Consider the following 61,335-nt stretch of genomic DNA (forward strand, 5'->3'; position numbering starts at 1 on the left):
TTAATTTTGAAAGACTGATGGATGTTCCCCTAAGATTGGGAACAAAGCTGGGATTTCACTCTCACCACTACCACTCAGCATAATCCTGGAAGTTCTAGCCAGAACAACAAAGCAAGAAAAGCAAGAAAAGGCATACAAATGACAAAGGAAAAAGCAAAAGTGTTCCTATTTACAGATCACGTGCTTGTCTACATAGAAAATTCCAAAGAATCTATAAAAAAATCTCCTAGGACTTATAAGTAAGTGAATTCAGTAAGGTCACAGGATGCAAGATCAATATATGAAAATTAATTGTATTTCTGTATACCAGCAACGAACACGCGCAAGTTCCCTCGCTGCACTGACCCCAAAGAATCCCTTGTACCTCTAATTGCTCCCCGGAGGGCGCCAACTGCACAGCGGCTACCTGGGGCAGGGTGGTGTTGTCTGGGAAGGGGCAAAGGGAGCTATGGAAGTTTAACCTAAAAACACCCACGCACCCACACACACACACACACACACAAAATGCAGTCGTGCTTAAAAGAGAAGGAGGGGGGCTTCCCTGGTGGCGCAGTGGTTGAGAATCTGCCTGCCAACGCAGGGGACACGGGTTCGAGCCCTGGTCTGGGAAGATCCCACATGCCGCGGAGCAACTAGGCCCGTGAGCCACAAGTACTGAGCCTGCGCGTCTGGAACCTGTGCCCCCAAACAAGAGAGGTCGCGATAGTGAGAGGCCCGCACACCGCGATGAAGAGTGGCCCCCACTTGCCGCAACTAGAGAAAGCCCTCTCACGAAACGAAGACCCAACACAGCCATAAATAAATAAATAAATAATCCTTCCCTCTATTAAAAAAAAAAAAGAGAGAGAAAAAGAGAAGGAGGGGAACATAGGTAGTCTGGCTTGCAATCGGTGTTTCTGTGTATTAGGTTTGTGTGTTTGGGGTTTTTGGATCATTGCTGCCATTTGTAGTTTCTGTTTGTGTACCAAGTTGAATAGTGTCACCCCACCCCAAAATTCATATCCACCCAGAATGTCAGAATATGACCCTATTTGGAAGTTGGGTCTCTGCAGATGTAATCAGTTAAGATGAAGCCATACTGGATTAGGGTGGGCCATAAATCCAGGGCCTCCTGTCTTTATAAGAAGAGAGGACGCACACAGGGGAGATGGCCGTGTGACAGAGGCCAAGGCTGGAGGGAAGCAACTACCATCTAAGCAAAGCCAAGTACTGCTGAGGACCCAAAGCTAGGAGAGAGGCGCAGGTCGGCCCTACTGACACCTTGATTTCAGACTTCTGGCCTCCAAGACTGGAAGAGAATACATTTCTGTTGTTTTTAAGCCACCCAGTTGGTGGTCACTTGTCACTGATGTGCTAGGAAACAAATACAGTCCGATTCTGCCTTTCCCACGATCTAGAATAAGTGGCATCTTGCTAAGGATGCCTGGGGGGGTGGGGGGATGTGGGGGCTCCTCGGGCAATCAGTGTGGCTTCCTCACAAGGAGAATGAATCCCAGATCCTATTTGGGACCTGAAGAAGTGTCTCCTACACAAGAAAAAGAGGGACACACCCTCAAGCACGCAGCATTTTTCTGTGTGTAAAAGAAGAGCAGGAAAACCAGCAAACAAAAATCACATTCTTGTACAGCCACATGAATGCACTGCCCGGGGCGTGTTCGCCTGGCGCCTGCTTGCTCAGCAGAAGGCCGCGGGTCAGCTGGCTGGGAGCTTAGTCACGGCCTTTCAAACCCTCCTCCGCAGCTTCCAAGTTCAAAGGAGAGAAGAAACAAGGCTTTCTGGACCATCTCAGGGAGACACCCTGCCGGTACATGTGAGTCAGGGTGAGACAGTATCCTAATTTCTTCAAAGGTTTTCAAGTTCTCTTGGCTTCTCCTGAGTGGAGTGGTTTTCAAGTCCCTCCTAAGTCTCGCCCTCATTCTTTACCTTTCTGCCTCTATGAATGCCCCTGGGCTCAGGATCAGAGCAGGCAACCAGGCTGTGTGGCTTTTCCTGGCGCCTCCACCCACAACAGCAACATCAGCCTCTCCACCATCACCAGCATCATCACCATCTCCATCGTGGAATAAGTACAATATTACAGGCACGACTTCTGAGCACCTGCTGTGTGCCAGCCTTCATACGAAGTCCCCTCCCAGCTCCCTCCAGGTAGGCATTGTTCAGCCCCCGGAGAGGCAAGGAAGCTGAGTCTCAGTAACACAAATTAAAATTGTGTAAATAAATAGTGTGCCTGACACCACCCAAGGAGAAAGTGGAGGCCCCGCCAGTCATCCTGCCTCCACTGCCCCTGTTCTTTCAAGACACCGTCCAGCCTCTGAAACACAGAGAAAGGAAAACATTCCAGCCACTCCTGGAATACCACACGTCCAGGGAATACCCAGCCTGCTGCCTGGACACGATTGATGTCCTCACCTGTCCCCCCCCTTTCTTTTCCCATCTTCTGTCACATCTTTGTTAAGCCCCTACCACGTGGCGTGGACACCAATCAGGGGGCCTGGCTTCACATGTACGACTGAATTTCCAAGTGACTGGTCAGAGGGTTTGGGTTGGGGTGTAAGTGCTCAGTGGGTCCGGGGATTCCTTTTAGGGTGAGGCAAATGCTTTGGAACTAGTTGGAGGTGGTGGTGGCACAACATTGTGCATGTACTATGTGCCACTGAATTGTGCACTTTAAAATGGTTGATTTTTAGGGACTTACCTGGCAGTCCAGGGGTTAAGACTCCAAGCTCCTAATGCAAGGGACACGGGTTCAATCCCTGATCAGGGAACTAAGATCCCGCATGCTGTGTGGTGCAGCCAAATAAAATAAAATAATTATTTTTAAAAATTTTTAATAAATAAAATGGTACAGACTTCCCTGGTGGCGCAGTGGTTAAGAATCCACCTGCCAATGCAGGGGACTCAGGTTCGAGCCCTGGTCCAGGAAGATCCCACATGCCGCGGAGCAACTAAGCCCGTGTGCCACAACTACTGAGCCTGCCCTCTAGAGCCCACAAGCCACAACTACTGAGCCCATGTGCTGCAACTACTGAAGCCTGCACGCCTAGAGCCCATGCTCTGCAACAAGAGAAACCACCTCAATGAGAAGTCCACGCACCAAAACGAAGAGTAGCCCCCGCTCGCCACAACTAGAGAAAGCCCACGAAGACCCAACACAGCCAAAAATAATTAATTAATTATAAATAAAGTAAGTAATTAATTAAATGGTTGATTTTTAGATAATCAACAAGGACATACTGTATAGCACAGGGAATTCTACTCAACACTCTGTAATAACCTATATGGGAGAAGAATCTGAAAAAGAGTAGATATACGTATATGTATAACTGAATCACTTTGCTGTACACCTGAAACTAACACACATTGTAAATCAACTATACTCCAATATAAAATAAAAATTAAACTCTCTCTCTCTCTCTCTATATATATATATATATATCATTTTTTTTTTTTAAAGAGGGAATTCCCTGGTGGTCCAGTGGTTAGGACTCTGCTCTTTCACTACCAAGGGTCCAGGTTCCATCCCTGGTTGAGGGACTAAGATCCCGCAAGCTGTGCAGTGCAACCAAAAAAAAGAGGAAAAAAAAGGAAGACAGAAAGAAAAGAAATAAATAAAATGGTTGATTTTATGTGGTGTGAATTTTGCCTCAATAAGTTAAAAGGGTTTGGGAATTGCATGACAAAGGCACCCCATGGCTGAGGATGTTTAATGCTGTCACCGCCTAAAAGCCCATCTCACCTCTTTCTTTGCCGGAACCACTTCAGGCAGCAGCCAGCTCCCCAGGACAGCCTTGGTGTTGGCGGGTCATTCGGTGAGCCGCGCTGGGGCACAATTTTGGTGGCACTGTCCTGCCCTCCCATTTCAGTGTCCCCATGTCTTACACATCCTGTTCACACTAAAGCTGAAGTGAGACAGGATAGCCAGGGACTTGAAAGTAGGGTTTGCTGAGAGGTGATTCAGGAAGATGGACTCTCCAAGTACCTGCCCCTCCGAGGCTATGATTTCCCCTTCGGTGGTGCTTCTAGAAAACTGATGACAGACAGAGCGACCCACGCATGTCACTGAGCACCGTCCCCAGGGAGCGTGAGAAGGCAGCTGCCTAATTGCTGGGTGGCCTCTGACGGCTGTGACCCTCCGACACATGTTGCCTGGCAGGTCTTCCAAGAGATGCTGCAGGAGGCCCCAGCAGGACCAACCTGGCCACAGGTGAGGAAGGGCAGCTTCCAGCCTTCTTGACGAGGAGAGAGAGAAACTGAAACAAAAAACAGCCAAAGAATCCCATCAAAGGTGCCCAAGCAAATCCTGGTCCACACACATTCACAATAGCCAAAGGTGAAATAGATAGCTAATGAGAACCTACTGTAGAGCACAGGGAACTCTACCCGGTGCTCTGTGGCGACCTAAATGGGAAGGAAATCCAAAAAAGATGGGATATATGTATACGTATGACCGACTGACTTTGCTTTACAGCAGAAAATAACACAACATTGTAAAATAACTATACTCCAATAAAAATTAATTTTAAAATAAATAAATAAAGTTTATAAAATAAATTATCAAAATGGTAATTAAAAAAACAAAAAAACAATAGCCAAAGGTGGAAACATCCCAAGTGTCCATCAACCGTCAATGAATGATGGATAAACAAGGGGTGGAAATCCATACGATGAAATATTGCTCAGCCATAGAGGGGAATGACACACACTATGATGTGGATGGACCCTGAAAACATGAAGCTCTGTGAAGGAAGCCAGACACAAAAAGTCCACAGTCTGCATGATTCCATTTATACGATCTGTCTCAAATAAGTAAATTCACAGAGACAGAAAGTGAATTGGTGGTTGCAGGGATGGGGGAGGGAGGGGCGTGGCGGATGAGGAGTGGCGCTTCATGGTATGAGTTTCCCTTTGCAGGTGATGAAAATGTTTGGGGAACTTGTTAGAGGTGGTGGTCACACAACATTGCAAATGTACTAAATGCCACTGACCTAACACTTTAAAACGGTTAATTAAAAAAATTATATACATGTCTGTAGGAAAATCTACATAACATAAAGTTTACCATTTTAGCCATCTTGAAATGTCTGGTTCCGGGGCGTGAAGTACATTCACATTGTTGTGCAACCATCACCACCACCATCCACCTCCAGAACTTTGTCATCTTCCCAAACTGAATCTCTTTCCCCTTTAAACACTAATTCCCTATCCTCCTCCTTCAGCCCTTGTCAGACACCCTTCTACTTTCTGTCTCAACTCCAGGGACCTCTTATAAGAGGAATCATATAATATTTGCCCTTTTGTGATTAAAATAGTTAATTTTATGTCATGTGAATTTCACGTTGATTGGAAAGAAAGCGAGAAAGAAGGAAAGGAAGGAAGGAAGGGGAAGGGGAAGGAGAAGGAAAGGGATGGGAAGGAAAGGGAGAAAGAAAGAAAGAAAGGAAGGAAGGAAGGAAGGAAGGAAGGAAGGAAGGAAGGAAGGAAGGAAGAAAGGGAGAAAGAAAGAAAGGGAGAGAGAGAGAGGGAGGGAAGGGGGGAATAAAGGAAAAGAAACCAATCAATCCATCTTGGCCCCCTCCTCACTGAGACTGTTGTAGCCACAGACTGGATCTGGGTCAAGGTGACCACAGCCCCTTCTGAATCTACCCTTCACCCTCTACTGTCATCCCCAGGGATGAGACTGAATTGGCAGCAGGTCAAAATAAAATGTTTGTGGGGCAGTAGCAGCCTTAGGGGGCCTGTGAGATGCTGGTGGGAGAAAATGCCATCCTGGGCCTCAGATAACAGCTTCATGAACAACTCTCAGGTTTAAGTGCATGAGAAAAATGTCTCGGCTGTGGTTTCCTCTCTAAGTGTTCCAGAGCGGACAGCTCATTCCTGCTAATGGAAAGGCCTGCATCCGCTTCCTGTATGTCGTGAATGGGGTAAAAACCCAGGAGAGAAAGTACCCACGCCATCGCCAATCGCACCCCGTCCATTTGTGTGCTGAGCCTAACTTCAGGTTAATTATTTATGATGGGGCTCCAAAGGAAGTGTTAGTAAGAGACTGGCTGCCTCTTCTAATTGCCAGGTTTCTGAGAAGAAGCTTCAGCCTGGAGGGATTTTTGTGATTAGAATGAAAGGAAATATAAAAAAGCAAAGTGTGCTTTGGCCTGGTCCAAAAGAACAGACTACTGAGAAGTAAAAAGAAAAATTAATTATTAATAACCAGAATATGGAAAGAAAAGGGGACGACAGAGGAAAGACGGTTTCTACCCAGCCCTCACCTGAATCTCCCGCAACCAGAAACCAAGGGGAGCTGCCCACAGAGTCATACACCAGACGTGGAGCAGATCGGTTGTCGATTCTGAAGATGAAACAGCATAAGGCTGCCTTCTGTTGGGAAATCTCAGAGCCAGGGGTCTAAGGTAGAGGGGGCTTCACCATGAAATCAAACTGAAATTTGGTTTTCCAAAAACAGCACGTATGACACCTATTTAATTTCTAGCCATTTTTGTCTTATAAGCGCATCATCTAACTTTACAAAAAAAATTTTTTTATTGAAGTATAGTTGATTTACAAAGTTGTGTTAATTTCTGCTGTACAGCAAAGTGATTCAGTTATACATATGTATATATATATATATATATATATATTTTTTTTTTTTTTTTTTTATAGCTACTTTATTTATTTATTTTTATTTTTTTTATTTTTGGCTGCGTTGGGTCTTCAGTTCATGCGAGGGCTTTCTCTAGTTGAGGCAAGTGGGGGCCACTCTTCATCGCGGTGCGGGGACCGCTCTTCATCGCGGTGCGCGGGCCTTTCACTATCGCGGCCCCTCCCGTCGCGGGGCACAGGCTCCAGACGCGCAGGCTCAGTAGTTGTGGCTCACGGGCCCAGCTGCTCCGTGGCATGTGGGATCTTCCCAGACCAGGGCTCGAACCCGTGTCCCCTGCATTAGCAGGCAGATTCTCAACCACTGCGCCACCAGGGAAGCCCTGTATATATATTTTTAAATATTCTTTTCCATTATGGTTTATCATAGGAAATTGAATATAGTTTCCTGTGCAATACAGTAGGACCTTGTTGTTTGTCTATCCTGTATATAAAAGCTTACATCTGCTAACCCCAACCTCCCACTCCATCCCTCCCCCAACCCCCTCCCCCTTGGCAACCACCAGTCTGTTCTCTATGTCTGTGAGTCTGTTTCTGTTTCATAGAAAGGTTCATTTGTGTCATATTTTAGATTCCACATATAAGTGATATCATATGGTATTTGTCTTTCTCTTTCTGACTTAGTTCGCTTAGTATGATCATCTCTAGTTGCATCCATGTTGCTGCACATGGCATTATTTCATTCTTTTTTATGGCTGAGTAGTATTCCATTGTATATATGTACCATATCTTCTCTATCCATTCATCTGCTGATGGACATTTAGGTTGTTTCCGTGTCTTGGCTATTGTGAATAGTGCTGCTGTGAACATAGGGGTGCATGTATCTTTTTGAATTAGAGTTTTGTCTGGATATATACACAGAAGTGGGATTGCTGGATCATATAGTAGCTCTATTTTTAGTTTTCTGAGGAACCTCCGTACAGTTTTCCACAGTGGCTGCACCAACTTACATTCCCACCAACAATGTAGGAGGGTCCCCTTTTCTCCACATCCTCTCCAGCATTTGTTATTTGTAGAGTTTTTAATGATGGCCATTCTGACTGGTGTGAGGTGATACCTCATTATAGTTTTGATTTGCATTTCTCTAACAATTATCGATGATCAGAGTCTTTTCATGTGCCTATTGGCCATTTGTATTTCTTCTTCGGAGAAATGTCTATTTAGGTCTTTTCATCTAACGTTTTTGTAGCTGCTTCTTACTTGGGCAATGAGTACCCAGCCCTTGGATCATTCACATCCCGCAAGATCAGAAAGGAAGAAAAAAATAGAAAGAAAAAAGGCTTCCAAATAGTCCCATTTTGCTACTCAGAGAAAATTTGGTAGGGAAAGAAGTTATAATGATAGCAGATAAAATGCAATTCGAAAGTTACCTGTTTATTTATGTATCACCTCTGTCCCCGGCCATCACTGACAACTAAGAGTTGACTTACTTATCAGTTTAAATCCCAGGTACTCTTCCTTGGGAGCAAGAAATGGCGTATCAGGAAACGGTGAGAAGTTCCGTGGCAAAGACACAATTTGTAGCTCAACTGCTGGAGGATTTTTTCATTTGCATCCCACCAGGCAAACTCAAGTCTGAGTTTCTATGACTTTTGAGGCACATTTTACTTCCTTGCCTGGCACTCCACTCACCTCAGCAAGAACTAAGGTGTGGAATTTAATAACAGGCATGCTTAATTATAGACGTTGCATTTGCCTGTCCTGGAGGATTGAAAACAAAGTGTCTCCTAAAAAACTCAAGACCGGGGTCATGAAGGGGATCAGACTCACAGGTCAAGAAATGCCACCAGACGTTTAAGAAATGGATGGATGGGAACTTCCCTGGTGGAACAGTGGCTAAGACTCTGCGTTCCCAACGCATGGCGCCTGGGTTCGATCCCTGGTCAGGGAACTAGATCCCACATGCCGTAACGCAGATCCCGCAGGCAGCAACGAAGACCCGACAGAGCCAAATAAATAAATAAATAAATAAAATATTTAAAAAACAAAAAAAAAAAGGAAATGGACCGATGATGAAGCAGGGAGGGGCTGTGTATGGTGACTGAAACTCTTCCAGGGTTATCCACTAGAGGACCCGCCCCAGTGAGGCCCCTGATGATATAGGCAGTGCAGCGCACAGGTCCAAGTCGGAAAATATTGCTATGACTTTTCCTCTGCCAGGAAGGTACCTCCCTGTTTCTTTCCTCAGTCAACTCAATGCCCTCAAGACCCTTGTCCGACGATGTAATTGTCCCCCCCCCATGGTGGAGTGAGCTCCCCATCACAGGAAACATTCAAGTAGAAATAAGAGAAAATACGTCTGTACTACATTTGTTCCAAAGTCCCTTCCAGCTCTTCAGACTGTGTGAATCTTCAGGTTAACAGAATTGAAGGTCATTCCCAAATCACAACAGCTGCTCTCCGGCCAACATTCCATCAGGTGAATCATGGAGGGAAACAGCGGTGGAGGTTATCAAAACTAATGATGGACAAATACTGTGACCGTGAATCAGAGAGGGGCCCCCCCAGCTTCAAGGTAGGGTCCCCATCTGAGGATGTGGGAAACTGGCACCCTCGTGCCTTGCTGCTGGGAATGTAAAATGGTGCAGCCGCTGTGGAATACAGTTTGACAGTGCATCAAAAAGTTAAAGGTAGAATCACCACGTGACCCAGCAATTTCACTCCTAGGTGTATCGTATACCCAAAAGGATTGAAAACAGGTATTAAAACAAATACAGCTGACCGTTGAACAATGAGGGGGTCAGGGACACCGACCCTCCGCCCGGTTGAAAATCTGCATTTAACTTAATAGTCGGCCCTTCACATATGGAGTTCCCCCATATCCGAGGTTCCCTGTCCCCGGATTCAACCAACCACGGAACTTGTAGTACCTTAGTATTGACTATTGAAAAACATCTGCCATACAGTTCAAACTGATGTTGTTCAAGGGTCAACTTATATACATAGTTCATAGAAGCATTATTCAAATAGCAAATAGCAAAATGATGGAAACAGCCAAAATGGCCATCAATGGATAAATGAATAAACAAATTGTGTTTTTATATATACATAAAGTATTTTAATATACATTATTATATACACAATTATGTATATATTATATAATATTATCTATTGTATATAGTAATATATAATAATATATATAATGGAATATTTCTTAACCATAAAAAGGAATGAAGTATTGATATATGCTATGTGATGAGCCTTGAAAACATTACACTAAGTGAAAGAAGCCAGACACAGAAGGTCCCAAGCTGTCTGATTCCATTTACATGAAATATGTAGACTAGGTAGAGCTACAGAGACAGAGGCAGACTGATGGTGGCTAGATGCTGGAGGGCGGGAGGAATGGGGAGTGACCACTGAATGGGCACCGGGTTTCCTCTGGGGGTGATGAAAATATTTTGGAACTCGATAGCAGTGGTGGTGACACAACACTGTGAATGCACTAAATGCCACTGAATTGTTCACTTTAAAATAGTTAACTTTATGGGACTTCCCTGGTGGTCCAGTGGTTAGGAATCCGCCTTCCAATGCAGGGACGCAGATTCAATCCCTGGTCTGCGAACTAAGATCCCACATGCCACGGGGCAACTAAGCCTGCACGCCACAGCTAGAGAGAAGCCCGCCAGCCGCAACTAAGGCCCAAACGCAGCCAAAAATAAAATAAATTAATTTAAAAAAAAAAAAGAAATGTATCACAGAGCTAAAAAATACAATCAACTAGTGAATATAACAAAAAAGAAGCAGACCTCACAGATATAAAGAACAAACTAGTGGTTACCAGTGGGGAGAGGGGAGGGGGGAAGGGAAATTTTTAAAAAAATAGTTAACTTTATGTTGTGTGAATTTCACCTCAGTTAAAAATCTGTGAATGGTTCCCAGCCCAGAATGAAGAGAGGTCCCTGGAGCTCACTGCTGTGTGCCTCAGGGCAAGGTGATTGACCTCTCTGTGCCTCAGCTTCTTGGTTTATCAACGAGAGACAGTAATACCTGCCTTTCAGAGTTGTCCCTAAGATTACAGATCATTTACATTATGTGCCTGGCATGTATTAACTATTATGAAAAAAAATAGGAGACACCCTGATGTGAACATTTCTAGAATGGAATGGAATGGCTCTAGAATGCAGAGCCAGGGTCCTCGCCAACATTCTTCAATCAATAAAACAGGTGGTCTAGTTGTCAGAATATACTACCTCCCTCTTGAGAATCGGTTTATAAGAGAGAGGAACAAACGTTACTATTGTATCACCTTCTGCTTACACAACTATCAAGATTGGAATCACCAGGTCGGAACTCAGCATTTACTGTGTGCCAAACGCTTTCCGTGTTGGAGCTCGCCCAACCCTGGAGGCCTTAAGCGTGTGTTATTATTCATGAGGGTTTGAGAGCTAGGCGAGCCCTCGGAGTGGGCGGGGAGGCCCAGAGAGGTGATTCGTTGCCCACCATCACACAGCTTAGGACCCACGTCCTAGCCCCTGTGGGACGCCCCTTTCCACCTCTCCAAGGGGCACTGGAGGGCAGCTCAGAAATTTGCTAGAAAGCAGAAAAAAAAATCCTACATGAGATTTGAAATCTGACATGAAGGACAGGTGATGTGCACCCCTGAAACTCAGCAGTACACCCCAAAAGTCAGTGTCCCTGCAGAATTTTTCAGAAGAGTGGCTACATCTCAACAAGCTTAGCTTTCACTGCAGTTTCGACCCTAGATTATTAAGCTGAATACAAACAGGCCATTTGCAAGAGATGATAAATGATTTAAAATATAAATAAATACCTTGAACCTTACCAGCAATTCAATTAGCAAAAAAGAAAAAAAAGAGAGAGAGAGAGATTTACCTGTGCTGAGGAAGGCACATGTGAATGGGCAAAACCCTGTAGGAAGAGTAAATTGACAATAACTTTTAAAAGCCTTTCAGGGGCTTCCCTAGTGGCGCGGTGGTTAAGAATCCTCCTGCCAGGGCAGGGGACACGGGTTCAAGCCCTGGTCCAGGAAGATCCCACATGCCGCAGAGCAACTAAGCCCATGCGCCACAACTACTGAGCCTGCGCTCTAGAGCCCACGAGCCACAACTACTGAGCCCACTGCCACAACTACTGAAGCCCATGCGCCTAGAGCCCGTGCTCCGCAACAAGAGAAGACACTGCAATGAGAAGCCCACGCACTGCAACGAAGAGCAGCCCCCACTCGCTGCAACCAGAGAAAGCCCACGCGCAGCAGCAAAGACCCAACGCAGCCAAAAATAAATAAATAAATAAGTAAATTGATATTAAAAAATGCCTTTCAAACGCTCACACCCTTTCACCCCATAATTTCCCCTTCTAGGACTTGATCCTAAAAAACACAGAAGTACAGATAATGTTTTATGTCCCCGATGCTAATCAAAGTATTATTTATAATGGAAAAGCAGAAAGAGCCTAGAAGACCAACAGTAGGGCTACAGTTCAGTAAATCATTACCCAAATCCATACAATGGAATAGTAAGCAGTCATAAAATGATCCTAATAATATGGGAAAATACTTACGATATAATATCGTTCAAAAAAGCAGGATAACATAGAGACAGATTCATAGAGACAAAAAGTAGAATGGTAGTTGCCAGGGGCTGAAAGGAAGGGAGAATGGTGAGTTATTATTTAATGGGTACCAAGTTGCAGTTTGGGAAAATGAAAAAGTTCTCAGGATGGATGATAGTGATGGTTGTGCAAAAATGTAAATGGACTTAATGCTACTGAACTGTACGTTTAAAAATGGTTAAACGATGTTCATTGCAGCACTGTTTACAATAGCCAGGACGTGGAAGCAACCTAAGTGTCCATCGACAGATGAATGGATAAAGAAGATGTGGCACATATATACAATGGAATATTACTCAGCCATAAAAAGAAATGAAATTGAGTTATTTGTAGTGAGGTGGATGGACCTAGAGTCTGTCATACAGAATGAAGTAAGTCAGAAAGAGAAAAACAAATACTATATGCTAACACATATATATGGAGTCTAAAAAAAAAAAAATGGTTCTGATGAACCTCAGGGCAGGACAGGAATAAAGACACAGACGTAGAGAATGGACTTGAGGACACGGGGAGGGGGAAGGGTAAGCTGGGACAAAGTGAGAGAGTAGCATGGACATATATACACTACCAAATGTCAAATAGATAGCTAGTGGGAAGCAGGTGCATAGCATGGGGAGATCAGCTCGGTGCTCTGCGACCACCTAGAGGGGTGGGATAAGGAGGGTGGGAGGGAGACACAAGAGGGAGGGGATATGGAGATATATGTATGCATATAGCTGATTCACTTTGTTATACAGCAGAAACCAACACAACACTATAAAGCAATTATACGCCAATAAAGATGTTTAAAAAAATGGTAGATTTTGTTATGTGCATTTTTACCACAATAAAAAAGCAGGATAAAAAACATACATATATGATACGATCCTAACCACATAAGAAAGAAAGTTATATATGAAATATTACCAACAAAATAGATCAAAATAGTAATATTGGTTGCCTCTTGATAAGAGATAGATGACTTTAGGGTCTTCCCTGGTGGCACAGTGGCTAAGACTCCATGCTCCCAATGCAGGGGGCCCGGGACTGATCCCTGGTCAGGGAACTAGATCCCACATGCTGCAACTAAGAGTTTGCATGCCACAACTAAGACCTGGTGCAACCAAATAAATAAATAAATATTAAAAAAAAATAATGTCTAAAAAAAAAAGGAGAGAGACAGATGACTTTAATTTTCATGTCTCTATTTTTCTGTATTTTCTATATATTCTATTATGTGGATGTATATTGTAATATTCAGGAAAAAATAAACTTGAACTTTTAAATGCAGCCTAATTGAACAAAGGAAGAATTAGAGTTTCTAGCGTAGCTTTTTCCCACAATTTGCTCACAAATATAGCAACCTACCCTCTGCATTCTTTTCAGAGATGAGAAATTGTTCTATAAAACAATTTTAAAACCCAGCATTTCAGAAGAAAAAATTATGGAAGATAAAGTCTGTGTGTGTTTACAGTGTCTTGATTTGCCATCATGTTTTGTCTTAACCCGTTCTTATTCTCTTTAATTCCCCATGAACTTAGAAGACACAGTCACAATGCAGCTAAAATTTTGCCTTTGCTATGACTTAGTTTACGAATGTTATAAATATAACTGATTTGTAAGGGAGAAAGCACATTCTTGGCAAAAACCAAATGTCTCTTAAGATGGGCTTAATTAAAACAAAATACTCTCTAAATAGAATACCTCATCAGAATGCATGAAAATTTTAGAAGTTGGACATGACAAAGTAGGTTTAAAGACATAAGATTATTTAAAGCAAAACATTCTTCTTTGTAAGAGACCCAAAATACGTCTAAGGGTGCACGAAAAGTCAAGACTGCAGAACAAAGGCTCTGTGTTTGAAATTTTAATGTGCACGTTAAAAAAAGCCAAGAAATACGACCGTAATCTGGGTGAGATTAGACAAAACCAGGAAGGTGATAAAATAGCAGAAGGAAGTGCCTTTCAACAGAAGAATTTTAGGCTTTATACGAGAGACCTTAGCTCTAAAAGTGACAGTGGCAAGTAGTCATAGTCAAGGCAAAACTTCATGGTGAAAAGACAAAGGGCATTTTTTAAAGTTATTTCCATTTTCTCCCTCTGAAAAGGGTTTTTTCATTTGCTCAGTTAACTATGAAATTTTACTACATTTCCCAAATGATCTTGACCACATACCATGTAAGTAACCAGGAATGAAGTCCTCCCAATTTGAATTTCTGAAACAGCTACGAGTTGAAGGTACACCTAGTGCAGCCTCATATTCCAAAGGGTCAGTTAAAAACAACCTCTGGGGCTTCCCTGGTGGCGCGGTGGTTGAGAATCTCCCTGCCAATGCAGGGGACACGGGTTCGAGCCCTGATCTGGGAAGATCCCACATGCCGCAGAGCAACTGGGCCCGTGAGCCGCAATTACTGAGCCTGCACGTCTGGAGCCTGTGACCCGCAACGGGAGAGGCCGCGATGGTGAGAGGCCCGCACACCGCGATGAGGAGTGGCCCCTGCTCGCCACAACTGGAGAAAGCCCTCGTACAGAAACGAAGACCCAACACAGCCAAAAATAAATAAATAAATAAATTAAAAAAAAAAAAAAACTTCTGAAGAGCAACAGCCTTTAAAATGTATTTGCCAAAAAGCAAGCATCCCATTTTAAGTTCAAAGTTTTATCTGTTCTGTTTGCCGACACTTAAAAGGTGAATTTTGGGGAGATGTTGGATTATCGAGTCCCATGGGGCAGATGTTTTTTTTTATCAGTAAGGACCCTGAATGCCTGGGTCTGCTCACCTGGGCCTCCTGCACCCAGCATCCCCGGCCAGATCCTTGTTTTCATTGTTGACCCACCTAACAGACGTTGTGTGGTTGAAAAGCACATAGGACTAAATTATATTTAATTTTTCCATATGCAATTAAATAACTAACTCGAGTATATCATTTTTTACCTGTCTGTCTGGAATTCTCAGGGCCTGAAGGGTTTTAAGATAATTTTTCAAGGATGGGTAAACTCAGAGTACTTACATGTTTCCCAAGTAAAGAACTTACTTTCTGTTTCCAAAAATATCAAATGCTCTGAGCACCATCACATTCTTTATCTTTTTTTTTCCAGGCAGGATCAGAGTGGGCTGGGATAAAGGTAAAGTACCTCCTTATAGTGAGGTACACTATACTATGAATCTTTCAATGTTGTGATTAATCACGCCAGACTTTAATGAGAGATGCCTGGGAGTGATTACTTGGGTAAGGATTGCGGAACGTATCTGGGACATGTTTGCGTTTTAGAAAGATGTGTTTGGGAGAGGGAGGTTTAGAGGGTCAAGACAGGAGGCAGAAAGACAAGTTTGGAATTCGATGCAGGTCAAAGACAAGGGTCCAAGCTATGATGGTAGAAGTGGAGATGGACAGGGAGAAGTGGTCAGATTCAGATATAAAAAGAGATAGAATTGGCAAGACAGCATCTTTACCCTTGTCCTAGTTACTACTGCTGTGTAACAAGCCAGCCCCAAACCTAGAGGCATAAAACAACCCTTCTGGGACTTCCCTGGTAGCGCAGTGGTTGGGAATCTGCCTGCCAATGCAGGGGACACGGGTTCGAGCCCTGGTCTGGGAGGATCCCGCGTGCCGCGGAGCAACTAGGCCCGTGAGCCACAGCTACTGAGCCTGCGCATCTGGAGCCTGTGCTCCGCAACAAGAGAGGCCGCGATAGTGAGAGGCCCGCGCACCGCGATGAAGAGTGGCCCCCGCTCGCCGCAACTGGAGAAAGCCCTCGCACAGAAACGAAGACCCAACACAGCCAAAAATAAATAAATAAATAAATAAATTTATTAAAACAAACAAACAAAAAACAACCCTTCTGTTATGTTGGTGGATCTTGCGGGTGTGGAATTAGCACTGGGCACAGCAAGGATGGCTTGTCCCTGCTCCTTGATGTCCGAGGCTTCAGCTGGGACGATTCAAAGGCTGGGAGGCGTGGGGGGCAACTGGATGGCTGGGGGCTGGAACCATCTGGAGGCATCTTCGCTCACTGTTTGGCAACTGACGCCCGTTTTCAGCCAGGACCTCAGCTGGGGCTGACAGCCAGAACACCTACGTGTGGTCTGGGCTTCCTCACAGTATGGTGGCCTCATGTAAGGTCTTTGACATGATGTCAACTCAGCGCTCCAAACACAAGTGTTCCAGTGAACGAGGCAACAGCTGCATAGCCTTTTATGACCCAGCCTTGGAAGTCATTTAGTGTCATATGTCACATTAGTTACAAGTGAGTCATAAATTTGCCCAGACTCAAGGAGTGGGGGTGATTTGCACTCCATCTCTTGATGGGGTGACAAGGTTCCAGAAGGGCATGTGGGCCAGGAGCTCTTGTTGTGGCCATCTTCGTGAAATACAATCTGCCACAATCATCAACCATTCTCTCTGCAATGACTGAGTGCCAGCGCATGTAATCCCCACAGTGACCACGAGACAGGTGTTATCAACTCATTTCACAGGCTTAGTGAGGTTGAGTGACTCGTCCAAGGGTATTAGGCCAATGAATGAAAGACCCAGAACCAGGGGGTCTGACTCCGAAGTCCCTTTCCTTATCCATTCTCCGGTTGTAAGTGATTATGGGGGTCTGAGGACAGGAAAAGTAGAAGTCAGGACCCACACATTGGATGATGAAGGGAGAACAGGAGAAGGGACAGGTTTTTGTTGTGGTATCGAGGTGAGGCCAGTGCTGGAACCCTGCAGAGATGCCCAGGACAGAGCCAAATGTCTGGACCAGAAGTGCCCAGAGAGCCAGAATGGGAGCTATCAGCTGGGAAGAGGGTGTGGAGGTGGAGGGAGAGGAAGCCGCTGAGCACTGAGGTCCAGAAAACACCAGGCTGTTCCCTGGAGAGGACCGGAGAACGGGGCGCTGGGCAGGGATTGGCGGTTGGGTCAGATGAGAGGCCGGGGCCGGAAGCACTGAGACCATGGAAGTTAGGCTGATGGAGGACCCAACAGGAACGCAGACTGTCATTGTAGAGCCACGAGTCTGATCCCCAAAAACCTATCATCTGAAAATACCGTGCTAAGTGAAAGAAGCCAGGCACAAAAGGCCACATGTTATATGATTCCATTTATCTGTGAAATGTCCAGAGTTGGCAAATCCATAGAGATAGAAAACGGGCTGTGCGGAGGAGGGAATGAGCCTGGGGTTTCCTCCTGGAGTGATGAAAACGTCCGGAACTAGACGGTAGCGATGGTTGCACAACATCCTGAATGTACTAAATGGCCACTAAGAGTAAAGTTTGTGTCATGTTTTATGACAATAAAAAAAAAAATCATCCCATATCCATAAAGGGAAAAATGGATAAATTGGACCTCATTAAAACTAAAAAGATTTGCTCTGCAAAAGACCCTGATAAGGCGATGAGGAGACATCTCACAGACTGGGAAAAATTATTTGCAAATCACATAGCCAACAAAGGACTCGTATTGAGAATATAGAATTTTCAAAACTCAACAGTAAAAAAAAAAACAGTGGGCCACTTGGATTCAGTGAAAAGGACGTGGAGGAGAAATGCCTTTCCACGGCTCTCTTTAACAAGAAGTCTGTGCGATTATCTGACTGATGTCTGTGTGTCCCCAATTAGAGCCCAGAAAATCAGTTACTAGGCCTGGTTTTGCTCACTATGTGTCCCATGTCTGGCCCAGGGCCCAGCACATAGTAGAAGCAGAATAAATATGAATGAATGAATGAACGAACCAATAAGGAGGAGCAGGGACCTGGTAAGTGCTGGCCAAATGGACCTAGAACCTCTAAAGTATGATGACTGGAGATTCTATTGAACACAGACCCCCCAAAACAGCAACAAGGAGCATATTCATTCACTCATTCATTCGGTGAATATTTGTTGAGCACCTACTGTGTACCAGACTCTGTTTTAAGCATATGAAATACATCGATGATCAAAACACACAACAATCCCTGCACTCTTGGAACATAACTTTACACTACATGAAAAGACAAGGCATTATTCACAACAGCTGAAAAATGGTCGCAACCCAAGTATCCATGGATGGATGGATGGATAAACACAATGCGTCCATCCATCCAACAGAACACTCTTCAGCCTTAGAAAGGAAGGAAATTCTGACACCTGCTACAACGTGGACGAACCTTGAGGACATTACGCTAAGTGAAATAAACCAGACACGAAAGGACAAATACTGTGTGATCCCACTTCTATAAGGTCCCTGGAGGAGCCAGATCCATAGAGACAGAAAGTAGAGGGTGGGGGGGGGGTGGGCAGGGGGCTGGGGGAGGGGGAGGGGAGTTAGTGTGTAATGGGGACAGAGTCTCAGTTTGGAAATATGAAATGAGTTCTGGAAATGGACGGTGGTGATGGCTGCACAACAATGTAAGTGCACTTAATGCCGCTGAATTGGATGCTTAAAACTGGTTAAAATGGTAAATTTTGTGTTAAGTGTGTTTTACCACAATTAAAAACATTCTAATAATAAGGGCTGTGGAGAAAGGAAATTTGTGAAGGAGATTACCATTTTAAGGAGGGCAGTCAGAGTCTTGTTCATACTTCTATTCATATTCAATTGACAGGAGTATTTTTAGCTGCTCTTGAGAGATAGAATGGCATTAAAAATTATTGAGGCGAGAATATTTGTGCAAAGAAGATCACTTAAGGGAATTCCCTGGCGGTCCAGTGGTTACGACTCAGCGCTCTCACTGCCGGGGCTGCAGGTTCCATCCCTGGTCCGGGGAAATAAGATCCCACAAGCCACGTGGCGGCGTGACCAGAAAACCTAAAAATAAAAATTAAAAAAAAAGAGATCACGGGACTTCCCTGGTGGTGCAGTGGTTAAGAATCCACCTGCCAATGCAGGGGACACAGGTTCCAGCCTTGGACCGGGAAGATCCCACATGCTGCAGAGCAACTAAGTCCGTGCGCCACAACTACTGAAGGCCGTGAGCTCTACAGCCCATGCTGCGCAACTACTGAGCCCACGTGCTGCAACTACTGAAGCCCAAGCGCCTAGAGCCCGTGCTCTGCAACAAGAGAAGCCACTGCAATGAGAAGCTCACACACCACAACGAAGAGTATCCCCCCGCTCACCGCAACTAGAGAAAGCCCGCGTGCAGCAACGAAGACGCAACGCAGCCAAAAATAAATAAATAAATAAATAAATAAATAAATATTTTAAAAAAAGAGAGAGATCACTTTATTTATATCCTTCTGTTATCCAGCATAAAGGGTGGTGAAGATTCTGGATATTCAAGAGCTATGTCTTACACTGTTGAAACATTTCCCCAAACCTTTCTGTTGAAAATAAGTATAAACTGGGAAATCATACCACTGACCTGCCTTGATAAACATACTACACTTAACTAAAGTACCTAATCTTTTTTTTTTTTTTTTTTAAGGAGCAAGACTTGAAGGGGGTGAGGGGCTGGGAAGCAGGTCAAAGAAGGAGGCATTTGGGGACAGACACAGAGGCTGCTGCAGCTGGAATCAGTGACACATGAGGCAGGAGAGGAGGTCAGGAAAGAACAGGGCACAGATGACATAGGACCTGGGAGGCACTGTTAGGGCTTGACTTTTAATCTACATCAGAAGGAGAGGAAGAAGCTTTTGTGCAAAACATCAGATCAATTTCCACAAAGCAACAAAGAAAAGATCCCAAAGCTCTGTTCCCAGGGCTGGTTTTAGCTTCTCACCCAGGGATGTTATGGTTTTTCCTGCTGCTTAATCCACACCAGAATCAGAGGCTCCGAGAAGAAAAAACTGGGGGCGAGGAGGGTTACAAGCTCTTAAGAAAACTTGATAAAAACTTAACAGACCATTGGTCCACATGACTAATATCTCAGTTTCAAGCATGAGCTCAGGGAAACCTGGGAGTTGTCTTGGCTTCTAAGGTACTAAACAACCCTATGCTTCGGGATAACTCCCCAACATAAATGAAACAAAATACAATGGGAACTTTCCTGGCTTTCAAGTGAATGCTTTCATCGTAGTTCTGAAGTCTCACATGTACTACTGAATTATTACGCAGATGTTAAAAGGTATGAGGTAGGTCTCTACCAACCGTGTGAAAAGATGTCCAGGATACATTATGAAATGGAGGGGGAAAAAAAGCAATTTTAAAGCAGTTTGCATTCATCTCATTTTGGTTTAAAAAAAAACTATTTATGTGAATAGGTTTATAGTACATGCAAAATCAAAAAAATCCTCTGATATCAGTTAATATGGTTACATATGTGCTAGAATAACAGAGAACTTTCACATTCTATGTTACATATTTCAAAAGTGCTGGAATTTTAAAATAATGAGCATGTATTACCTCTGTAGTCAGAAAAGATAATAAAAATGTTTTCAATGTAATATCTAGAATACATAAATGTCTCTCAAAATTCAACAGTAAAAAAACTCTATACAATAAAAATAAACAAGAAATCTAGGGTAATTCTCTGGTGGTCCAGTGGTTAGGACTCAGCCCTTTCACTGCGTTGGCCTGGGTTCAATCCCTGGTGGGGGAACTAACATCCCACAAGCCGCATGGTCGACCAAAAAAAGAAAAAGAAATCTGATTTAAACATGGGCAAAAGACATGCATAGATATATCACTGAAACGAATATAGAGATAGCAAACAAGCACATGAAAAGATGCTCAGCATCATTAGCCATTAGGGAAATGCAAATTAAGACCACAATGAGATATCACTATGCATTTGTCAGAATGGCTAAAATTAAAAATAGTGACAATACCAAATGCTGGTGATGATGTGGAGAAACCAGATCACACACCCATTGCTGGTAGGAATATAAAATGATATAGCCTCTCTGGGAAACAGTCTGGTGGTTTCTTACAAAACTAAATATGTACTGACCATATGGCATTTATCCCAGCAAAATGGAAATCTATGTTCACACAAAACCTGCGCATGAATGTTCATAGCAGCTCTATTTGTAGTAACTCAAAGTGGAAACAATAAAATTGTCCTAGAACAGGTGAATGGTTACACAAACTGTGAGTTATCTATACCGTGGAGTATCATGCACCAATAAAGAAATAAATGATTAATACAATGCAACAACTTGGATGAGCCTCCAGGGAATTATGCTGAGTTAAAAAAGCCAATATCAAAAAGTTACATACTGTATGATTCCATCACAGAGACAGAAAGCAGATTAGAACTAGTGGTTGCCTGCCCATGGCGGGCAGGAAGAAAAGCAAGTGTGGCTAGAAAGAGATATCACAAGGGACCCTTGTGTGATAGAACCGTCCTGCCTCTTAATTGTGATGGTGTTTGCATAAATCTACATGTGTGATAAAATTGCATACAGGCACACACACACACACAAATGAGTAAAACTGGTGAAATCTGAATCAGTTCTGTAGATTTTATCAATGTCAATTTCCTAGTTATTATATGTTACATTATCTACATATATGTTAACTATCTGTATAATAACGTATTATATTACTACAGTCATGCAAGATGTTACCACTGGGCAAAACTGGATGAAGGGTATAGGGCACCTCCCTGGACATTTTGGTAACTTCTCATGAATTTAGAATTATTATTTTTCCAAAGTTAAAAAACTCATATGGGGACAGATATAAAGTTCCTCTGGATTAAAAAAACCCACTTTCATCAAAAATTTTAAAATATTTCTTCCATTTTCACTTAACATATACCTTACGGGGATGGATTCTTTGGGACTTTAATGAATTATTTTAAACATATCTTTCAGCTTGTATATCAAAAAAAGTTCCATCATCCAATCTGATAGATTTTTATTGGATAACTCAAGACATCTGTATTTACCACAGTTTCACAAATTATAATCTATAAACCACCTGGTATGCATGAAAAGATGCAGGTTCTGGGGCCCATCCAACCCTTCTAAATTGGGCTATCTGGAGATAGGATCTGGCCGTCTGCACTTGTATTAAGCGTTTTCAGTGATTCTTAGGATCAGTCAAGCTCAAGAACCACTGGTACAGTTTATGAAACTGAAGTTAGAGCTCCAAATAAAACAAATATTTTGCATGGTTTGGAAGAAAACACTAGAGAGTTGACTAAAGTGACAGTGACCTTATATAATTTTCTGACATTAAAAAGAAAACAAAGTCTTCCAAATGTCAAATACAAAAATGGATCCTAGGAGAATAAAAGTCTCCAAAGGGTAATAATTTACAAACTCCAGATCTAGGAATGTCACTGAAATTCAATTTCATTTATTGAATTTCATATATGTCCACTGTTCTGGCACGTAAAGAAGAAAATACCGCAAGGTGGGGGGGAGGGGCAGTTGGGCTAATAATCCGCCATTCTAGCATGGTCCCAAGGGCCAGTATGGTCCATCAGGCTGGCTGAAAACAGCCCAGATGTGCATCAACTAATGAATAGGAAAACAAATTTTGGTATGTCCATGCAATAGAATATTATTCAACCATAAAAAAGAATGAAGTACTGGGACTTCCCTGGTGGTCCAGTGGTTAAGAATCCGCCGCCCAATGCAGGGAACACAAGTTGTTCCCTGGTCGGGGAACTAAGATCCCACATGCCACGGGGGAACTAAGCCCGCACCAGAACTACTGAGCCAGCTTGCTCCGGAGCCCACACACTGCAACTAGAGAGAAGCCTGCGTGCCGCAATGAAGATACCGCGTGCCACAACTAAGACCCAACACAGCCAAATAAATAAATAAATAAATATGACAAATAAATAAAAGGAACATTTCTCTCAAAAAAAAGAATGAAGTACTGATAAGTGCTAGAATATGGATAAGCCTTGAAAACATTATGCTAAGTGAAAGAAGCCAGTCACAAAAGGTCATGTATAATATGATTCCATGTGTGTGAACTATCCAGCATAAGTAAATCCACAGAAAAAGAATGCAGATTGGTGGCTGCCAGTAGGGTGGGGGGAATGGGAAGCAACGGTTTAATGGGTACAAATTTCCTTTTGGGATGATGAAAATGTTTTGGAACTAGATAGAGGTGGCATTTTCACAACATTGTGGATGTTCTAAATGCCACTGACTTGTTTACCTTAAACAAGTTAATTTATGTTATGTAAATTTTACCTCGATTAAAAAAAAAATTTTAACAACAATGTAAGGGAAAATAATTTGGTAAGCAAAGTAATCTGAGTATCAGGATCAATTGAAAAGATGCTTTGTAGACGGAAAAAAATTTTGTTTAAGGAAGGCATAGGCTTATGCCTCAATCCTCCCAAACCAAAATTAAACACATGCCTTTAGCCCTAAATAATTCTATAAGACATTAAAGCTCAGTTTAAATTAATTTCTTCCAACTTCTCCTAGCTTTATTTGAAATGCAAAACAGAAATATTGACAGACTGACCAAACTGATAGTTTATTAAAAGTTGAGTTCTGTTAGGTAAGATGGCTGGTCAAATCAAGAAAGCTGAGGAGGTCTTCCCTGGTGGCGCAGTGATTAAAAGGATCTGCCTGCCAATGCAGGGTACACGGGTTCGATCCCTGGTCCAGGAAGATCCCACATGCCGCGGAGCAACTAAGCCCGTGCACCACAACTACTGAGCCTGCGCTCTAGAGCCCGCGAGCCACAACTACTGAGCCTGCGTGCCACAACTACTGAAGCCCGCGCACCTAGAGCCTGTGCTCCGCAACAAAAGAAGCCACCACAGTGAGAAGCCCGCGCACTGCAATGAAGAGTAGCCCCCGCTCGCAGCAACTAGAGAAAGCCTGCGCACAGCAACAAAGACCCAACGCAGCCGAAAATAAATAAATAAATAAGTTTATAAAAAAAGAAAAAAGAAAGCTGAGGAGCCCAAACTCTAGCAAACAGAAAGCAGGGACACTAAAAACTTGGCCAAAAACACAAATGCCGTTTAAAGTAGTTTTTTGGGTTTTTTTTAAATGTTTTTGGCCGCACCATGTGGCATGTGGCATCTTAGTTCCCCAACCGGGGATCAAACCCGTGTCCCCTGCATTGGAAGTGGAGTCTTAACCACTGGCCCACAAGGGAAGTCCCTAAAGCAGTTTTTATGTGGGACTTCCCTGGCGGTCCATGGTTAAGACTCCACGCTTCCACTGCAGGGGGCACGGGTTCGATCCCTGGGCGGGGAACCAAGATCCCGCATGTTGCATGGTGTGGCCAAAAAATAAAGTAGTTTTGTGGTCTCCCAGCAGGCCTTAAAGTTACTGTCCAAATAAATTCAGCAGACTTTCTTCAAGATCATTTACGAGGGATTTCCCTGGTGGCGCAGTGGTTAAGAATCCGCCTGCCAATGTAGGGGACACGGGTTCAAGCCCTGGTCTGGGAAGATCCCACATGCTGCGGCAACAACTAAGCCCATGAGCCACAACTACTTAGCCTGCGCTCTAGAGCCCATGAGCCACAACTACTAGCTCGCATGCCGCAACTACTGAATCCTGCGCGCCTAGAGCCCGTGCTCCGCAACAAGAGAAGCCACCGCAACGAGAAGCCCGCTCACCGCAACAAAGACCCAACGCAGCTGGAAAAAAAAAAAAAAAAAAGACCATTTAAGAGTTGTCTGTGATCTCCAACACTGCAGTTGGCCATGGCTGGGAAGGGGTGAGGCTGGGCCACCCGCCCAGGCAGCCCGCCATGAAAACCCACACACTTAGGCTGGTAAGCACCCAGACATTGTTGGTTGATTGCGTACATAACCTTTTTATTTTCACCTTTTAAATATTTCTAACAGAATTTACTTATTTCACGTACTTCTGATTCTCATCCCCGACTATTCATCACGAACCTTCCCCTCGTGGTATTTTCTCTTTAACCACCAACGATCATGCCAATAGTAACCGGATCTGAACTTTGGCAGTAGAACAATGCTTCCTGGTGACCCCAACGTACACACATAGTATTGAGGACATATCTGCATGTGGGATTAGCAACTATGAGACTGAAAATTAGTTTTTGATCTAATTTTAACCGGTTTGCTAGTAGAAAGTTTAAAAAAGAAGTCTTAACACTATTAGAGCTAGCTAGTAAAACTCTGATTTCCTAGTATTTAAAGGAATTTAAGCTCTCAAGTAGACGGTGACTCTACTCCCGATTGTCTCTGCTGCTGGTTGGGTGTCTAGCATGTGCCAAGTTCAGACAAAGTACTTTGCATGCTTTAGCAGCCAAGGTCCTCCACAATGGCCTAAGGACGGGAACATTACCGACACCGTAATGAAGACAGCTGAGGGACAGAGGTTACGTGCCTTGCCAGGGTCACCCAGGAGTAAGTAAGTGGTGGAGGCAGCATGCAGATGCTGGTCTGAATGGCAGCCCCCCCTGCAGCCTTCCTGCAGAGGCCCCTGAACATAGAGCTTCATACTGGCTAACGTACTGTGTGTGTGTGCGTGTGGACTTTTCTTTTTTTTTTTTTTTTTAATAATTTTTTTTTTAATTAATTAGTTTATTTTTGGCTGTGTTGGGTCTTCGTTTCTGTGCGAGGGCCCTCCCCAGTTGCGGCAAGCGGGGGCCACTCTTCATCACGGTGCGCGGGCCTCTCACCGTCGCGGCCTCTCTTGTTGCGGAGCACAGGTTCCGGACGCGCAGGCTCAGTAGTTGTGGCTCACGGGCCCAATTGCTCCTCAGCATGTGGGATCTTCCCAGACCAGGGCTCGAACCCATGTCCCCTGCATTGGCAGGCAGACTCTCAACCACTGCGCCACCAGGGAAGCCCTGAACTTTTCTTTTATTGTGACAAAATATCCAAGACGTCAAATTTACCATTTTAACCATTTTTAAGTGCGCACTTCAGTGGCATTAAGTACATTCACATTGTCGTGCAACCATCACCACCAACCATCTCCAGAACTTTGTCATCTTCCCAAATGGAAACTCTGTCCATCCCCCCTCCCCAGCCCCTGGCACCCACCCTTCTACTTTCTGTCTCTGTGAATTTGACTACAGTAGGTACCACAATCTAAATGGAATCATACAATAGGTGTCCTTTTGAGTCTGCCTTATTTCACTTAGCATAACTTTTTTCAAGGGTGTGTTTGTGTTTAAAGTTAAAAAAGCAACCGCAGGCACTTCCCAAAGGAAAATACTCTGTTTGCCTGCAACCTTTGAAGACAAAGCCTGACTCTGGGGGTTGCCACCGGAGTTGAAGGAGGCTGACACCTGCACCCCTAAAACAATGGGGAGAGCGCCAAGACCAAGTGATTCCCAAAGACAGAGAAATGGATCAGACCCAGTGAGCTAAGCCAGCAGATGCACAGGGTTGACCCAAAAGAGGTTAGTGGACTCTTTCTTTAACTTACATTTTGGGGGATGCCTTTCTGGGTCAGGTATATGCTGTTAATCATTGATGAAGGTAAACTTTCTAGTTTAAAAAAAAAAGAAATCTTGGTTCTAGAAAAGAATTCACCGTTCATAGATGTCCATAGAAATTCTCAGTTTTTCTTCTTTCCTTTTCACCCCAGAGAGCTTCATTGAACAGAAGCAGCGCCTGTCTTTCCTAGATTCAAGCTATTTAACAAGCAGCTATTTTTGCTAATCTTTTGGATTACTCTTTCTAATTGCCTGAGAAACGGCGCCTTAAAAAGGAAAAATTTCTGCCTTAGAACTTATACCAGGTTGAAAATAGTCATGATCAGTTAAAAAAAGAATAATGCTGCGTAAGTACCCAAACGATTTACCTTAAAAACTGGTCCAACTGGCTAAAAGTAACCTCTAAACAAATAACAAAACCTGGACGAGGACCCGTGGAAGAACCAGAGCCAACAGATTCTTCAGAAGTGAGGCTAGAGGATTGACCAGCTCTTGGCTTAGTTTGATCTGGTGCAAAGATCAAAGGCTGGTGCAGGTCCCTAAAGACAACAGCAACAAAAGCAAAAATAAACAAATGGGCCACATCTAACTCAAAAGCTTCTGCACAGCAAGGTAAAGCATCCACGAAATGAAAAGGCAACCTCCAAAATGGGAGAAAATATTTGCAATCAGCCATCTGATAAGGGGTTAATATCCAAAAGATGTAAAGAACTCACACAATTCAATAGAGTAAAAAAAAAAAAATCTGATTTAAAACTGGGCACAAGGGGCTTCCCTGGTGGTCCAGTGGTTAAGAATCCACCTTCCAACGCAGGGAATGTGGGTTTGATCCCTAGACGGAGAACTAAGATCCCACGTGCCTCAGATCAACTAAGACCACGCGCCACAACTTCTGAGCACTCGAGCCACAACTAGAGAGGCTGTGTGCTGCAACGAAGATCGCATGCAACTAAGACCCTACGCAGCCAAAAATAAATAAATAAATATTTTAAAAATGAAAAAATAAAACTGGGCACAAAAACTGCATATACATTTTTCCAAGGAAGATATACAAATGACCCACAAGTACATAAAAGGGGCTCAGCATCACTCATCATCAGGGAAATGCAAATCAAAACCACAATCAGATATCACCTCACATCTGTTAGGATAGCGATTATCAAAAAGGCAAGAGATAACAAGCATTGGCGAGGATGTGGAGAAAAGGGAACTTTTGGACACTGTGGGTAGAAATGTAAATTGGTGCAGCCACTGTGAAAAACTGTTTGGAGAGTCCTCAAAAGAATTAAAAATAGAACTAACATACAATCCAGCAATCCCATTTCTGGGTATATATCCAAAGGACGTTTAAACAGGATATTTTAAAAAAGATATCTTCACTACCATGTTCATCGCAGCATTATTCACAATAGCCAAGATATGGAAACAACCTAAGTGTCCATCAACAGATGAATGGATAAAGAAGATGTGGTGTATATACAATGGAATATTATTCAGCCATGAGAAAGAAGGAAATCCTGTCATTTGTGACAACACAGATGGACCTTGAGGGCACTATGTTAAGTGAAATAAGCCAGAGAAAGACAAATATGGCATGATATCACTTATGTGTGAAATCTAAAAAAAAAAAGTCAAACTCATAGAAATAGAAAGTAGAAGTGGTTGCCAGGGGCTTGGGGGTGGGGAAAATAGGGATCCTCCCCGTGGGCCTCTGAAGCAACAGGGTGGGAGGTGACAGTCTTGGCCCTTTTGTGGCACACCCTCTAGGAAGCACAAAACAATCCTTCAAGGCACCCTTTCCTCGAGAAGCAGAGGGCTCAGAAATGGGGGCCCCAGGTCTGCAGACAACCCTACAGGTGATATGCCCATTGGGTCCAAGGGTGTCCACCTCATCTCAGGCTGCTACAACACAAGACCATAGACTGGGAGGTTTAAACAACAGACATTTATTTCTCATGGTTCTGGAGGTTGGAAGTCTAAGATCAAGGTGTCGGGAGATTCGGTTCTCGGTGAGGGCCCTCTTCCTGGCTTACAGACGGCCATCCTCTTGCTGCGTCCTCCCATGTCAGAGAAAGAGAGAGACAGAGATTGAGAGAGAGAGAGAGAAAATTCCAGTTTCTTCCTCTTTTTATAAAGACATTAATCCTATCATGGGGGCTGTACCCTCAGGACCTCATCTAAACCTAATTGTCTCCCAAAGGACCCACCTCCAAATATCACATGGGGGTCAGAGCTTCAACATATGAATTTGGCGGGCACACAATTCAGTCCATGACAGAGGGTTAAGGTCTGTGGCTGGGGAATCAGAGGGTGGTCAGGGTTTGGAGGCAATCCAAATAAGAGAATAAGGGCGTCCTTGGTGGCACAGTGGTTAAGAATCCGCCTGCCAATGCAGGGGACACAGGTTCGAGCCCTGGTCCGGGAAGATCCCACATGCCGCGGAGCAACTAAGCCCGTGCACCACAACTACTGAGGCTGTGCTCTAGAGCCCGCGAGCCACAACTACTGAAGCCCGCATGCCACAACTACTGAAGCCCGCCCTCCTAGAGCCCGTGCTCCGCAGCAAGAGAAGCCACCGCAATGAGAAGCCCGTGCACCGCAACGGAGAGTAGCCCCCGCTCACCACAACTAGAGAAAGCCCGCGCCTAGCAACGAAGACCCAATGCAGCCAAAAATAAATAAATTAAATAAATAAATTAGAAAACAAACAAAAAAACACAAATAAGAGAATAAGAGAAAGAGGCAGAGACAGAGGCAGAGACAGAGACAGAGACAGAGAGGGCTCAAAGGTCTTCTCATAACCAAGTAAGAAAGGAAGCCGGGGGCCACCAGCCACTTCGTCGAGCTCTATCTCTCAAGATCCCAGAAACTTTGTTATTTCTCCTTTCAAAAAAATTTTTTAAAGTTTTTATTGTGGTAAAATACATAACACGAAATTTACCATGTTTAAGCACATAGTTCAGGGGCATTAAGCACGTTCACACTGTTGTGCAACCATCACCACCAACATCTCCAGGACTTGTTCATCTTCCCAAACTGAAACCCCGCCCCCATTAAATAATAATAACTCCCCATCCCCCACCCCCACCCCCATTTTCTCTTTCTTGCTACCTTGCGTTCTCCTTTCTCTTCACAGTAATTACAGTGACATCTTCAAGATGACAAGCACTCATGTTTGGGGGGATGACCAGGAAGCGGGGAAAGTGTGTCTGATCCGAAGATGGGAATCTCAAGAAATCAGAGTCAGTGCTGGCAGCTCAGAAGGGAAGGACGGCAGGCTGGATCCCAAGAAACCTGGAAGGAAGTGGGAAAAAGGGGGTCAGGCAGCGACCGGCCGGAAGTCTGGGGGACCCTAGGGGCCAGATGGGGTTCAGGGACCCGGAACCACGGGGAAAACGTCGGGCTGCAGCCACCCAGGGAGCGGGAGGGAGCAGGAGAGCTGACTGGGCCTCATCCCCACCACCTGAGACACTTTCATTCTCACTCTAAGTGCTCCCAGTAATTTTCTGTCCAGCTTGGTAGCAATACACCCACTTAAGAGCAAATCCAATTAACGTGGCTTTCCCCCATTTGTCATCTTAAATGGGGTCTTGCTTCCATTAGAACTCATAATGAATTACTTCAAGCAGCAAAGCAAAAATCTGACTCTCATTTCTTATTCTCAGTTTGTTTTAAACAATTGGGTGGTGGTGGTAAGGGTCTTTCTTGGGCAAAGAACCGAGGATGGCAAGGCGGCCTCGGGTGCTAAGGGCTGCGGTGGGAGCTGGCCGTCAGCCACAAAGGGGAGGACTTGGACTTGGATGATGTGGTGAGGGCACAGGAGCCACTGGGCGAGGCGATGGGTACAGGCGGGACCAGACTTTCAGCCTGCCTGCTTTTATAGAGCAGACGCATTTAATGGCTGGATTCATCTGAGACTGGAGGGCTTTGGATCTTATGAGTTGGAAGGACAAGGGGTTTAGGGGTGCTCCGGTCTCTGCCCAGGGCAGGGAGGTGAAATCCTGCTCCTCCAGCCCAGGTACTGCATCTCAAACGTGCATGTTGCAAACTGCAGCTCCTAGGGCAGGCCTGGCCGGCTCACCGCAGGGGCTCGGCAACTCTTCGTGAACCAGTTAGCTGGGACTGAGAGGGGGCTCCTGTGATAAAAGCATCCATCCAAGGAGCTGGCAGTATAGTAAGCAAGAGTTTGAGAGCCGCTTCCAGCACTTTCCGGCATGCCTCCATCCCCCTCCCCCACCCCCGGGAGATTTCTCAGCACTCACAGGCAGTCTGGCTTGAGTGTCACTTTTCTCCCCAACCCATGGATGTGCCAGGTCGACTCCTGTCTTGTTTATCCTTAGACTCTGACACAGTTGCAATGAAATGAAGACATTCGCTTCTTATTGCAAATCCTGGAAAACCAAAATTACTGTTGCCAAACGCTTGGAGCCCTGGCCTGTCGGCTTCAGTCTGCTGTACGAAATTCTTAATCACCCATTGGGCCAGTGAACCAAATTCTGTTGTCTCTTCTAATCGTTTGAAGGCTATGAGTGTGTTTCCCTAATGAGATGCCCTCACCCTTTTTATGAGCCTCACGGAGCCCAGGACAGAGTTCAAGCAGATGGAGGGTAGTATTACTCATACTTGACCATATTTTGTTCACGACATATAAACATCCAGGATCACCCAGATCTAGCCAGTCTGACTATTTTGCTGCATAGTTTCGAAGAGATGCCGTGCTTTCAGACTGAAGAAAGTAGGCTTAGAATAAGTGCTCTGATGTTCTATTGTGAAATAGGAGAAGGACTGTCCTTCCCAGCCCATCTCCCGGGGACATTGCAGGCCTGGCAGGAAAGCATTCACTTCCTGCCCATGACTGTGAGATGCATTATGTCACAGCGGGGATAACTTCCAAATCCTATTTTTAGAGGTGATGAGGGGGAGGCCAAGTCCAGCCTCGAGCTGGAAGGAACCCAAGGGTTCCTCCGTGAGCCCGAAGGTCTAGGGGGCAACGGCCTCCAAGACCCGCCCCAATCCCTCACGCTGTCCTCTCTCACGTTTTGAGTCCCCACGTGGCTCTACTGGGCGTGGTACAGGATGTTCTCATGAATCATCTCAAGTCCATTGAACAGTCCCAGCACCAGTGCCAAGGTCGAGCTTTAAACCTGAGTCTGTATTTCCTTCACAGTGTGCTGAACTGTAGCACACACTCTTCTCCTAGAATCCCAGGCTGGGTGACAGCCTAGTACAAGACGACATGTTTCCAAAGGTGCAAGATTGAAAGAGACTTTGAAACTCATTGCTATTGGACAATAAAATGCTTAGAATTCAGCAAAGAAAGGCCAAGGGATCTTCGTTTTAAAATATAGTTTTCTCTGACTCAAAAAGATACATGCGGGCTTCCCTGGTGGCGCAGTGGTTGGGAATCTGCCTACCAATGCAGGGGACATGGGTTCGAGCCCCGGTCTGGGAAGATCCCACATGCCACGGAGCAACTGGGCCCGTGAGCCACATCTACTGAGCCTGCGCGTCTGGAGCCTGTTCTCCGCAACAAGAGAGGCCGCGATAGTGAGAGGTCCGCGCACCGCGATGAGGAGTGGCCCCCGCTTGCCGCAACTAGAGAAAGCCCTCACACAGAAACGAAGACCCAACACAGCCAAAAATAAATAAATAAATAAAAAATTAAAAAAAAAAAAAAAAAAAAGGTACATGCACCCCAACGTTCATGGCAGCACTATTCACAATAGCCAAGACACGGAAGCAACCTAAATGTCCATCAACAGAGGAATGGATAAAGAAGATGTGGTATATATATACAATGGAATATTACTCAGCCATAAAAAAGAATGAAATAATGCCACTTGTAGCAACATGGATGGACCTAGAGATTATCATACTAAGTGAAGTAAGTCAGACAGAGAAAGACAAATATCCTATGCTATCACTAATATGTGGAATATTAAAAAATGATACAAACGAACTTATTCACAAAAGAGAACTAGACCCACAGACATAGAAAACAAACTTATGGTTACCAAAGGGGAAGGGTGGGGAGGGATACATTAGGAGCTTGGGATTAACAGATACAAACTACTATATATAAAATTGAAAAACAAAAAGGATTTACTGTACATCACAGGGAACTATAGTCAATATCCTGTAATAAACTAATAAACCATAATGGAAAGTAATATGAAAAAGAATATATATGTATGTATGTATAACTGAATTACTTAGCTGTACACCTGAAACTAACACAACATTGTAAATCAACTATACTTCAATTAAAAAATTTTTAATTAAAAAATTAAATTAAAATAGAGTTTTGTTTTTTTTTTTTTTATTAATTTATTTATGGCTGTGTTGGGTCTTCATTTTCTGTGCGAGGGCTTTCTCTAGTTGCGGCAAGTGGGGGCCACTCTTCATCGCGGTGCGTGGGCCTCTCATTATCGCGGCCTCTCTTGTTGCAGAGCACAGGCTCCAGACGCGCAGGCTCAGTAACTGTGGCTCACGGGCCTAGTTGCTCCGCGGCATGTGGGATCTTCCCGGACCAGGGCTCGAACCCGTGTCCCCTGCATTGGCAGGCAGACGCTCAACCACTGCGCCACCAGGGAAGCCCCTAGAGTTTTAAATTTTCAAAATCATGTGAAATAAAGACAAAGAGAGGATGCCAGTCTCTGTCACAGAAGGCCTTCCATGCACGTGGCCCTTGTTCAACTTTCATGTCTTTCCTTCAGAGAGAACGACGACTGCCCTCGTTGTGAAGGTGAATTTTATGTGTCAGCTTTACTGGGCCCAGGGATGCCCAGATAGCTGGTGAGACATTATTTCTGGTTGTATCTGTGAGGGCGTTTCTGGAAGGGATTAGCATCTGTATCAGTCGACTGAAAACGATGGGCTCAAACTGGGCTGGCATCATCCAATCCACTGAGGGTCTGGATAGGACAAAAAGGGCAGAGGAAGGATATTTTCAACCCCTTCCTGAGCTGGGACATCCATCATGTCCTACCCTCAGACATCCAAGCTCTGGTTTCTGGTCCAGGAGCGTTAAGCCACTCACTTTCCCAGTTCTCTAGCTCACAGACGGCACATATCATAGCATATCTCAGCCTCCATAATTACATGAGCTGATTCCCATAATAAATCTCCTCTCCTGTATCCACGTATATCCTACTAGTTCTGTTTCTCTGGAGAACCCTGACTGATACACTTGTGAATAAGATTAAAAGGCAGAGATTAAGACAATCCCTTTTTGTAAACACTTACAGAAAACCATGTGCAAACTCGTGATCTTTTTCCCCCCTCACTTCAAGAGAATGGGGTGTTTGCCTTATATTGATGGGTGTTAAAAGTAAAAAAAAAGCACACACCATATTATATTAAAGATCTTGAAGAAGGAAAATTGTCACATGTCTGTCTGTGACGGGCTATCCAACAGAACTTTCTGTGATGGTGGAAATGTTCTTTTTCTGCACTGCCTAAAGCAGTGGCCACTAGCCCCGTACAGCTGTCGAGCCCTTGAAAGGTAGCTATTGTAAGAACTGAATTTTAGATTTTATTTATTTTAATTAAAATTTAAGTAGTCACATGTAGTAGCATCTACTCTATTTGGATAGGACAGGTATAATGTCCATAACTTTAGATCCATTCAAGATCATTTTTTTTTTAGTCTTTGACCACGGGTGGAAAAGTCTGAGGCTGGTGTGGCCGGTGCAGCCTGAGGTCAGTGAAGATTCAAGTATGATGCGGAAGGTCTGACGTTCATCCTTTAAGACCCCCATCAACACCAAAAAGTGAACAGCGCCGTCCTCTCCAGACAAAACCTGGATTCTCTGATGTAACACCTGTCATTTTCCCAAGCAGAAAGTCAAATATCAAATATCAGTACTTTCGTAAGAGCTGAGAGTTCCCATTTCCCCATTCACGCCCCTCGTACCTCCAGCCTTTCACTTCATTACATAACGAGGAACCAAGAACTGGGCTCTCCAATCTGAAGGGCTTGGTTTCATTCCCTCGTTGTCTCCAGCACCTACTAGGACGCCTGGTGTACAGTAGGTGCCCAATCAGCATTTGCGGAATGTTGAATGACTATCTTGGAAGGAAGTGACAAAGGAAAAAGCAAAACAGAACAGCATGAACAACGAACTGTGTTCTTCAACTGTTGAAATCACGTCTCTGCCGGTTACCAGCTATGCCGTCTGGCCTCCGTGGGTACTCAAATGTAAGAGATCGTTCTGACTGGGAGAGCTGCTGCCTCTTCCCGCTGCAGGGGTGGGAGGACAATGAATGCATGTTATTAGCTATCCAAATGGTCTGCTGCCTGATGGTGGTTGAAATATTCTTAGGAGTTTGAACATTATCGTTAGTTTCTCTTTTAATAAAACATCCTCATTCTAACACAACTTAAGAGAACAGTAAATATGGGGATAAACCATGTTCATAAAGATAGGAGTTTTATAACACAAAGACAAGAGTTTCATGAGAAACTCAGGCCAGATTTTGGGATCTTGCAAAATCTCTCTGAGGAGCTTTGCATCTTGTGTGTGTGAATCAAGGAGAGAGGGAGCCATATCCGAGCAATTTTTCCCCAAGAGACCCAAACGGAAACATCCCACAAAGAGGAAGCCTGGAGTTTATTCAAACTGCTTTTATTTTAATAAGTCCTAAGTGGTACTGAGAACATTTCCAAGAAATTAAATCGCTTGTAAGCTATTTATATATACTCTATTATCCCAATTCATCATTTTAAAAAATTCCAGTAGATCTTTTACCAAAATGCACCAGAAAGAGCAATCATTCATTGACATTACAGAATAATAGCCGTTCCCAATATTTTAACGGATTCTGACGTTTTAAGAATATTTCACTACGAGCCACCAAAGAAATCTAAAGCTGTGATTTCTGTAGTGAAAAAAACGACTCGTTGGTGTGGCAGATTTCTCTTTAAGGGTCGCCAAGAGGCTCTCACACATGGACCGGGCTCAGGACAAGCTCACTGTGGCCCAAGCTAGATCAGCACAGACCCAGGCCCTTCTGAAGGGGCCTGCCAGGGTTCAGCCGCTCTGGGCAGAAGTGAATACTCTGACGAAACCACTGCTCTTGTTTTTTGTTTTGTTTTTTTAAAATTAATTAATTTATTATTTATTTTTGGCTGTGTTGGGTCTTCGTTGCTGCGTGCGGGCTTTCTCTAGTTGTCGTGAGCGGGAGCTACTCTTCGTTGCGGTGCGCGGGTTTCTCGTTGCGGTGGCTTCTCTTGTTGCTGAGCACGGGCTCTAGGCATGCGAGCTTCAGTAGCTGTGACATGTGGGCTCAGTAGTTGTGGCTCGCGGGCTCTAGGGCGCAGGCTCAGTAGTTGTGGCTCGCGGGCTTAGCTGCTCCGCGGCATGTGGGATCTTCCCGGACCAGGGCTGGAACCCGTGTCCCCTGCATTGGCAGGCGGGCTTTTAACCACTGCGCCACCAGGGAAGCCCCACCACTGCTCTTGTTGATACGGTGTGAAAATGTGGTTTCATACTGAAAGTCGCTTTCCCGAATAAACACAAAACCACCAAATTCATTTTTCTAGCACATGGACCTTCTTGTTTCAAAGCACCAGCTAAGGGTATTGATTTAAAGAGTTACAATCTTATCACTCTTGCTGAGCTTAACAAACCACAATGAACTAAACCAGTGCCAGCATTTTTACGTTCATTTTTGCTTAAGAATTTGGATAAACAGAATAACTGGGAAAAAAACCCCAAGACTTTCCCTGAAACAAGACACACCCTAAGTGAACACGTGGCTCCCTCTTGTGGCAAAAGCAGACCTCACATGCCCACTGCTGGGCTTGCTTCACACCCCTCCCCATTCATTCCCCTCAAATTAGCCAAGCTACATTCAAATTACCCTGAATTACTAAGATTACTAAAAACACACAGTCTGGGCAGTAGCGTCCCATCCACCGGGGCTGGCTTCAGTTGTTCAGAGGGAGGTGAGAAAGTTCTGTTGAAATTTGCCCAGAGTGATAAAGGCCACTTAGTAAAGTAGCTACTTGACCTTCCCATCCTACATTTGACCTCATCTGCCAACTTAAAATGCAACATGCATATGTACCCTTAGCGTCAAAAATAAGCATTACCTTCAAAACACATCCTATACTGATGGGCAGATTTTTTTTAAAGAAAAATCAGGTTTCTTCAGTCACACCAAGAGCCGTATCAAAGTGTTTAAACTATGAAAAAGTCGGGTTTTCCCACTGAGAGAAGGGGGCTCTCTGGGAGTTAACCCCCAGTCTCCTCCTCACCTGGCAGGTGCCTTGGCCTGAACGATTCTCATCCAGAACGAACCAGGCATTTTCATCCCTTGTTCTGGATCCCACTTCCTCCTCCCAACAAACTAAATCCAGAGCCAGAAGAGTTAAGTCATTTTTGGTGTCATACTCACCATATTAAATGATACAAATGTTAAAAAACGAAACAGCTGATTCCAACCTTCCAAGACCCTTTGTAGAGACAGTGTGAAAATACAGGCAATAAAGAGGCAGATCAGAGAATATAACACATCCAACCCAAATCAATATATACGCAGAACCAAAGGGAGGTGTCTGGTAAGATATTCTTGTTGGGAATCCCTAATCGAGGGAAAAAAGGAGAAGCTGATTTTAACAGAAACTCTAAATGTTTAAATGTTTTAAAATTCACGTATCTGCCAAACTTTGACTTGACACAGTGGAATAGGAAATTTGAACATTAACTTAACCATGAACCCTGCCTACCACTCATCTGGATGCAGGGACCAGAATGTGGTTCAATCTCCTCTCCCAAAGGCAACACAAGGCTGGAAAATGACTTTGTTTCCCTTACCGCTGCAATCTCAGTTTCTAAGTGAATTCAGACAAGTGTATGTTTGCCCCATAGAGAACAAAGTACTTGCATGGAAAATAAGCCAACTCCCCTCTTTTCTCAGATCACTGTCACATAGTCGTAGGTGTTTCTAAACAGGAGTGAGTACTTATCAAGTCATGGGAGGGAGGTGGGGGGGAGTGACAAGGAACAGCACTATATCCTAGCTATGATATCCCCTTACATGTCCTACAAAGAACTGGACCTTTTTTTTTTTAATATAATATTTATTTATTTATTTGGCTGTGCTGGGTCTTAGTTGCGGCTTGCAGGATCTTCGTTGTGGTATGCAGGACTCTTTTTTTTTTTTTTTAGTTGCGGCATGCAGGATCTAGTTCCCTGACAAGGGATCAAACCCAGGTCCCCTGCATTGGGATCGTGGAGTCTTAACAACTGGACCACCAGGGAAGTCCCAGAACTAGACTTTTCGATGCATCTGAGAATTTGGTTGAAAAGAGGCAGCAACGCAACTGTGATGGTTAATTTTACCTCACCTTGACGTGCTAAGTGATGCCCTGATAGCTGGTAAAACATTAATTCTGGGTGTGTGAGAGTATCTCTGAAAGAGATTATTAGAACTTGAATCGGTGGATTGAGTAAAGATCACCCTCATCATTGCAGGTGGGCATCTAAAACGTTGAGGGCCTGAATAGAACAAAAAGGAGAAAGGGCAATTCTGCTCTTTGCTTGAGCTGAAACATCCACCTTCTTCTGCCCTTGGACATTGGTGTCCCTGGTTCTCAGGCCTTAGGACTTGGACTGAATGACACCACCAGCTTTCCTGAGTCTCTTGTTTGCAGATGGCAGATGGTGAGACTTCTCAGCCTCCACAATCACGTAAGCCAATTCCTATCATAAATCTCCTCATATCTTGGGGAGGGGGAAGGGTAAGATGTGACAGGGTGAGAGAGTGGCATGGACATATATATGCTACCAAATGTAAAACAGATAGCTAGTGGGAAGCAGCCGCATAGCACAGGGAGATCAGCTTGGTGCTTTGTGACCACCTAGAGGGGTGGGATAGGGAGGGTGGGAGGGAGGGAGACGCAAGAGGGAAGAGATATGGGAACATATGTGTATGTATAACTGATTCACTTTGTTATAAAGCAGAAACTAACACACCATTGTAAAGCAATTATACTCCAATAAAGATGTTTAAAAAAAATCTCATATCTATATCTGTATATCCTGTTGTTTGTTTTTTAAATATTTATTTATTTATTTATTTGGTTGCACTGGGTCTTAGTTGTGGCAGGCAGGCTCTTTAGTTGCAGCTCTCGGGCTCCTTAGTTGTGGCATGCATGTGGGATCTAGTTTCCTAACCAGGGATCGAACCTGGACCTCCTGCATCGGGAGCTCAGAGTCTTAGCCACTGCTCCACCAGGGAAGTTCCTATTCTATTGTCTGTTTCTCTGGAGAATGACTAATACAGCAACTTAAGTCAAAGGAGCACAGAGACTTGCTGCTTTCTCCAAGTCGTCTTAGATAAGTAGCAGTGGCAGAGTGCTTGTAATCTTAAAAATAATAGAAGACAAGCTTTAAGAGCTAGAAAACTGAGCCTGTTTCCAATCTTGAAGCAAACTACTTGTTTCTGATAGAAACAGAACACTTAGTAGGTAGATGGGGAAGGGAAAACAGGTTAAGCCCACTTCCTTAAAAAAACTAAAAGCATTGGGATTTCCCTGGTGGCGCAGTGGTTAAGAATCCGCCTGCCAATGCAGGGGACACGGGTTCGAGCCCTGGTCCGGGAAGATCCCACATGCTGCAGAGCAACTAAGCCCATGAGCCACAACTACTGAGCCTGTGCTCTAGAGCCCATGAGCCACAACTACTGAGCCCGCGTGCCTAAAGCCCGTACTCCGCAAGAGAAGCCACCGCAATGAGAAGTCCGTGCACCGCAACGAAGAGTAGCCCCCGCTCACCACAACTAGAGAAAGCCCATGCGCAGCAATGAAGACCCAATGCAGCCAAAAATAAACTAATTAATTAATTAAAAAAACAAAAAACAAAAAACTAAAAGCATTAAAGTTAACTGGAGAATTCCACTCTAATACTGTGGTGAGGCACAGCTCCCCTATAAAAATTCCTTGTGTCATGTACCTAAACAATTTAAAAAATGAACTGTAAAGAATCTTCTCAAAATACAGGCAGAGCAGAACTGCAGTCATGCCTGCTCCTACTCCTTAAACAAACCGCTGTTTACCAGAAGTAACCAGCCCTCAAAGATGCCTCACACCCAATGGCACACGCTAGAAAGATGAGGTGTGTGTCTGATCCGGCGGGGCAGCCTCACACCCTCCCAACTCAACCCGCAACACTTCAGTTAAAACATCTTGGTACGCCTCTATAAAGGAAGATCATTTGTTTCAGGATAAAGGAAACTTTATCCTACGAAGATGACCTTTCCTAAGCAGTCAGGCCCTTTGCAAACAATATTCTCTAATCAAATTTCAGCTGTGCATATATACAGCTCAAGGGATAGTTTGCGGAGTTTGAAGTGCAAATAAAAGTGAACAGATGCTGTTTTTTTAAAATAAATTTATTTTCGGCTGCATTGGGTCTTTGTTGCTGCACGCGGGCTTTTTCTCTAGTTGCGGCGAATGGGGGCTACTCTTTGTTGCGGTGTGCGGGCTTCTCATTGCGGTGGCTTCCCTTTGTTGTGGAGCACGGGCTCTAGGCACGCGGGCTTCAGTAGTTGCAGCACATGGGCTTAGTTGCTCCGCGGCATGTGGGATCTTCCTGGACCAGGACTCAAACCCGTGTCCCCCACATTGGCAGGCGGATTCTTAACTACTGTGCCACCAGGCAAGTCCAGAGATGCTTTTTTTTAAATGGATCCAATTCATCCAAGTTTCCATAAAATTGGAAAAAAGAGGTAACATTTTGGAAGCAAAGGAGAGCCAAGTAGAAGCAACCATCCTGTGAAATCTTATTTAGGCCTCTAACTTCAAATGGTTACATTGAATGTACAGATTATCACTTGGATGAGGTGTGTTTCAAAGCTTCCAGCACTGGCTGGTGTTTAAAGGCCATTTCCAGCTCTGAGTTCATATGGTTTAGGAGATCCATTAATTCTATTTCTTCTCCTTGGAAAGTTTAAGAAGAATTTAAAAATTATCTATGGTAAAGTGCAAAAAGAATCTTATAGCACATTTCTTTTTTTTTTTTTTTGGCATGCCGAGAGGCTTGTGGGATCCTAGTTCCCCGACCAGAGAGTGAAACTGGGCCTTCAGCAGTGAAAGCACAGAGTCTTATCCACTGGACTGCCAGGGAAGTCCCCACATTTCTTACTCTCTGTGCAATTATAGTAAATGGTCTATATGCATTTTAGAATACACGTGCCAAGCTCCAAAATACGTCTTGCTTCCTAGCTATAAAATCAAGTCACGTAAAGAATGATCGATTTAAACGCAAGAGTTTCTTAATTTTTTATTCTCTATAGGCTTGCAACTTCATAATCACTTCAAGATCTCAACATTCATTCTAATGTTTAAAAAAAAAAAGATTTTACGATTTCCAAATAAGAATAACCGAGTCCAAGATTTTGTGCTATACACTGTTTCTAAATTTAAAGTGATTGCGCTGTTCAATCTTTAAGAACAGAATCCATAAAGGCAAAACAGAAGAAAATGCATATAAATGTCAGAACTTTTAAAACAGGCTTCCCTTAGTTTTCATTGCCAAAATGATACAACTTAAAATATTTCAAATGAGTGATCCCCTTTATAATTCAATCATGGAAACAATTTATTCAAAAGAATATCTTATTTCTCTACTAATTGCTTCAAAAATTAAAATGTTTATAGAAGGCCTTCTTTCACAGTCATGAAACTTCATACACGATAGCTATCATCACCTCTCTACCTCAGAACTTTCCACAGGAGAGGCCACCTTCAGACACAACTGGAACCAATATAGCACCAAAGGGAAAAATTTCAGCTTAGTATAAGTGTATTAAAAAATTAATGTAAAAAAAAAGTTATTGTGAGCTTTTCGACAAAGCTTTTAGAAAAAACACACCTTATTCTGATATAACCATATGAAAACACTTCAAGTTAATTTAGTTAATGCTAAGCAGGAAATTCTGTATTTGTTGTTTGCAACTGGTTGAAAATTTACAGACTTGGAATTTATAAAGCAAAATAAAAAAAAACAGTTGATGAGTCATAGAAAGTTCCATCTCAAAGTAGCAGACTGAGTTTAAAACAAAAAGGGGGGGGAGGCAGGGAGAAGGTGTTGACAAGAAAACAGTTCCCATTCTGAAACACTTAAATGTGTCATCTCGTTTCACCACCCACGGGTGACCCCTAGACGGAGTGTCCACTAACCAGGGCTTTAATCGTTCAGTCAAGTCGGTGTCCTCTTAGACCGGCTAGAGATCGTTTTTTCCACAAGGGTTCTTACTTTGGGGCTCTCTGAGCGCACCCCCCGTAACCAAGGAGCACAATACAGCATTCCGTTACATCCGGGAGGAAAGTGAGAGTTGAGTTCCAACGTAACTTGACGTAATGCTTTTCATTCTCTGCTTCCAATCTTCTAAATCAGCAAATGACTTTGTGCTAAAAGACTTGCGTATGAGGAGGGCAGCATTAATAATGAAGACAAGGGGAACCAAGACTACACACGTAAAATAAGACATTTATTATGCTAAAGAACAGGTTTTATTTTTCATTTCCCCAAAACACTAAAATAGCACACGGCATAGTAATTTAGCACACAATATAAACTGATAGATGCAATCAATAATTCCGAAAATGGTTAAGCCTTACTTTCGGACTCTTTAAAAACTTACACTCTAAAATGCCTTTTATCAAAGTGATCAACACACAACAAAAGGTGTTCTCTCAGAAAAAAATCTTAGTGTAAGAGATACCTCGACTCCTAGAAACTGGAAACCTTCTCTAAGGGAAATGCTTGATTTTTCTCTATAACTGAGCCCTGGCAGACAGGCTCAAGCTCATTATTTATTCTGAGTAACACTGCTAGGGTTCCTAGCTTGAGAAAGCGTTAACTAAAGGTAAGGTTAATATTGCAACTTTCACCGTAGGGCCTCCATTTAAATTGCATGTCAAGTGGAAGGAAAGGGATGTGAGAAAAGAAATCAGATTTTGCTCATTCTGCAAAATGCAGAAATGGTAACAGCTTACCACCAACTCAGCCTGGCTCAGAGTCAACTTTACAAATATCTATTTCCATTAGATGGTCAGAGACAGTCTAGAGAGACAGTATCTGGGACAGTAGCCCTTTAGGATGGGTGCTGAAGGTAAATTAAAAACTTTGTTAAATCTTTTGATTCTAATCTGATATTTATATAGGATATATCAATAGTCTCCTTGACACGGCTTCCCAATTCTAAGTGTCTTTCAAGCTCAATTTAAAACTCAAAAATTTCCTTCCGTATCAAGCAGCTTTCCATGAGCTTAAATTCCACTGCCTTTAAGTATGTCTGGTCATACAAACCAAAGCAGGAGCTTCATGGCTGCACCCTGTGCATCCAGACTTAATGCAAAAGAAATCATTCTAGGACAACTTTTTTAATTAATCTATTTTTATTGTTCTGCCTGTACCTTAACTATGGCATAAGAGATTTGCTAATTCAGAAGCTTGTAGAGCCAGTGACGCCAGTGTTTCCTGCAGATCATCTGAGGTACTTTTTACACGTGAAAGCATTTTCTTGTATTCTACTCTTTGCCCTGAAAACATGGGCTTTGAACGGCCAGGGAAAACACATTTTGTCTCATCTTTCACGAATACGTGGGGATGTGCGTGCAGCAGTGCAGACAGGACGGAACGCAGGCAAGAGGGTTCCGACGCAGAGTCCAGCTTCTCCAGAAAAGCACGTGGTGGTTCATCCTCAGAAATCCCCATTTCCAACCATTTTTGATGGCACGGTAGTCCTGACCCCCAAGGCTTTCCCCTGTGGCTCCGTCCTCCGTGGCTGTCAGTGGCCCTGGGCCCTCCTCCCAGCCAGTCCCTCCCCTGAGCTCCCCCGACGCCACAGGATGCCCCAGCGAAACGCTCTTCTGGGGGAGCAAAGAACAGATCCACAGCCTTGCTCTGAGCAGCTGCTGAAGCTGAATTTCTTCGTATTGGTTCTTGCAGATATGGAAGCACTCTGTTGCCATCGTGAAGCAAGAGGCTGACCTCACTCAGATCATTTTTCATTTCCAGTGATAACTCCTCATTTTGTGAATTTCCATTTACATCAACCGCAGGCTTATTCACCCTGGAAGTTATATCTGATGGGCAAGCGCTCTCCTCCTGCATTCTCTTATACAACAGTTCTCTGTACAGTAGTTTGTCCGAGTCATCGCCTGCTCCCTTCTCTTCTGCGAGGCAGGTGCTGAGAGTCCCCTTTCCGTCCCTCATGCTGTGTGTTCTCTGACACCCTGAGCCCCAGGACACGCCTGTCAGTCCACGGAAGGCCTTCAATGGATCTCAATATGAACCTGGAAAAGACCAACAAATTAAAGTGTAATAATGAAGACAGGGTCTTAAGAGAGTCCACACACAGCTATTTCCCAACAAATACAAAGATCTCTTTGACAGTCTCCGGTACCAAGGATACCTACACTGTGATAGAAAACAGGATATCAATGTACCAACCTACCAATTAGAAACCACAACAAAAAGAACAGTAGTTTACTAATGCAGTGTTTCCTAAAAATACTTAAAAATAATAAAAGTATACATTCTGAGGCTCTGCACTTTTCGTGGCAATATAGTTATTCCTGTAGGTTCGATAAAAATCTGTCCTCCTGGGGGCTTCCCTGGTGGCACAGTGGTTAAGAATCCACCTGCAAATAGGAGACACGGGTTCGATCCCTGGTCCGGGATGATCCCACACACCGTGGAGCAACTAAGCCCAAGAGCCACAACTACTGAGCCCACAGGGTGCAACTACTGAGCCCATGTGTCGCAACTACTGAAGCCCACATGCCTAGAGCCCATGCACCGCAACGAAGAGTAGCCCCACTCTCCACAACCAGAGAAAGCCTGCACGCAGCAACGAAGACCCAACACAGCCAAAAATAAATAAAATTTAAAAAAAAAATCTGTCCTCCCTTTAACCGGGATAAATTGGATGACACAATTAGGCAACCAAGGTCTTACCAAAGCGTCCTATTTGAGAATGAGTCTCAGTGACTCAGGCACAAGCCACTTTTAAGGAATCAAGGGCAACTTTACTTATGGATCCGATGTCTACAAAGCCCTCCCAGGAAAACCAGCTTGGAGGGGTCCTGGGATCCACGATTCCAGCCTCAGATCACTCGCCGGCTGGTCAGGAATCTCAGCAAATTTTGGAGCCTCCATAAGAGAAGAATTCACCCAGATTTTTATGTACCGCAGGTAAAAATATGGTGGAGAAAGCTTCTTGGGCTTAGTTCCCCACTCTCAGACTCCACATGAAAACTTCTGGACAGAAGTTGACCTGTGACTCCACCAGTTGTTCAAGAGCAAACTCGAGGTGGCCCATGCAGTCACTGATCCTGAGGCACCTACACACCTACTGAGACCAGCCTTTTTTCTGTGACCAAGAATAATCTTTCTGTGACATTATGCTCCAAATGGGGAAGATGTAGGAAAAACTGTGAAAGGCTTTGAAATGGACCCAAAAAACAACATTACCGGGTGTGCTGTCTAGTGCATCCTCTGCGTTATCTAATTTAACAGGGCTCCACAACTTTCTCTTTGATGCTTCACAGCTCTAAGTTGTAGAAAACTTAAGAGGAAGGCAAGTGATTTCCTGTCCAAAGAAATGGAAATTAATATTGTCCAGAGGAATGCAACGGATTACTGCCCTATGCATATTGACCAGTTTTACATCTATTTGTAAATTCACTTTAGCATTCCTGATTATATGTATGTGTTTTGTCTAAATTCTGCTTTACACTGATTATAACATCTTACTAGTTCCCTCCTTAACTGATGACTTTTAAAAAGTGTCTGACACATGTTCCTTTAAAAAGAAGCATACCTCGAGAGAACATCGATAAATGTTTCAACTTAAAAAATACATACTTTGCATTCAGTAATTTTTCTAAGAGGCTAGCCTAAGGAACAGCAAGCTAACTAAAACGTAGTAACTCTTTTTGGAAGGAGGAGGGATGGAAATGTGGGTTCAGGTAGAAGACAGCTGCGTCTGACTCTTCTTCCACAGTAAGACAAAGACTAACTCAAAAAATGAAAAGTTAAGAAGCAACACTACGAGCGTGCAATTTACAGACAGAGAAGTAAACACTAAGAGAACCAGCTGTAGCTGCAAGCGGTCGGCTGGATGGAGAAATGGGAGACAGGAAACTGCTGTTTCCCTTAACTAATCTCGTGGCACCAGGAGACTCATTAAGCTTTATGACTGTGTAAGTTTTTTAAAATTTAAAGAGAGTATACTGGGAAGAAAACACAGAAGGTAAGTATTATTGGAGGCTGAGGGAGAAAGCAAAGAGGGCTAAGCCATGGGGCTGCGGAGCCACTGAGGAGCAGGGGCCGACAGTGAGAGGCCCCGGCCACCGTCCTAAGGAGCTGGGCTTCATCCAGCAGGTGATGGAGGGCCACTGAGGAATTTTCAGCCAGGAAACGCTGGCTAGATTTGCTTTCTAGATTAATTTCTCCTGCTGCAGTGTGGTGGCTAGACTGGAAAGGAATCACCTTAAACAGACCAATTAGGAGGCTATTCTAATACTGCAGGGGAAAAAGCCTGTGAGAGTAAAGAGGAGAGAGAAACTGAAGAATCTTTTTTAAGTTGGTGACTGACTAGGTGTAGAAGAAGGTGAGATGCCCCGCAGGTTTCTTGACTTTCAGATCTGGGTAGTGAAGGTGTTACTAACCGCAAAGGGGGAGGAGAGCAGGTCTGGAAGGCAGGGAAGGTGCTCAGACTGGGCAGCAGAGTTGGGCTGCGGGGCTCTGGCGAGCAGGTGGGTCAGTAAATCCTTCACCTCAAGAGAGACGTCAGAGCTGCGGACCTGGACTCAGAAGTCGCCAGCTCTGGGGAGGCAGATAAAATGACGGCCCGGTATAACAGGTCAAGAGAGAAGACAGAGGTACAGAAGGCAGGGGTCTCCAGGATCTAAAGACCAGACGGGCGAGGGGCCCACCAAAGCCACTAAGGAGGGAGACTCAAAGCGCCTCGGGAAAACCCAGGGTCGCGGACACCCATTGCACTGAGTGAGTGCTTCAATAAGAGGGCGGTTACATACGTTTCCTGCACAAACGACTAAGTTAGCGTCAGGTAAACTCTGAAGAGCTCTTCACTCACTCCACTAGGCCAGCGGCTGTTAAAGTGGGGTGCCCCCAACTCAAGGAGCATGGGAGAAAATATCAGAACATCCTTGCCTAGTTCATTTTTACCTTGTTCCCCTTGTAACTTTTTCTATGTTTTATAATATATACCATATTTTGGTAGAGCAAAATACATAGTTTATAAAAATAGTATATATACACTTATTTATACCGTGGAGATATACATATCTCCACAGGGCATGCTCAAAACTTTTTATCTGTACAAGTGTGACCATTATTCCATATAACAACTGATACAAATATATTTGAGCAGTATGAAGCCATATGCAAACATAAGGTGCAATTCTTTTTTTTAAATTGAGATATAACTGACATAAAATGTATTAATTTCAGGTGTACAACACAGTAAGCCGATATTTGTATATATTGCAAAATGATCACCACAACAAGTCAACATCCATCACCACACATAGTTACACTTGTACTTTTAAGAGGTGCAATTCCGGCTACAAATCAAAACAAACACTTTCAAAGTTCACCAAGTCAAACCTAATTAACTTCTCTTGACAGTTCTCTCAAATTAACTCCCCAAAGCATGTTATTTTAAACCTTACATCTATTTTACTGATCTGTAATGTACTAAGAATGAACATTTTCCTGAAATGGAAGCATTCCTAAATATATTTTTAATACATATTAGAATAGGTTTAAAAAAAAATTCTTAAGAAAAACAGGTCACTTAATGTGGGCCAACTCTCAGGAAAATTAGTTTCTAACTACTTTTATTATGTCCTTGTATGAGGACTTAGTACCATTCAGAAAGATGAAGTGTTGCCAGAATTGTGTTAAAATATTTTGAATAAGATACTATTAATGTAAGCATACATTCAATAATGATAATCACGTATTTAATAATGATAGAATAAACTGCTTACTGAAGATCTCCTAGCTCTTTAGTAAATGCAGTAATAAACTATGTATTCAATTATCTTAACAAAAATACTTCAGTAGGTCAGTAAAACATTCTGGCTCTAAGCCCTCAACCAGCCACCTCTTTTGATATTAGACAGTTATACACATTACTTATATTTTGAGAGCCAGAAATAATTTTCAAGTAATTTCCAAACATGCAGTCATCTGTGAAATATTTTTTGTGGTTTATTCTCACTATACTTTTGAATACATACATATTGGCACACTATATCATACCAAATAAAATACGCACAATTATATAACTAACCATCCTCGGCCCCAGCTCTTTCATCATTTCCCACCCCTCAAGGCCCATGTTAAGTCTACAAAATAATAAGCAGCATAAATTACGGCAAACCATATCCACAAAATGAACATATCCACAAAAACTGACACACCCCCTCCCTGCCCCAGAATGAGGGAAGTCTATTCTGAAATTCAAGACAGTACGATTCAGGAAAAACAAAGTGCGGGACTGGGAGTAAATCCTGAACTTAACCTCTGTACCTCCCCGACGGGTGCCTCCCCCTGCCCCTCAAAGAATGACACAGGTCGAAAATGGAACCACAGAGGCCAGAGGGGGTGAGGTGTGCAGGGAGACGAGGTTCCCTGGTGTGTCCACGATCCTCGGGGCGGACAGGAGCAGTCTCTCCCACCAGAGTCCCCACCTGTGGAGGCAGCTGACCTGCTGCGCGACAATAGGCCTGACCCAGTTAGGCAGCTGTGCCCTCTTGGACGGCCGACACCTTACCTTCCCTAACCTGAGCTATTAATGGCCTCAGGGACGTGATGGGCTGGATACCATTGCTCTGGAAACTAAAAATATCCCAGCCTCTGTGCTCCCGAAAGCCAGCTGGCAAGGCTATTCCCAAAGCGGGCCGGCGTGGGGCTGGGGGCGCGGACACAGCTAATCGAGCAGGGGCTGCCCGGCCAGGTTAGACAACAATGGGCTTGAAGGGGGTCCTGCCTGGTGACAGCTCACAAACGCGCTCCAAGGCCACCTGGCTTCACGGCCTTTTTTTTTAAATTGAAGTATAGCTGATTTACAATATTATATTAATTTCAGGTGTACAGCATATTGATTCAGTATTTTTACAGATGATACTCCATTAAGAGTTATTACAAGATGATGGCTATACAATATATCCTTGTTGCTTATCTTCTGATACATCATTTGTATTTGTTAATCCCATACCCCTAATTTTTTTTTTTTTTAATTTTTTTTTTTTTTTTTAACTTTGGGTTTATTTATTTATTTATTTTTATGGCTGTGTTGGGTCTTTGTTTCTGTGCGAGGGCTTTCTCCAGTTGCGGCAAGTGAGGGCCACTCTTCATCGCGGTGCGCGGGCCTCTCACTATCGCGGCCTCTCTTGTTGCGGAGCACAGGCTCCAGACGCGCAGGCTCAGTAATTGTGGCTCACGGGCCCAGTTGCTCCGCGGCATGTGGGATCTTCCCAGACCAGGGCTCGAACCCGTATTCTCTGCATTGGCAGGCAGATTCCCAACCACTGCGCCACCAGGGAAGCCCCCATACCCCTAATTTGCACCCCCCCCCTTGGTAACCACCAGTTTGTTTTCTGTATGTGAGTCGGTCTCTGCTTTGCATGTACATTCATTTGTGTTATGTTTAGGTCCCACATATGAGTGATACCACACACTCACAGCTCTCAGAGGTGAGCGTTAGCAGACCTGACCATCGCCGAGCTCAGCACTTGAACATCAGTCTGAGGAGGCAGCTGATACACACAAGCTGAGCAACAAACTGCTCAAGTTGCTACACAGTTTAGAGGATGAGAAATAGGAAGGGCTGGGTCATCTCTGCGTTACACTGAATCATAAGCACAGGAAGCAGACCACAGGCACCGACTTCCTGCTGCAAACCACTGAGCGCGTCCAAATCACACCTGTGCTCTAAGCTGGCTGTGCGGCTCCTGTGGGCCAGTACCCTGTCCCCTGCTTCGGTCACCCAGAGGCTCAAAGGTGAGCTCACACGTCCGAGGGCCGAGAGGCGAGAAGGATGGCTGAGCTAGGCTGTGTCCTCTTTCCTCAGGATGTGTGAGGACTCTTCATGTGAAAGCACCCAGCCTGTTCTCTGACCAGCAGCCTGTGGCATCCAAGAAACAGTTGCTATTAGTACCATTATCAGCAAGAGCATTAGAGGGAACCAGTGACAAAACGCTGCTGAGGGGGTCTGTAAAGCAGAGGACAGAGAAGTGACCACTGGATGGCAACACGGAAGTGGCCTAAGCACGGACCAGCACATTGCAGTGGGGGACAAAGGCCGAGGCCCAGGCTGGAGTGGCCACAGGGGACGGGGAGCAACCAGAGGGACCCCGCCTGGCCAGAGAGAACACACAGTGCAGCACCTCCGTGGAGGGCAAGTTGGCAATGACTTTAAAAATTACTTACAAATGAGTATAACCTTTCCTTTGGGATTCTACAGCTATGATTTTTTGCTACAGATTCAATCAGCGAGCGTTCACGGAGCCCCTAAGCCAGGCATTGTTCTAGGCGCTGGTATCAGGACAGTGCACCAAGCAGACAAAAAGGGCTCTGTCTTCTCGAAACTTGCTTTCTCGTGAACGTACGCACAAGGACAAGAATGTCACACACACGAGGTTTCTCTCGGCAGTGCTGTTCAGAGAACAGTCAGTTTGGATCAACGTCACACACCATATACCAGGATAAACTCCAACACTCTACATTTAAAAGTAAAACATGGTATAATAGTACCAGAATAAATAACAGGTGAATTCCTTATATCTTTAGCATTGGAAAGGCCTTTCTAACTATGACAAAACCCAAAAGTCAGAAAAGATTGTTAAATTTGATTACGTAAACTTCAGTATGGCAAAACACACTATAAGCAAAGTCAAAAATATACTAACTGGAAAAAAATTTCAACTCTTATCACAGACAACTGATAAGGTGTCTGATAAGTTGGTGGGTTTCTTGGTGGCTCCAAGAAACCCACCAACAACCCACCAGAAAAATGGGTAAAGAACATGTATAGTTCACACACAAAGAGATGCTAATGAGCTTTTCTCTCACACCACCTCTGCCTTTAAGGCTGGCAAGCCTGTTGGCTCAAACACCGAGATACACCCACAGTGCAGCCTCCTCCCATCACCTCCCCTGCTGCGCCCTGAGAAACCACCAGCATCCTCTCCGGTTCATCTAAGGGTCTCCCTGCTTCCACCCTCCACTCTTACCGTGAAGTAAGAGTGATCTCTTTGAAATGGCTGAATGCAGAGTTACTATATGACTCAGCAATTCCACCCCTAGGTACATAAACAAGAGAAATGAAAACACATGCCCACACAACACCTATACAAGCACACCTCGCTTTATTACATTTTGCAGTGTTTTTTACAAACTGAAGGTTTATGGCAACCCTGCATTGAGCAAGTCTATTGGCGCCATTTTTCCAACAGCATTTGCTCACTTCGTATCTGCACATTTTGGTAATTGCGGCAATACTTCAAACTTTTTCATTGCTATTATATTTGTAATGGTTGTCTGTGATCAGTGACCTCTGATGTTACTACGGCAAAAATGATGACGACTCACTGGAGGCTCAGATGATGGTTAGCACTTTTTGGCAATCAAGTATTTTTTAATTAAGGTATGTCCATTTCTTAGACATAATGCTATTGCACATTTAATAGACTACCGTATAGTGTAAACATAACTTTTATATGCACTGGGAAACCAAAAAGTTCACGTGACTCGCTTTAGCACGATAACCGCTTTATTGCAGTGGTCTGGAACCGAACCCACAATACCTAAGGTGTGCCTGTAGAATGTGCACGTACTCATAACGGCCAAAAAGTGAAAAACATCCAAAAGTTGAAAAAACAACTGACGGACATAAAAGACAAGACTAAGGAAATTACAGATTGGATGAGACTAAGGCATGGCAACTAAATGCACTGTGGGGTCCAGGGACAGAAAAAAATTCACTGGTGGAAAAAACTGGTGAAATCCAAATAGTATTACACCAACATTAACTTCTTAGTTCTGATGCCTGTACTCTGGCCAAGTAAGATGTCAACATTAGAGGAAGCTGGGGGAAGGGTCTATGGGAACTCTCTGCACTGATCTGCAACCTCTGTAAGTCAAATTACTTCAAAGTAAAAACTAAGCAACAAACCAAAAAAGTGATCTGTTCTGTCTGAGATTTATTTAAAATACTCTGGTGTGGGGTGATTAGATGGACACAGTGCAGGACTGGGGAGAAGAGATAAAACAGGATTAGCAAAGAGTTGATCCTTACTGAAAAGAAGTGATGGATACATGGGGTTCATTATACTACAGGTGGCCCTCCATATCTGCAAGTTCCGCATCTGAGGATTCAACCAAGAGGAAATAGAAAAAAACAGAATTTTTTTTTGGGGGGGGGGGGGAATTTCCAGAAAGTTCCAAAAAGTAAAACTTGAATTTGCTGTGTGCTAACAACTATTTACATAGCACTTACGTTGTGTTTACAACTACTTACATAGCATTTAAATTGTATTAGGTATTAAAAGTAATCTAGAGATGATTTAAAGTATAAGGGAGGATACACACAGGTTACATGCAAATACTACACGGTTTTATACAAGGGATGTGAGCATCCGTGGATTTTGGTATCCCCAGGGGTCCTGAAACCAACCCCTTGCAGGTACCAAGGGACATCTGTCCTCCACTTGTGTATATTTGAATATTCCCATAATAAAGGTTTTTTAAAAATATGATCTTTAGAGAATTCCATGGCGGTCCAGTGGTTGGGCCTCGGTGCTTTCACTGCTGGGGCTTGGGTTCAATCCCTGGTTGGCAAACTAAGATTCCACAAACCATGCTGTGCAGGGAAAAAAAAAAAAAAAGATCCTTAAAAGAAAAAATAAACCTTTTTTTTAAAAAAGAAAAAAAAAATGATCCTTTATGAAAGCAAATCAGATTAGGTCACATCTCAGTGAAATGTTTCCCATTTCACTCAGAGTAAGCTAAAATCCTTAAAAATGTACAAGCCACTGGACCCTGGCCACACCCCCAAGTTTGTTACTGTGATCATACAACAACAAAATTAAGAATAGGCTCTTAGAAACTTCTATGGCAACTTAACACTGCCACAACAACCAACAGCATAATCACTTTTCTAGTACTTTTTTAAAAACTGCAGTAAAATATACATAAAATCTACCATCCATCACCACCACACATCTCCAGAACTTTTTCATCATTCCAAACTAGAACTGTTTCCATTAAACAATTCCCATTCCCCCTCCTCCAGCCCCTGGCAACCACCTTCTACATTCTGTCTCTATGAATAGTGTCCCTAAGGTTCATCAAGCTGTAGCAGGTATCAGAACTTTATTCCTGGGACTTCCCTGGTGGTCCAGTGGTTAAGACTCCTCGCTTCCACTGCAGGGGGCACAGGTTCGACCACTGGTCAGGGAACTAAGATCCTGCAAGCTGCACGGCACAGCCAAAAAAGAACTTTATTCCTTTTCAAAGATGTATAATTTTGCATTTAAAGTATAAAACATTCTGTTTATCCACTCATCTGTTGATGGACACTTGGATTGTATCTACTTTTTATTTTATTTTTTATTTATTTATTTTTGCCTGTGTTGGGTCTTCGCTGCTGCACATGGGCACCTCTCTAGTTGTGGCGAGCGGGGGCTACTCTTCACCGCGGTGCGCGGGCCTCTCACCACCGTGGCTTCTCCTGTTGTGGAGCATGGGCTCTAGGCATGCGGGCTTCAGCACCCGTGGCTTGCGGGCTCTAGAGTACAGGCTCAGTAGTTGTGGCGCACGAACTTAGTTGCTCTGCGGCATGCGGGATCTTCCCGGACCAGGGCTCGAACCCGTGTCCCCTGCACTGGCAGGCGGATTCTCAACCACTGCGCCACCAGGGAAGCTCCTGTATCTACTTTTTGACTGTTGTCCATAGTGCTGCTATGAACACTGGAGCACAAGTGCCTGAGCCCCTGTTTTCAAATCTTTGGGGTATACACCTACCAGTGAACTTGCTGAATCATACAATGATTCTATGTTTAACTTTCTGAGGACTTGCCAAACTGTTTTCCATAGCAACTGCACCATTTTACATTCCCACCAACAGTGCACAAGGGTTTTAATCTCCACATCCTCACAGTTCTTTCCCTCCCCCTCACCCCATAATAGCCAACCTAACGGGTGTGAAGTAGCATCTCGTTGTGGCTTTGATTTGCAGTTCCCTGATTCTTCTCTCCTAGCACTGGGTTTTATTACCACCCTGGCAGAGGAGAGGCATCCTAGGGGCAGTGCCAGGCCAGGCGAGGGCTGGGCAGGGGGAGTGTTTCTCAGCCTGTGTGGCTGGGCTCAGATCTGGAACTGGAGCAGTTAGTGAGGGCTCTTGGAGACTAAGCCTGGCGTGAAGGTCCCTGGGTCTGGGTGGGGAGAGTCTGTCAGTGAGAAACGAGTGGTCACTCACCCTTCAGGTCCATGAGTGTCCCTGGAGCGGGATGGGGAGAGATGGGAGGAGCCGAGTCTCAGGGAGAGAAGTTGACCCGGGTGGGTCTGTGAGAGCCCAGAGGCAGGGGGACACTGTGTCCACATCCTGCAGGGCTGGTATGGGGAGAGGAGCCTGGCCACCAGGGCCCCTCCTCTGGACATCCCATGGGGCCACAAGGCTGAAGTGGGCAAGCTGGGGCTCAGAGGTCATCATAATGATGGGTCAGAGCCTCACCATAGTTGGTGGACTGGCTGTCCACAAACATGTTCCAATTGCCCATCTTTTCCTGGGTTTACTTGCCATTGATATATCTTCTTTGGAGAAATGTCTATTCAAGTCCTTTGCCAATTTTTGGATTGGGTTTTTCGCTGTTGTTGAGTTGTAAGAGTTCTTTACATATTTTGGACATTAATCCTTATCAGATATATGGTTTGCAAATACAGGTGACGCTTGAACAACTTGGGGGCTAGGGACATTGACCCTCCGCACAGTCGAAAATCTGAGTACAACTTTACAGCAACCCTTCCTATACGTGGTTCCTCCGTCTTTGCAGTTCCACATCTGAAGATTCAACCAACCTCAGATCACGTAGTGTTAGTATATACTACTGAAAAAATTGTGCGTGTTAGTGGACCTGCATGGTTCAAACCTGTGTTCTTCAAGGGTCAACTATACTTTCTCCCATTCTGTGAGTTGCCTCTTTCTCTTGATAGTATCCTTTGATACACCAATGTCTAATATTCACAAAGTGCAGTTTATCTTTTTCTTTTGTTGCCTGTGCTTTTGGCAAGAAATCATTGCCAAATTCAGTATCATGAAGATTTTCCCCTACATTCTAAGAGTTTTATAGTTTTAGTTCTTATGTTTAAAAGCAATTCATTTCTATTGGATCTTACAAACCTATCAGGAGGTGCTACGGTCTGAATGTTTGTAACCTCCCAAAATTCATATGCTGAACCCCTAACCTCCAAAGATGGTATTAGGAGGTGAGTGAGATTAATTTTTTTTTAATTTATTTTTGGCTGCGTTGGCTCCTTGTCACTGCACGCGAGCTTTCTCTAGTTGGCGGCGAGTGGGGGCTACTCTTCGTTGCAGTGTGCGGGCTTCTCATTGCGGTGGCTTCTCTTGTTGCAGAGCACGGGCTCTAGGCACGCAGGCTTCAGTAGTTGTGGCGCACGGGCTTAGTTGCTCCACGGCCATGTGGGATCTTCCCGGACCAGGGCTCAAACCCGTGTCCCCTGCATTGGCAGGCGGATTCTTAATCACTGTGCCACCAGGGAAGCCCCAAATAATGTTCTTATAAAGAGATGCCACAGAGATCCCTAGCCCCTTCTACCATGCGAGGACACAGCAAGAAGGCACTGGCTACGAACCAGGAGGGCCCTCAAGAGAGCTTCACCATACTGGTGCCTTGATCTTGGACTTCTCGGCCTCCAGAACTGCGAGAAATTAATGTTTGTTGTTTACAAGCCATGCAGTCTGTGGAGGTGAAGAAACACTGGCCCTTCTGCACAGATCACGTGAGGAGGAATGCCCAGGCTCTCTCCTGAGTTAGGGCTGCCTCCTGTCCTGGAATGCTTCTCCCTGCTCTAGGTATTGACAAGTGTATTTATGAAAAATTTTTTAAATGTGGTACTACTTAGATGGGTTTTAAACTTGCTTTTTTCTTCACTGTATATTTATTTGGTGGATACCTTTTAGCATTAGTACATATAGACCTAATTCATATACTTTAACATCTGCTTGAACCATTATGTGAGAATTTATTTCTAAGACTTTTTAAAAACTTGAGTCAAGGATACAGGTGTTCATTGTACTATTCTTTCGAATTTTATGCAGGTTAAAAAATTTTCAAAATCTACTTTAACCTATCTTTATAGGTGGAACTTTTTTCAGAAGGTTATGAAAAACCATGATTATGAATTCCCTTGAAAGATAGGAAAGATTCCATGGTATTTTTTTTTAATTTATTTATTTATTTATTTATTTATTTATTTATTTATTTTTAATTTATGGCTATGTTGGGTCTTCGTTTCTGTGCGAGGGCTTTCTCTAGTTGTGGCAAGTGGGAGCCACTCTTCATCGCTGTGCGCGGGCCTCTCACTATCGCGGCCTCTCTTGTTGCGGAGCACAGGCTCCAGACACGCAGGCTCAGTAATTGTGGCTCACGGGCCCAGCTGCTCCGCAGCATGTGGGATCTTCCCAGACCAGGGCTCGAACTCGTGTCCCCTGCATTAGCAGGCAGATTCTCAACCACTGCGCCACCAGGGAAGCCCTCCATGGTATTTTTATGTGTCCTACGTTTGGAATTTTCCATCTCAAAGTATATAGCTGTTCAATATCCCAGAAGCCAGAACAAACTCCTACGTTTAACTGAGCTCATGCTTTTGACTTTGCCTCTTAAGCTTTTATGATGTTCCGTAATAGTCTATAATTTCCTCCAACTTTCTTCCAGGAGCTTGATGTAGATCAAGCAACAAAATAAAACTCATTTCAAGCTGCAGTCGACCCTTGGAACAGGGCCTTGGAATCTTTACTACTTTTTGAAACTGTCTGGCCATAAGATGATTTCTATCAGTCAAGGCCAACGTCCTGGCAGTCCAAGGCACACGAGCCTCTCAGTCTCAGCCTCTGGCCACCTCCCCCTGCCCTGGGACACGCAGAGCTCTCGCACGGGCTGCAAGGCTTCTCTGCATGAAACCAAACACTCTGCTAAGCCAGGCATCTCCGTGGCTAAAGCCCTCATCCCCTTCAAGTTCTGCTCACCACTGAGGCCCACTCTGAATGCTCTATTTAGAACAGCACCCAGCTTCCCCAGCCCTGCGTGCATTCCTCAACTCTTTTTACCTGGTTGGAAGGAATGAACATAGATTTTCAAGTGATAGGTGAACACTGAAACCTATGGAGCTATGGATCTAGAAAGTCCTTCGGAGAGAGGAGACTGAAGAAGAGCAGTTAGAAACAAAACAGGGAGACGGGCCGCAGAGGACGGGCCAAGAGAGGTTCTCAGCCTGGCCGGCTCGGCGTCAGGCTGTGGGGCTGACTGCTCAGAAAGCCAAGGCCACAGCTTGGTCTGACAACTATCCCTCACCTTCATAATGTCATCTTCTCCAGCTGTTCTCTTTCAGGCCTCTTCTTTTAATGGTTACGCGAATCTAGGTGACCTGGGGCTAAGATACTTGATTCTTTCCACAGGCAAGTAACTGAAACGTTGTAGGCATAACTTGTTCAATTATAGCAGGTTCTCAGTGCACTTTTTTTCATCTTCCTTTTATTACATTTAGTATTGGGTACGGATTCTCATTTTTTTCACTGCCTTGTATTTCAGATTATATATAAATAAGTAGGAAGCTAATGACTCTAGGAGATTAAGCCTTGCTTGCAAACAGTATTTTTAAATCATAGCCCTTCTCAGTTTACAAAGCCCCTTTGCATCTATTTTCTCATTTAATCACTCTCAAATTGAAGAAGAGGTATCAATCTCCTTAAAATGCCTGGCTACCCTACTGACAGATGGTTTGGGGGTCCTGAGTAAACATGTGGGACACAGAATCCTTTATTCCTTATTACTCACAAAACAGCCTCCAGCACCCCTGCAAGGAAGAGGATGGACAGAGTGTCCTGAGTAAGCATGTGGCCGTGAGTTGGCCTGTCCCCTTACTCCTGTGCCTTATTTCCTGTTGCACTTCTCTTTACCAGAGGCCAGAATCATTAAACCTTCAAGTCAGGTAAGTTAATGATCTTCCACCAATGAACAGAAACTCTAAACCTGCAGGGGAGTTTAAAGCAGCAGATGGAAATATTACAGTAAAGAGACACCCCGACTCCCACCCTGCCCCCCTCAGCATACGACAGGCTGCCGCTGCACTTGATCCAAGCCCAAGATCTCACCTAAAATCCTCACGTAGTTCTCAGACAGCCCTCCCCCAAGGTACCCGGCGACCACCTTGTCTGGGCCTCCCCACCTCCCACTCACCCCTGAACTGACCAACAAAGCCCACACTCTACAGCCAGAGCATCCCGATTCCCCAGTTCCCCATCCCTGGACGATGACCTGACATCAGGCCCACCAAGTCATCCATTAGCCTGGTGTACCCAGCTCTCCCTACTGCCCACGCCACTCCTCACAGAGCCAACTTTCCGCCTCCAAAATGCACTTACCCTCAATCATCGCAGTGCAAACTCCTTGTTATGAAATCTGTATTTGAACAACCTTTCCAGAGATTACCCTGCCTTAACAAGCAACTGAGAGATTTGGAAACCCTCATCATCATAATAGAAATGGACTCCTCCACTCCTTATTGATATGAAACAAACAAGCCTTCAGCACTCTTGCAGTAAAGAGAGACGCTGCAAGATCATACCTATTTGGTGACCCCAGAAGACCCCTCTGAAAGGAGAACCCAGGTGTGAGAATATATCCGCATTCAAAGAGCCAGGGAAGAGCACCGAGGTGGAAAGAACAGCAAGTGCAAGTGCCCAGGGGCCGGAAGGGGGTTGGTGCATGCAAAGAGTAGACAGGAAAATAAGGGAAACAATAGCAAGCAAGGAACAGGCCAGGGGAGAGGTTAGAAAGGTGGACAGAAATCGGATCTGCAGGACAGAAACACGTGAACTGCATTCCACATGCAATGGGAAGCAGTTTTTGTTTTCCGTTTTTTTGTGAGGAATGACACGATCTGATTTATATTTTTAAAAGACTTCTCTAAGGGCCCTGTGGAGAAGAGATGGAGGCACCTGCAATAGTCCGGGTGAGTGATTATAGTAGCTTGGACTAGGGGAGTGGTCATAAATAGCTAAGTGAGCATATGAGAAAGCTGATTTTTTTTTTTTTTAATGGTACAAAACTGGGTATTTTCAACATTACGTAGGTTTTCTCTTACAGCCATTCTTGTGATTCTTACAGACGACTGCAAATTATAAATGTAACACTAGAACAAGAGTTTCCAAAGTGGAGCTTGGGGTCAAATATTTTGTTTTGCCCACAGTTTATTTTTGCTTAAGTTGATATTTAAAAATCAGGATTTCCAATTTCTCTTGTAAATTGTTATATCTGACAAACAACAGTTGGCTCGTGACAACTGGCTAGAGCACAGGCTTTCTGATTTATCCCAGTCCCCACTCCCAGCACCCTTCTTCACACATTGATACCACCTGCTGCAAAGGTATCCGAGTTTTCTACTCCTTTCGTCGGGCACCACTTAAGGATGCCGCAAGTCCCTGCTCACATAGAAGTATCTCAGTTTGGACCCTGAAATAGAGAGGCAGGTTCATCCCAACTCACCTGAACACAATTTTGATCAACAGTGGGTTTTAAGTTTTACGTGGCCTGCCAGCACCAGGGAGAGGCACCCAAAACCTGACAGTTCAAGCTTAGAGACAATTATATTCTGATACAACTAAACCAAAGGGAAAAAGGAAAACACCTGCCCCGCCCATGTCGATACCGCGCAGTCCTACGGCTCAGGCTTCCTCAGTTTGCACACCAGGGAGTAACCCCAGTACTGCCAGACTGGAAGCTCTCGATGGCCAGGGACCCATCCCGCCATCGCAGAGCCCGTGCCCGGCACACAGCAGACACTCCACTACGTGAAAACGGAATCCAAGACACGCTCAGCACTCGGCCATCTATGACACACTCGCAAAGGAATAATTCTCAATTTGATGACTTTCCATTCCACTAGAAAAAAGCATCTGGAATTTGAGGGATGTAGAAATGTCAATCATTTATAGCAAAGATGATCTCCAAGGTGCTGGGTGTGTGTGGTGTGTGTGTGTGTGTGTGTATTATTTCACACCTGAACTGTTTCGAGCCTCTGAACCTTTGCCTCTCTACCTCCTTCCACCTCGTTTTCTCTCATCACCCCCACTCCTTTCACCACCACCCACCCCCGCCAGGATAAATGAGATACCTCCAGCAGAACACTGGTTAACACTAATTCATCTCTCTTAAGTTTTAATTCTTTTCAAAGCTTCGTCAAGTTTGGGAACTAGAAAAGTCAACCATAAACGCACCCCCGACCCCCGCGCCCCAGAATTTGCAATTTTCTGGGCAAAATTTCCTCTTCAGGGCCAGGGCCTTTGGCGCCCGTGGCAGCATCCACCTGCCTGGCCGCGGACCCCACGACCCAGCCGCAGGCCCTTACCCGAGGCAGGCCGCTCCACGTCCCCACCCCGCCTCGTTTGCGGAACAGGGATAACAATAACCTCAGCGGGTTTTTCCCCCGTGGGGTTGCGGGAGAAATGCACGGCGTTTGGCATACATTCAGCATCCAGCTTGGCAGCTCCCGATGGCATCTTCATCGTCCTGGGCGAGGTGGGCCGGGCCGCGCTGGGCGGACCGGCGCTCGGGGAGGGTTGGGGGACAGGGGCCGGGCGGGCGCGGCTCACCCACCTGCAGGCGGACGTTGAGCATCATGGAAGCCACGATGTAGAGGTAGGGGAAGTTGATGCGCAAGCGCCAGGCCAGGTCGAAAAAGATGAGCAGCGTGCGGGTCAGCCCCTTGCAGAAGACCCCATAGGAGCGGGCGGCGGCCGAGCGCGACAGCCGGACAGCCAGGCCCGACAGAGCCGCCGCCATATAGACCGGCGCCCGCCGCCCGCCCGCCGCGCACCGACCGGCCGCGGACCCGGCCCTCCCGGCGCTCCGAAGCCCGCCCGCCCGCCCTCTCGGCGCCGCGACGCCTCCGGGCCTCCGCCCCGGCCGCTGGCCCGCTCTGAAGGAGCGAAGGAGGCGGCGATGAGGCGGGCGGGCGGGCGGGCCGCGGGGAAGGGAGTCCGCGGGGAGGGGAGTCAGCGCGTCACGCTCGGGGAAGCTCCTCAGCGAGCCGGGGCCAGGTCCCAGCCCGGCCGCGCAACCTGACGTCACAATGCGCGCGCCGCGCCTGCGTGCCCCGGCCCCGCCCCGAGGCTCCGCCCAGGCCCCGCCCCCGCTTACCTTCCCCAGGTGAGAAGCGCATGCGTGGACTAGGTGGTGCGAAGAGGCCGGCTGATGCGCTGTGTTCGTCCGCCCCCTAGTGGAGGAGCTGAGGAGCTGAACAGTGGGTTTAGGGTGGCACAACGACATGAATGTACTTGATGCTGCTGAACTTTAAAATTATTAGAATATAATTTGTGTTATGTGTCTTACCACAATTAAAAAAAGAAAAAAAGGAAAGCTTGGGGCCAACAGGCAGAACTTACTCCTCGTGTAGATTACAGTGTCAACTTACATATAGTTTAATCTTTTAATAATTATGATATTAATTATAAAGTCTCTGATGTAAAAAGTAAAAATATTGGAACTTTCAAAACTTCTAGTGTTCTGTGGTTTTAAGGGGATTTT

General features: G+C 44.6%; 1 protein-coding gene and 1 long non-coding RNA gene across 3 annotated transcripts; both read right to left on the bottom strand.

Moving 5' to 3' along the window:
- Positions 1–28,420: 28,420 nt before the first annotated feature.
- On the bottom strand, positions 28,421–30,807 carry LOC118881446. The gene is made up of 3 exons (XR_005016530.1): positions 30,725–30,807; positions 29,574–29,756; positions 28,421–28,519 (listed from the first exon to the last, which is right to left on the bottom strand). It is a non-coding gene; the product is annotated as an uncharacterized LOC118881446 (long non-coding RNA).
- Positions 30,808–40,737: 9,930 nt separating this feature from the next.
- On the bottom strand, positions 40,738–60,690 carry LOC118881445 (small integral membrane protein 10-like protein 2A). 2 transcript variants are annotated; one of them, XR_005016529.1, is made up of 3 exons: positions 60,406–60,690; positions 46,150–46,306; positions 40,738–43,770 (listed from the first exon to the last, which is right to left on the bottom strand). XR_005016529.1 is itself a non-coding variant. In XM_036826383.1 (2 exons), exons 1-2 carry the CDS (start codon positions 60,589–60,591, stop codon positions 43,750–43,752), a joined length of 207 nt encoding a protein of 68 aa, XP_036682278.1. In that variant the 5' UTR covers positions 60,592–60,684; the 3' UTR covers positions 40,738–43,749. The 2 variants fall into 2 exon arrangements, 1 of the variants encoding a protein (XP_036682278.1); XM_036826383.1 differs by lacking the exon at positions 46,150–46,306 and having other exon boundaries at positions 60,406–60,684.
- Between the last annotated feature and the right edge of the window lie 645 nt (positions 60,691–61,335).

This window comes from Balaenoptera musculus, chromosome 15 (assembly GCF_009873245.2).
Source record: "Balaenoptera musculus isolate JJ_BM4_2016_0621 chromosome 15, mBalMus1.pri.v3, whole genome shotgun sequence".
NCBI lineage: Eukaryota > Metazoa > Chordata > Mammalia > Artiodactyla > Balaenopteridae > Balaenoptera > Balaenoptera musculus.

Excerpts from the sequence above, each read along its gene's own strand:
- LOC118881445 (XM_036826383.1), bottom strand. The coding sequence starts at position 60,591 with ATGGCGGCGGCTCTGTCGGGCCTGGCTGTCCGGCTGTCGCGCTCGGCC. Across the intron at positions 43,771-60,405 it reads TGCTCAACGTCCGCCTGCAG|GTTCATATTGAGATCCATTG; the intron begins GTGGGTGAGCCG and ends GGTCTTTTCCAG.